The sequence below is a fragment of the Anarhichas minor genome, unplaced genomic scaffold (assembly GCF_050575085.1).
Source record: "Anarhichas minor isolate MPS153535 unplaced genomic scaffold, ASM5057508v1 ptg000014l, whole genome shotgun sequence".
In the NCBI taxonomy this organism is placed as follows: Eukaryota; Metazoa; Chordata; class Actinopteri; order Perciformes; family Anarhichadidae; genus Anarhichas; species Anarhichas minor.
In genome coordinates, this window is record NW_027466460.1 from 7,129,829 (window position 1) to 7,201,917 (window position 72,089).

General features: G+C 39.5%; 3 protein-coding genes across 3 annotated transcripts; all 3 read right to left on the minus strand.

The window, feature by feature from the left end:
• Positions 1-7,920: 7,920 nt before the first annotated feature.
• On the minus strand, positions 7,921-29,414 carry tacr3a (tachykinin receptor 3a). The gene is made up of 5 exons (XM_076091892.1): positions 29,044-29,414; positions 23,757-23,945; positions 23,062-23,212; positions 8,519-8,715; positions 7,921-8,242 (listed from the first exon to the last, which is right to left on the minus strand). Exons 1-5 carry the CDS (start codon positions 29,409-29,411, stop codon positions 7,921-7,923), a joined length of 1,227 nt encoding a protein of 408 aa, XP_075948007.1. The 5' UTR covers positions 29,412-29,414.
• A 6,731-nt stretch (positions 29,415-36,145) lies between these two features.
• On the minus strand, positions 36,146-40,084 carry cnga1a (cyclic nucleotide gated channel subunit alpha 1a). The gene is made up of 9 exons (XM_076091893.1): positions 39,990-40,084; positions 39,814-39,879; positions 39,655-39,699; positions 39,454-39,549; positions 39,238-39,342; positions 38,836-38,942; positions 37,195-37,805; positions 36,268-37,093; positions 36,146-36,231 (listed from the first exon to the last, which is right to left on the minus strand). The coding sequence occupies exons 1-9, from the start codon at positions 40,082-40,084 to the stop codon at positions 36,146-36,148; spliced, it is 2,037 nt and encodes a 678-aa protein (XP_075948008.1).
• A 10,387-nt stretch (positions 40,085-50,471) lies between these two features.
• LOC142950085 (uncharacterized) lies at positions 50,472-52,092 on the minus strand. The gene is made up of 9 exons (XM_076091985.1): positions 52,039-52,092; positions 51,867-51,926; positions 51,620-51,691; positions 51,488-51,538; positions 51,311-51,370; positions 51,121-51,150; positions 50,829-51,003; positions 50,647-50,753; positions 50,472-50,489 (listed from the first exon to the last, which is right to left on the minus strand). Exons 1-9 carry the CDS (start codon positions 52,090-52,092, stop codon positions 50,472-50,474), a joined length of 627 nt encoding a protein of 208 aa, XP_075948100.1.
• Between the last annotated feature and the right edge of the window lie 19,997 nt (positions 52,093-72,089).

Below are 72,089 nucleotides of genomic sequence, written 5' to 3' on the forward strand. Positions count from 1 at the left end.
TCACACTGAAGTCTTCCTTTAACATTCCTTCACTCAAATTAAGTGTTCATGGGGCTCCTCAAGAGGATGCAGCTGAGGTGAAACATTCTTTTCAGGGCTGTAACTCATGAACAGCTTCTTAAGCACTTCTTTCCAAACAATGTTTTGCAGACCTCGCTCTTTTGTCACACATATAAGCACTTAAAATTCCCTGTCCATTGCCTTTCTTGCAGCACACTTTGTCTTGTCATAGCAGGAGAAGCACAGGTGCAACTAATAACATTAATGATGGCTCCGTTCATATTAGGTGCATCACTATGGCCTTGAACTTAACTGGAAGACTTAAATAGATTGGAGCTGTGAGGGATTTAATTTTTAAAGCGTTCCTAATTATGGATATTATGTGATACAGTGTATTTACTTAGGAGTTTGAACCAAGTAGTGTGTTTGAGTGTCTGTGTGATCAGGTTTGAGGAATGTGCTGGAGAGGGGGTTCGGCGAAAGTGGCTGGGTGAGGCGTTAAGATCAGAACAATAGGTCAACGGCCCAGGAGGGGCTTATTGGATTTCAGCCAATCATTGAGCTGATCGATATGTAATGTGAGACTTTTCAGAGACTTTGGGGGAAAAAGGAGATGTGAATCCCGGAGAGATTCAGACCTCCTCGGTACCATGGGGCAGACACAACTGTCTGTCGTGTGGTCCGGATGGGGCCTCACTTTCATTTTTTATATATATATATATATGTGTTTGTTTTGTTATTAATAGTGTGATTCTGTTTGATTTGGTTTGTAACTGTTTTTATGTTTGTATGGATAATAAATCCATTTGATTATAACTTAAACCTGCTGTTGTGTTTTGGAGGCGATTGAGAGCACATGGCTGCAGGAAGGGGGGCGATTTCTCCCAGTGTTGAAAAGTTATGGCCCTAACAGAGCAAATATTTATGCTATTAATTACAGCTATGTTTGACAAGTCAAAATGTCTGTTGTGCTGCTGAGAAAGCTCCTTTATGTCCAGACACTCACACAACACTCACATCTGTCACTACATTGCTTTATCCGCACAGTTTGGTTTTACTTGGAAAGTCCAGAAACTGTAAACATCTCAAGCCAAAACACAGGAAACACACACAGGTTTATCAAGTAAACCTTTCCATTGTTGCAGGCAGGCAATGATAGATCTACTTGCTCAAAAATAATAGCCACCTCAGGCCTGGCAACCTGGGGCCTATCCCTGTGGTTTGACAGAGGAAGGATAGGCTAGGTCAACTCACCGAGGTCGAGGTTTCAGGTCATGGCTTTTTATTCGCATGCTGGCTTGGTGTCACCATGGTGCAGCTTCGTGGGCTTCACTAGACCAGCTAAGTCTTTGTTGGTAGTTCAGGGTTCATGTGTCTCCCAGGCATTTTTCGGTAGTTGCCTCCTTTCTCAATACTTCTTTTTTCACAGCAGATATTTTAATTTCCATAGCAGGAAAAGCACAAGTGTTACTAAAAACAATAACGATGGCTCTGTTGTATTCAAGTGTCCCAGTAAACAGTTACAGTGAGCAAACATGCAAAATACCAGGACGCCGATACTGTAGCCGCTAAAAAGAATCATGAGTTTTAAAGTTTAAACACCATTTTTCTTTTCTGCAACATGTCAAATGGCTTCCATGAAACCCTAATTGAGACCAAAATGGACAAACCCCCCCCCCCCCCCCGATGTCTCCCATCAAGCCATCAATTAAGAATGCCTTTAATAGCCTCTCAGCTAATTATAACTGAGTTTGTATCTACCTTTTTAAAAACCACAAAGCCCTTTGAAGTAGAAATAAACTGAACATTGTCCTATAAATATGTCTGTCACGCTGTGTAACAAAATGTTAAGTTAATGTCTAGTCATGGTGCTGGTGGTTAGTGAGATCCATTACATTAATTAAGAAAGTTTATTTAAACAGTTTATAACTTCTGGAAAATGCTACATTATCATTATTATAAATTGTATTGTTTCAGAGAATGAAAGGCGTGTGTGATGTGTGAAAACACTGGTTTCTATGTGAGCCTGCACACCTGGGGCTTCATGATAGTCCACTGTACTATTCCCAAGCATTGATGAAAGCAGTTTTATCACATTCCCTCCCCGGGGTGGTCATTTCCTGGTTGCTGTACCTTCGCAAATGCATTCAATGTGTCGTTTGAGAGCAGATATTGATTTAATATGAACCGTGTTCAAAATAGCAGGAACAAAGTTTTCACAAAAGTTTTTTCAGGAGTTGACAAATGAACTGGAGGCTACTGTGAATCAAGCCATCATGCACAATATCATTTGCACTGCATTTTAACTGCATAGTGAAAGAGATCTTCATGGCTTTCACAACTAACCACCTGTCACTGTTCAGAGTGACACCCCAATGTCAGATTCAGTTCAATCATCATTTACTCTATGCTATACATCAGCTGACAGGTTGGCTTTGTCAACTCACACAGGATCTAATTCACTTTCATGAAATAACAAGTTGTGGTTTAAGATTAACCTCAGTCACAAAGTATTAGTATGAGAACCACAAAGTTTGAAGCTTCAGAAAGAAAATTAACCTCCACCTCTGCTAATTGAATTTGTTATTGAACAAGTCTCTGAACATTATGCAAATTTTAAAAAAAGATAACAAAAATAATCATTTTTAAACCAGTATAGAGATTGCAGCAAATGACTTCAGTCTACAACGTATATTTAGTGTATGAACAGATGCAGCGTGACAATCCCTTCTCAATCTGAGAGGAATGTAATCTTCAAAGGCTTTCTGACAGAACAAACATCTTTGATATCAACGTTGTTGCAGCATGTTGCATCTCCTCAGATTCGGAGGCTTGAAGAGACCCCATATCAGGGATTGCTTTCAAATTGATGGCCATGGCTTCCCTAACAGGGGCAGATACCGTGATGTAAATTGTTACAAATGGCTGCGAGGAGAATAGAAGAAATGCAGTTTCGATTCAGCCACTGTAAGCGGTCTTACTGCAAGGAGATGCTGCCATTAGAGTGATTTCCAAACATTACTTGCAAACACAGAAAAGGATCCATTCAGTGTTCTGTTGATATAAAAACCAATGGCAACGATAATAGAATAAGTGTTTTCATTCGAGAGTGCTAGAAGCAGCAAATTATTTTAACCACCAGAAATAAACATGTGTGTTTTGCTTGCAACAGTGCTAAGCAAAATTGACAGCTTTCTACTACTTTCCTTCTCCACCGCTGTGGTGGGTAAGAGGCTGTTCTAAAAGAGACTGAGCTGCCAAGTGGTGTGACACAGACCAGCAGACCGGCACTTCTAAGACATATGCAGTAGACATGGATCGCTGTGCAGCAATTGCCTTATTTAGTGGTGCAGATCCATGCTTGATCTCTGAGCAAAATAGCACTTCTTCTTTAGAAACAGGACATGGCGTCCAACACACTTTCAACTCGGCAACGAGTAGATTCAGTGTTTACTGATTTAACACTGTTCCGGTGATGTTTATTTGAATATATTCAATGCTTTGTTATATTTTTGTTCCTTATTCATGCATTCATATGATTATATTTTCAAATCGAATAAAACATTCCTGACAAAAGCAACGCCACGGACTAGACTGCACACCTATTATTTAGCAGTGCTTACCTCTAGAGTAAAATAATAGTTTAATTCAACCAAGATGAATAATTGAACAACCCCTGGTTCAGAAATTAACATTCCAAGTGTTTTAGTTTAGCATGTCTGGAAGGATTACTTCTGAATACCCCCTCTATTCTACTACTTTACTTATTCAAAACCAATTGAATGTGACAATATACTTTCATGTATTTTTTAAATAACATTAGTTTTACATTTCAGACTACCAATAGATTGCAAAACCAGTGACATTTCCAGAACATCTCCCATGTCAAGTTAATCTCAAAAAGAAAAATACACCCACGGAAATAAACATGCTTTGTTACTATGGGTTGTTGGTGGTAAATGCATTTTAGTGTATGACGTGTTGTTATTTATCTTTTGTTGCATCAAAAGGATGGCTCACTGTGAAACTTTGTATCCTCGCTCAATATGTTATCATGACCTTTTGCACTGCAAGTCATGTGAAAGTGCTTCCTGTTGCTGATATTGTCCACCCCATTTGGTCAGGCTCACTGCGTCCACACATTGAATCAAATGTGTTCACTTGTGTGATTTAGCAATAAAGACATTTTGAAGTTGAAGGCCTCTCTGTAGTTTTGACATGTTTTGAAAAAAAGCCCCAAACAGGGTTGTCTATTTAGATATCTGCTGCCATTAACTGTGGATTGGGAGGTCAAAAAACGCTATTATTACTGCTATGGTTTCCTGACAGATTGACAACGATGTTACAGGCGACAAATGAAAGTCTGGTACTGAAATGACTGTGTTACTGTGTTCATACTCTATGCTACAGTATGAATGGTTTATTAATCCATTTTGAATAGCAAGAAAGAGACAGGAGCACATATTGACACTTTGATAGAGGTCAACTTGATGTTATAATCTGCAACATCTGAGTTGATTTTGGTGACTCCTTTGGTGATGAGCTGTCATTGCACTGCATTTCAATGGTCTGACAGCAGCTTTTAACATAAATTAGCACAAATGGTTGTTCTGTGGCTGAAGGGACTGAAAATAATGACATAATTAAAGTTTGTGCTGTACAGTGACCATGTCTACAGAGAGATAAATGTTTACGATTATACATATTTAACATGATTTTGTTTGTCTGTAATTTAAAAGGTGAAAATTAATCAGTTTCTCTTTCCTTAAATTCTACTAAGGATTTGTTTGTTTCTTTATCTATTCAGCAACAAGCCTGTTGGTGCTCCTACCCAAATACTCATGGCTAATATGAGATTAGTAGCAGTATGGCTGTGGGTTTTTACAATGTAAGAGCTTTCTGATCACAGGTAATTTATGTAAAACCTTTAACAAGCTGGGAAGTGGCAGACACGGAAGTACGTTGCAAAAACAAGATAAATAACTCATAATTACTGAATCAAAATGCTTGGATTTACAGGTAATTATGAGCTGTGGTGGAGGTAATTGAATTAAGAAATATAAACAAATTTAGATATTTAAAAGTTGCTCATTATTACAATAGCCTGCATTGTTTCTGACAAAACACTATTGCTCAGTTGTAGTTTTTTTCCTCATTAAAATTTGACAGTCACAGCTACATTTCATCATAAGCATGTTGTGTTGCTTGTAAACATTATACTGTAAAGAAGACGTTTGCAATGAAGCTACATTAATTAAGCAAATACATCACCACTGACTAAAGCAGGCCAAAACCTCCTAAGACATATTATATTGAATTTGAAAGTCACTTTGTATTATCAATAACAATAAGTTCCTACAATTCCTCATCTCATATTACCAAAATAATTGTCACTTGCCAGCAAAAATCATATTATAATTAGTTTAAAGGAAAATATAATAGTTTATTTCAACCAGAGTCCTGTTTTTTAATAAAAGCAATAAAAGTACATCTAGCAAAGTAAAAGGGACAAAATGTAGTGAAGTAATGACATCAGAATTGATTGATTGCTTGTGAGAACAAAGAAATGAGGCTCAGGTCGAAATAAACAAATTATCCTTTAAAGACACAACAAATAATATGGTCACCACTTGACAGAGATAGAGGCACACATTGTACTGTACATTCATACAAAGCACATACATTATTACAGAGAAATATGAAAACAGATTGATCACCAGACACAAATATTTAACCAACTTCAATATTAGGATTATAGACGACATCTTAAAAATGCATGACACTGAAATGCACAAACTTGTTTTTCTTCACATTCTTGAGTAAATACTTTCATGAAGTCTTCTAACATTCAGAACTGTTGGTAAGAATAATTAAGGACATCTATAATGTGTTTCGATGGTCAATCTAGAAGATTTGAGCTTACATTTTCTTCCATACGTGACAAAATGAACGTCTTTTGAACCTTTTGACATTTGTTGTATCTGTCATCACAAAGTGCAACCAGCAGGACACTGCACACATTGTTCTTTAACATATTTCTTTCAACAAACCAAAACACTTATGATGAAAGAAGTCAAACATAAGTTATTATCATGTTTAGTTCCTCGCAGTGAGTCAGAGGGGATACATATGGTTTAGATAATCCTGTCACAGTATGGTTCCACTCATATTATAAAACCAACACGGCACAAGCTACCATATTGCTTGGTGCAGATTCAACACTTGAAAAAGCAACAAGCAGGGATTTAAATAAAGATTCAACACAGGAAAGCAGCATGCTGGAAGAAACTACTGAAACACCAACAACTGCAAAAGGCAAACTCTGTCTTGCTTTCTCGTGACACACTGTATGAAGGCATTTAAAAAAAAACATTCTAGAACAGTAAAACAGAGGTTGTGCCGCTTCCTTTATTCTTTCCTTCACTTAGTTGCAAAGTGACGGCCCTTGTTGGTCAGTTCGCTTTCAGTCTGCACATTCTCCAGCAGCCTGTTTATTAGCGTGCTGCAAATACTGGATTTCGCCTCTGGCTTTTTGCCAGTTACAGAAAGCATGTTCCTTACAACCGTTACATAACTGAAAGCCTAGCTCAATTTCAATACTTTCAGAGCCAAACTCAAAGCCACATATAGAGCCAAATGGTGTTCGATCAACAGCTATTCCATTGACAGCTTTCTGCAGCCGCTCATTCGAGGCTTCGGGGGGGGGGGGGGGGGGGGGGGGAATAGATGCAGAGTGCATCCTCTGCATCACAAAGTTCACAGTTATTACTTACAGATGGAATTGAAAACTATGACATACTTACATAATTACAACCACCATGGTGTTTTTTCATATCAACTCTATTGTGAGATGGTCTCACACTCCCAGCAGCGAATCTCCCAGCAGAACTGATTAATTTAATTATCAATCATTTCAACTGTGGGACCGAGACCTTAATTAAACAGCAGTGCACTGGGTGTGTTGAAATGCTAATCCCAATCAGAGCTGAATTACTGTAATGAAACAGCTACTTGCAGTATTTAATTAATGCAAATATACCTTTATTGGATAGGAAGAAGACTTTAACGTATTTAGATGATCAAACTGTACAAGTTCAGAATTCTTCACCTTGACAACATACAAGGCTGCTCCCGAACTGTAAATGTAAAGCACCACCCACCACAGCCACAGTCGCTATCAGTCATATTTGTTTTCTGGGCTATTTTGCAGGTTAACCATGACTCTACAGCTATGCTCTTGGTTGAGAACTAAACTTCAGTGACGAGAGGCAGTAGAAATCTTTACCAAAGCATCTGGCCAAAGCAGAGGCCTGTTGCACCAAGCTATAATTTCTAACGAGATGATTTTGAGACGTCTCACTAATTAAAAACAAACAGACCTGCAAGCAAACAAACAGAGATGCATGAGGATGGAAGAGCCCTTTGGGACTCACAAATGTATTTGTAATTTGAAAGCAACGATCCTTTGTGTGATCCTTTGCTGCCACTTGCAACAGCATTTAAATACTGCTCGCAATCCGCTTTTGTGAAAGAGGCTCCGGTTCCACACAGACACTCTTCACCACTGATCATTTACAACATAATACAAGACACAACACCTGTTTGAGAAACTGCTGGAAAAAACCTGTGATGCATGCTGTATTTTCTTAAAGCAGAGCTATTCTGCTGCGAAACATATTTAAACTGCTACACTTGTCTTGGTGTTTACCACAGCTGCTTTAACACTCTAAGCTTTAATGCTATTATGTCGGGAAAAATGAACAAACATTCAATAAAAATAAATTCGGCTATCAGCTGATTCCAAATATTACAAAATCAGGTCTAAATAAACCAAACATCTGTGCACCATTTGTATGTACAGTGCATTATGCATCTGTGTACATTTCTTGCACGCATACAGTATGTCTCTGAAAACACCCTTCAAGAGAACTCCTCGGGTTGAGTGCCTGGAGCCTCTCCATTCTGCGTTTCCGCACCATCAACGCTGCATCCAGTGATCTCCGTGTGGCGAGACGTGATGTAGCTTCTCTTCCTGGCCGACAGGGACTGCTTCCTTCCAGAGCTGCCATCGCCCTCGGCGGGGTCGTAGACCAACACCATGGTGGTATCCATTCGTGACAGCGTGTACATGCTGCTTTGGTGTGTCGGATGTAGACGCGCGGAGCGTAGTTCCAACTCGTCGTAGCTGGATACCTTGATGAACGGGCACCAACGAAACGCTCGCTTGAAGCCAGCTCGAAACCTGGTGCCACATGAATAGGGAGTGGGGAAGGATTGCAAAACAAAGTGTTTGTTTGGAGAAAAAAAAGGGAGAATTGAAAACATAAAAAAATGGGTCTAATGGGTCCAATTAGAATCCATGCCTAACTTTTTTAATCTTCTCGTAAAAGATATAATGAAATGTAACAGCACTCAGTGATGTGTTCTAACAAAATCAATCATTTAGCAGCCCTGTAAAACTACGTTCAGTTGCAACATTTAGTTTTTTAGATTGTCATAACACCCTGTTGTAACCCACCTGCTATTAAGGCAGCAGTAGATGATAGGGTTGTACATGGTGGAGCTCATTGCCAGCCACAGCACTGACAGGTAGACCTGCTGGATGTACTTCCATTTGCTCAGACGCTTGTTGAGACCCGTGACAATGAAGTAGACGTGATAAGGCAGCCAGCAGAGGGCAAAAGTCACTACTACGATGATCATCATCTTCACCACCTGAGAGAGAGAGAGAGAGAGAGAGAGAGAGAGAGAGAGAGAGAGAGAGAGAGAGAGAGAGAGAGAGAGAGAGAGAGAGAGAGAGAGAGAGAGAGAGAGAGAGAGAGAGAGAGAGAGAGAGAGAGAGATTCACAAGCTGTCACTGTTGGCTGTGTTTAGGATTCCTGGAAGCATTGAGAGAGACAGAGTGACAGATCGCAGTGAAACTGAAGAATATGTGTGGGGTGGGGGGAATGTGGAGCATTTAATTTCAGTCCATTTCTGAATTACAGCATTTTGGTAGCACCTGGTACTGCAGGAACAGCTCTGCAAGACTTGAATAGAAATCGGGACAGTATGTTCTAGTTCCTTTGATCTTATTACCAAATGAAATGAAATGAATCCATAATACTATGTGGCTCTTCAGAGGAAGGCTGAGGCACGCTACCAGAGACAAAACAGACATCATTGGGACCCTCCTGAAATCCAAACAGAAGTCCTGGCACCCCAAGTTTATGACATAACACAAGCCGTACTGTAAACTATGGTGGCTGTTAAACAGTGGTGAAGCAGTTAGTCAGTATTTTGGGTGGAGGATAAACTAAGGCTTGTATTTTCTCAAGAGGATACAAGTCGAGCTTGAAAATGAAGTGAGAAGACTAACTGGAAGACGTAAGGACCAAAGTAGTTGTTATGGGTACGTTAATGTTTCAGTCGCACTTGAAATGCTCTGCTCCCAAAGAACAGCCTGGACTCCTAAAACTTGTGTTCCCATACAACAAAACTGTATTGTCAATTACGAATCGAGGGAAACATATTCTCCCGGATTATGTTTGTTTTTGACGTATTGTGTCCCATATGAGATGACAAGTCAACATTGACTTATTTTAATGTTACTTTAAGCGTAGAGTTAAGTTAAGTAACTTAAGTTATGTAACAAACGTACTTATTTTAAACCAAACCAAGTTTGAAACTAACAATTCTCAACCGTCTCTGCACCGACGCAGCCCATGCAGACGAAAGGCCCCCACTTCGTTTCATACTGCTCACCGGATCAGCAAGGGGCCCTGGCAAAGAGCCGGCCAAGAACTTTGGTGAGGGAAAAGGCAGAAGAATTAGCAGCGAGCCTGTAAATATTGAAGCTGTCTGTTTCCTTACTTTGTAGTCATAATATACAAATGCATAATAATATTCTGCTTATAATGATCAATATTAGCTGGACAGACATGATCACTTTAAGAGGTTGCCACTTTAACTGAGAATGTCAATGCTGAGTCAATGCTGCCTTAATCATTATTTTTATTATAGTCAATAATAAATCCCGAAACCAAAAATGCATCAGTCCATCTCACAATACTCTGACCTCCTTACATTGTGGCACCTAGCCCTGAGCCCCTTTGTTCCAGTTGTAAATCTGAAAAAACAGGTCACAAAAATGTACTTTCCTTTTTTTTAAATGACACAGTGGTTTCCTAAAGTTTTACTGCTGGTCACTGTGCTGTTACTCAAACAGGAGACAACTGTGCCTTTGCTGGGGACTATTTTCAGTAACATATTAACCCACATACACACACACACACACACACACACACACACACACACACACACACACACACACATTTGATAGGAGGCATTTATGGTAACAGGACAGTGTATGTGTACAGAAATTTTCAAAAAGCTGTCCCATCATTACGACAGACATCTTAAGTTCTCAATTGGCTGAATATGTAAAACAAAAACAAAAAGACACCCTTCCCCAAGTTATTTACTGTAAAATCCAGTCATCGTGGCCACGATTTTGAGCATGATAGAAAGAAAAAAATCCATATAGTCTCTTTCTCACACAGCTACATAAACAATATTGAAAGTATATCCTGTGAAGCTCATGCAGTGTTTTATATGCACTATTGGACTGTCTTAAGGGCTGTGAACTACAAAAAACTGCCATGTAGCAAAGTTATGTCTTCCTGCAGCCCATTTTTCAACATGGCGGATATGGAGAATGTCAGAGTATATATTTCCAACAATGTCTTGTGTCATATTATATAATATTGTTGATGGCAACAGTATGGCTGTAAGTTATACAGTTGCAAACTGAACTGAGCCTTGTAAGTAGAAAGCCTGACTGGTGCACAAATAGAGCCGAACGATATAGAAAAAAATGGAGAGTACAGATTTTTTGTATCGTTTGCAGTATGCTACACCATGACAGTAATAAAAAAAATGAGGTAACAAAACAGGGAAATAGAAAAGAAAATATTCCACATTAAAATGCGGTCTTCCACCAAAATATGAGTTTGATAAGGATGTAAAAGATGATACTGATTATAATAGCCTGAGATTATAAGGGAGGGTGTTGGAAAATTGAGGAAACCAGATCTCGCCACGCTTCTTAATCCCTAGCTGCACTGTGGCTTGCAGGGGGCCATATATTTAAACTATAATTATTTCGAAAATTAATCAGAAAGTCAATCTAAATTGTATTCAATGTATTATAGACAGGCAGTGAAATCAGGCAAAAATGGAAGTTGTGTTTTTTTTGCTGTCTTTGCTGTCTGACTAAATGTTATTTATATGTATCAACAAACTCAATACCAATACCTTCAAGGGTGTTGAAACAGAGGGAAATAACCTAAGTATTAATGGGTGCAAATAGAATAGTCTTAGAACAAGAACTAAAACAAGCTGAGTATTAAACGTAATAGTAAGAATATTAGAAGAATGGAGGCGAGGGTATTCCCATGTTTAACGTGAACAGAAAGCTTTACATCATCATCATAGACATGTAAATTCATACATAGGTCGGCCTATAGAAGGAAAATAAAATTGTTCCTTGAGTTACACCACAATGGCAAGGGTGGGCAGGTACATAAAAAAGCTACTCACATTACAACACAAACTTCTACCAACGAGGTAAACCAATAAGTAGCTGCACTCTTAATACTAATCCTTTATTTAAGATGGTCATAATAAGATAATATGATCCCACCCCATTGGCATAACAGTTGTGTGGATTTGCAATGAAATAGTTCAGCAGTTTTAATGTTTTTTTTGTGTGTGTATGTGTGTGTGTGTCTCTCTCTAACAAACACACAAAGTAAGGAGGGCCCCAAAAGAAAATCTTGCATAGGGCCCCCTGTTGTCTAGTGTCAGGCCTGACTGCTCGCTATGATAAGAGACAATTTTGTGCCATAAACCAAAAAAACATTCAAAAGGAAAAGAAACTTTTTAAATAAGCCTAAAAACAAAACAAACAAACAAACAAGGGTGTTTTTTTTATTATATCTTGAGCAATGGGGTGTTAAGTAATTAGGAAATGCTTATGCTCAGTTCTAAAAATCAAGTGGATTCAAGGAACTGGGTAAAAGATGCACTGATGACTGAACCTTAAAGCCTGAGAATGTGGCCATAAGAGGTAGTAACCAGCTACAAAAAGCAAAAATATTTGTATGAAATACTTTGCTAGTTTACAATGACAAAACTAGATTAAAAAAACTTGTGCAAAGCGGGACAAATAGATTATTGTAAATCCTGTTTTTAAGTCCTTGTTAAGGGGACTAGGTAAGCTGCAGCACATTCAGAACACAGAAGGTTGTAGAAAGAAGTATAGTCACATAACTCCTGTTGTTAAATTACATAATTGTTTCCCATGAAATTTAGAATTGAATATAAACTCCTACTCATAGACAAAGCTCTGAATATTCTGGCACAATACACTATATTTCCGACATAGCCATGAATGGCTTTCCAGATCACTCAAGTCATCTGGTGCTGGCCTTTCAAAAATATTAAGAGTCATCTCCAAAACTAGAGAAGCAGCTTTTTATTTTTATGCTCCGTGAGCTGGAACCTTCTGCCAGAGGATCTGAAATGTGCTCCATCAATTTCCTTTTTCAAAAATAAACATAAAACCTTTTTATTGGGTATGGCATATACGCTTGTGGACTAATCCATCCAACAAAAATGGTTATTCCTGTTCAATCACTGTTAATACATGTGTTTTTCTCTCTTAATACATTTAGATCTTTTTAACCCGTTACACGAGGGATGTCCTTCGCAAATTACATTTACTATGAGGTTAAGAAGGTTATTTTGGTTGTAGATTACACACCAATAATACATGCTTTCACTGCTCGTCTGTCAAACAAGGTTATTTTGAGAAATAGCTTCAAATAAGGAATAATTCAAGGAAAATGACAAATCATAAAAACAATCAGTGTGCTACATGTTCAGCTGGAGGTTGTTAACAATGCACCAAGTGGTTGCTTGCGCTACCTGCTCACGGTATCAATTTTGTTACGAGTCCAATTATAGTTGTGTTGTGTGCATATTTAGGAACGGTGAGGGCGAGATGTAAGGCTATTCACCTCAACCCTCTGTTGCCTCTCCAGAGGAAGCTCCTGTTATTGAAGAGATTGACGAGGTTTATTGTATTGAAGGCCGAGCTGAAATCGATGTATAGGACGTGGCTGTAGGTGTTGAGTGACTCCAATTGTTGCAGGGTGTGGTGGAGGGCTATGTAAACAGCATCCTCAGTCCTATTGGCTCAGTGAGCAAACTGATTCATATCCATCAGAGGGGTGGTGATGGATTTCAATTAAGGGTTGATGCGCTCCAACGCATTCTTGAGCACAGATGTTGGGGCATTTGGTCGAAAGTCTTTGAGGCACAATATCTTGGTTGATTCTGGCACAGGGATTATAGTTGAGTGCTTGAAGCACTGTGCTACTATACATTGTCGGAGGGAGGTATTGAAGATATCGAAGATGTGAAGCCAGTTGAGCTGCACAATGGTTGAGTACAGCAGGACTGATACTGTCCAAGCCTGCTGCTCTCCTATTATTCGTTTTCCTGAACACGGCCCTCCCCTCTTCTTCCTGGATGTAGAATAGAGGGGGGAATGGGAGGAGAGTAATGACTAGAGACCATTTATATCTCCCATATAAATCACTGAGATTGCCTGGAAGGTTATTATGTCTTAAAATGGAAGATGGGAGTACGTCATCATCTTGAGGGGATCTTCTTGATCTTCTCGAGAAGACTCTTTAAAAACTGATGATAAAAAAACACAACAATGCATCTTTTCTCTATTTATAGGTTGACTTTTTGAAAATAGGACTCAATGTTTGTTTTACAGTGGTTGACCTGAAGTGCCAGGTTGCTCAGTTTGCAATTTGATAGATTTGTTTCAGAGGAGACACGATTTAAGTAATTTTCACAAAACTTTTGAACCTAGAACCAAGAATTGAACCTGTGTGAAGTTTAATTAAGAAATACAACGCCCTCAAGGTAGCGAGTAAGTAATAAGAATTGATTTTGCATTTGACACATCAGCATAACTATGATTAAAATGTACCTAAAGTACCTTATTTTTTAGCATTTCACACTGAGGTTTTTTTCTACCTTCCTCCGGGGGGACGGACTGACTGGTTTGCCTCGTAATCAAACAGACAGAGCTAAGTAATTCTCTCTGTCTCAAACTTAATGTTCTTGATGGGGAAGTAATCCACAGGACAAAGAAGAGAAGAACGGTCTAACTACTGAGGGAACCATTCAAATGAAGTACATATCCCACATACAGCAATTGTCTGCCTTTTAGAAATATGGGTCAGGGTTTTTTAATACCCACCCGACCCATTATGAGAGCCAATCTTCACCACGGACAGGACAATTGTCTGGACTGAGGTCAGAGACAAGGACTAAGACCAGCAGACTTAGTCACCACGGATCGTGTGCATTTGTGTTTGAGAGACATAGAGGGGAAGAAAAGGTGGATTATTGCACGCAATTGCTGCTCTGTCACTTTTTAACCCACCCCTCCCAACCTGAGTTTTTTTTCAGTAATCAACCAGTGGTCAACCTGCATTTTTTTGTTTATTTAATTCCTGAGAACTACGGGTTTTAAGTTTACCATATAGGTTACTTTTTAGGTATGCTGGAAGACAGGATTGCATTGATTGCAATCTCACAATCCATTGCTTCCTAGATTACATGCCAGTGAAAGATTAAAGACTTTGAAGTAAATTACTAAAAGTAAGTTGTAAGACATTTTGCCATTAGCACGTAGCACAAACAGTTTGTCTTCTAGAAATAATGTTAACTCTTGCTAACTAGTAAGGCAAGACAAACATTAAGACAAGGCAGATTGCATGAAGAGGGAAACCACAATGTACTTTACATAAAATACATAAGAAATAAATGAATGCTGCATCTGCCATCATTTTGACCAAACGCAATTGGCAGAACAGAAGGAAATACATAATTTGATTAAGTTCTATGAAAACCAGTTGCGACCAGTTATTATACGGAAGATATAATCTACACATGGGCAAGTATGTTTCTGAGTGAATGCATGCACACCCTTTGATGGTTTCATTCCGGGATTGAACTTGAAAATCCAACACAAATGGGCTCAGACAGAGCAGAGAGAATATGAGATGGGTGAAGAACAAATATATGAAATGTACATACAGTATAGCAGACCTAGAAGGGAGGATGTCTTATCGCTTTTTACCACTTTCATGATTGCTGAACTACAAAGACCAGTGGGAAAAAAACGCACAGAGAGAAAAAACGTCATATAATAAGAATAAGAATATTAATCGACTGTACCCAAGAGCCCTGGAGCAGGATTACTGGTGCTATTGTCATAGGCTGTGACAGAACATGTAATATAACCATGAACACGTTTTTGGACACACAGTCTGTCATGATTGTAAAGCCCTCTGAGGCAAATTTGTAATTTGTGATTTTGGACTATACAAAAATAAATTGAATTGAATTTAATGCGTTTTTAGCCCCACGGCCAGCAACAAGATGTTGGTCTTCCCGTGAAGACAACGCTCCTCCTAGCCCTGACATCAGCTAAGAGAGTGAGTGACCTATGGACGAAAGTGCAGAAACTTTACAGCCAAATCCCTCATTTACACCTAAAGTCTTAACAAACTCCTTCCGGTAGAGAATCATTTCTCTCGAGGGTTTCCTCTAACAGTCTCACCTACTCTGCCCAGTGCGCTATTTTTCTCAGCATGTCGCATGCACGTTAAACATAAGGAGGACGCAGCAGCTGTTCGTTCATTACAGGGGGCACTCACAAGGCGTGGTTTTGTCAAAACAGTGTCTGCCTATGCGATACCATCACACAAGTCTGCAGTGCAGTAAAAGTGGAGCGTTCGCAGGGTGTCTGGGCAAACTCCACAACAGCCTTATCTTCATCCATGGCCCAGTCAGTACCTCCCTGACTTTTTACACGTGTCACCCACATCTGTGAGCCGGGGTTTGTTGTCTGCTTGTGGAACTTGGTGTCACATCGGGACATATACCTCAGCTTCGCCCATAACAGCCACAGGGCAAAGACTATATGAAATAGAACATCAGTTTTAACAGAAGTCTTGGCCCGCCCAAGAAATTTTCCAGCGCAAAATGTTGGTTACATATTGTGTATCCGGATTCTATGTGTTTCGGCGCAGCCTTGTAAGCGTTGGGCCCCCTATGGTGCCACCTATGCCAACTGAAGAAATGCTGGTTTAAAGTAGGACTATGGTCCGTGCAGAGCACAAACAAAATGTTCACGCATGCGAGGGGGGATGAATCCAATAGCTACAGCCCTTAGAGGTCCATGCATATTCCAAGCTCTCACGGTCGCTGCTCGCACCGCTTCCATATGGTGGTTACACCTGATAACGCTGTCACGACCGATGGCGTTGTCGTGGAAGTGTAACACCCACCCACTAGTTCCCCCTCAGGTAAAAACTGTTAGCTCTGTCAGCACTGTTGCCATTGTTTGCACTGTGAACACTGTTAGCAGCAGCCGGCTCAGCAGTGCATGTTGAGAGCCATGTGGAGGCAATCGATTTTCAAACAAAACATATTTGCTGTTGCAAGTTAGCAGTACATATATACAATTTTGGAGACAAGGTTGATAATCTATTGATTGCTTGCCTACGCAGACAGGTGGTTTATTTAAGTTAAGATAAGTTTAGTTAGTTGTTTTGGCTTAATTACAACTCTTCTTAAGTTGAAGGGTTGCAGGGCTGTACTGGATATAAAGTGAGATCACTAGACTTAACTAATATTATGATAACGGTGGAAGTTGTCCCTCCCTCACAAATGTATCAAAGCTAACAATAGAGAAATGGAGATATCAGTACACAAGAAGAGGTGCAATTAATAAATAAATTAAGATCCTGTGACTTTACTATAGATATAGATATAAGGGGCCTTTAAATATAAAACTAACTTTGTGTGCAACAAGTTAATGTATATCAGTGGAGTTTATAAACCATTAGGAGTGCAGATATTAGTATTTACTTGAGTTAAAGTTAAAGTTAATTTCAATTCGTTTTTTAGGTTGCTAATGTAGTTACAAATGGAAACAATAACAAAGCCAAATAGCATAAAAATAATGAAAAGAACTTAGAAGAAGCTGAAGTAAATACTTCATGCAGACTTTCAAATATAAATTCAAATGAGCAGTGGGAAACAAATATGAGTAGATGAGAGAAACATATTACTTTGATGCAGATTTGCTTTGGAAAAAAAACAATAATGAAACTCACATGCTAATGAGCTTTTTAGTGCATAAAATGGATATTGAGTCAGATTGTAACAGTGCTTTGCTCTGGCTTCCTGTCCAACAAAGAATTGACTTTAAAATCCTGCTGTTGGTTTATAAAGCACTGAATGGTTTGGGGCCAAACTACATCTCTGATCTGCTGCTAGCTTATGAACCATCCCGACCCCTTAGGTCGTCTGGGACCGGTCTACTTTCTGTTCCCAGAGTCAGAACTAAACATGGAGAAGCAGCGTTCAGTTTTTCTGCTCCACACATCTGGAACAAAGTCCCAGAAAGCTGCAGGTCTGCTGAGACCCTCGGCTCCTTTAAATCAAGATTGAAGACTTTTCTGTTTGCTGCTGCCTTTAATTGAACCAGATTCAAGGATATTAATCAATCTCCTGCATTTCTGCATTTTACTACTGTATTTTATTTCTTACACTGCTTTTTAGTGTTTTAATGACTGTTTGTAATGTTTCAATGAATGTTCTTAATTGTTTTTAAATCTCCTTTTCTTTTGCCTTATGCTTTGATGCTTTTAATGGTTTTATGTGGAGCACTTTGAATTACCTTGTTGTTGAAATGTGCTATACAAATAAACTTGCCTTGCCTTGCTTGCCCCAGCATTTTTCTTCATTACTCCATTAAATGACTACTCATTAGTTAGGTTGAAGCCAGAATAATCCTAAAATTTTAAATGTGATACAATAAGAACAAACATCAGCCAATGCCAACTGATTTAGCTAAAACAAAAGGTGAAGAGGAAAGAAAGAGAAAACAAATCAGAGGAAGAGAGTGATTTCATTTGTTTTCTGTGCCTTTTACGGTACGCCCACCATAAAACCCTGACTGCCTGTCTACAACTTCTGTGTATCACAACAGTGTAACACTTCATGGACTGGAAATATCCTTTCTAGTGAACCAACCTCCTCCTAATTATGTAAACTGTATACAACTAATTTGCAAAAGCAAATACGAAACATACTGTATGTTGCCCCACTTACTTACTTTTCAAGACCTGCACTAAGCCTTTTTTCCCAGGAGACAGTGATGCTCTTTGGAGCGAGTCATTAAAATCCATTGCAAGAAAGAATAAGAAAGCAGTCGGGGGTCTGGAAAAAGCTAAAAGCTTTTATACAAGAATGGCTTGTACATGAGTGTAAGGAGCCTTTGTCAGGGTGTGAAAAAGACAGATATTCAATTTCTTGTTTTAGACAATCACTGGTGTGAAGCGAGACTGCGGGAGTTCATGTGACTGTAGTCACAGAAAGAAAGCAGCCAACTCCTGTTGTGTTATAGTGTGACTTGGTGAATGACCCTAAATAAATGGATTATATTGTGATTATCATTATGGCTCAAGCCTGTGCACTTGGCTGTGCACACCTACACTCGTCTCTCTCATGCAGACTGATCTATTGACACCTGTCCCGCCAGGATAAGAACTGTCCGGTTATCTCTGCAAGTTAGCATGACACTCACATATCCTGCACTGTTGTACTTCATTTTTGGAAAAATCTGATCTTGTAGAGGTAATCCATCCCAAGCTTTACACACACACACACACACACACACACACACACACACTTCAGACAGAAAGGAAGATGGACGATCGATGGTGCTTACAACACAACACAGATTGCCTTAGATAGCCACATGGCAGACTCATGACAGGTCATTAGTCACAGACTGACATTTCGAACGCACAGCCACAGGCATGAGCTCAGAACTCACCAGCTGCAGCATGATCATTGCGGAAGAATGGATTTACTCAAAACAATGTTCTAGTCCAGGGGTCACAAATAGGCGGACCGCGGTCTGGTCCGGTTCCGGACCCAGACACGTTCTATCCGGACCTGGACCTATAACCGGATAGATAATTGATAATTATTACATTTTAACAGAGCGCTTCTATTTTAACCGGTGCAGCTTTTCTAGCTTTTACGCCACTTGTTCAGCTTTCCAGGAAACACACCGATCAATTACATGCGTTGTAAATCACGTGATGCTACTCAGCCAATCAAATATGTCTATTCCGATAAGCGTCGCAACTCCAGTGACATATACACACACGGGAGAGAGACGGGGAGAGAGACCAAACTATCAGAGAAGTACGTGAGTCAGAAACGTTATTTCACATGTTGGCTCCAAAAAGAGAAATGTGGACAACGAAACCAGAGCCTTTAACCAAGAATAGACAGACTCTTATATCTTCATTCTTCCTATGGGTATTTTCAAAACCAGTGTGTCTCACATGTTCAGAGACCGTGGTGTTATTAAAAGAGGCAATGTGAAGCCCCACTAGGAGACAAAGCACAAATCCTTTGAGCAAACGTACCCACTCACATCCAAAATGAAGGCACAGAAAATAAACGATCTAAGAGCCCAATATAATCAGAATCCTAACACATGAATCCACTGCTCAAAAATGATGTAAACAAAGCGTAGAATAGAGCTGAAACAAGAGGTTTTAATGACCACAGATAAAGTCCCTGCACACAAATTTCTCTTTTTAGAAGATGAGAAGAATATAGTATCGTGTTTTTTTTGATTGACCACCTCACACCTGAATTAACTGAATTTAAAGCTGCAGGGCAAAGACGATTCAGTTAAATACATTTTTCTAAAATGAAGTGCTGTATTTTAAGAGTCACATTTTTCAAAGCTTTCTGTAATGTATTGTATAATCCAGCCCATGTTTTACTTGAAATGAGAGAAGAACATATATTTATTTTTCGAGGATGTATTTTTTTTTATAATTTAGCCAGTTAAATTTTAAATCTGACAATAAATATTGTTGAGATATTATTCAATTGAACTTTCTTTATTTGATTTGACAGTCAGCTGTTGACTACATACAGACGTTAATACAACTGATTGGCTACTTCAATATATATGGGACTAAATCATAGCACAAGTTAAGACATTATTTTAATGTTCCGGACCTCTGCATGAGGAAATTCTCTTTAACTCGACCTCGCTGAATTTGAATTGACTACCCCTGGTCTAGTCAATCTGAGTAGCAATAAAGATGATGAAAAATTTAGATGGAGCTTTTTATTGCTTCCTATCACCTCACAGACCTGTGATGGCTGCACAATAAATGTATCATTAAAGGGGACACACTGGATAATCTTGAGAAATAATAACACTGTTCATGGGTTGTTTTTGTATGAAATTACCACTTTCTTCTTCTTTACTTCAATTTAATCATTTCATTGCAGTGACCTTTGCCACTTTCATACCATCCACAAAAAACGAATTACTCTGTCAATTCCTTATGTGGGTTACAGCTTCTTTTGAAGATGCACAATACACTCTTCAATACACTCCATGGCTATGTAAACAAAGCACAGAGACGCAAGGATTATAACACAAACACACACACACACACACACACACACACAAGAAGAGCAACTTTATCCTCTGCTCAGGTGGACAATACTTTACTATATCTTTACAGCTAATAGATGTATGCTGCTATGTTAATGCTCTGAATAGTGTATAGAGATCCTTTAATACATTGCTGTTGTTTGTTGAGTTTTTTTTTATTACATTCACCTTTATTATATCTTGAGATCAAAAAACCTTGTGAGTGACCCAGCTTTTTAAATTTACTTAAATAAACTCAGAGACACTGAGACGCAATTATGACAATCTGGTGGTTACTGAAGCTTGGTGATTAAGGCCTGGCCTGAAAATACTGAAAATATTTCAATGCCACATGATATACTAGTAGTATAAAGTACTGTATACACTTGATGACAGCCTGCTTTGGAATGCTGCTGCTAATTAAATATCACCTAAAAACAGCTAAATGGTTTTCCATGCATTGCTTTTTTCTCCTAATTGTATTTTTGATAATTTTTGCCAGAAGTCTGGAGAACAGTAAAAACAATGGCTTCTGAGTCAGCTAGCAGTGATGCTTAACACTGTTGCCACGGGCAATGTTCTCTCCTTTCTGTAACCTTTTCTGACCAGAGTCTGCAAGCACAAAACTCTCAACCCGCATGACATTCATGCCTAAGAAAAACACATTGTACCATGTAAACCAGTGACGGCGACAAGGTGGAGTTTGAGAGAAAAACATGCTTCAGCTCAAGTTGTAATTCAGACTTTACATATACAAAAAATGCAAACTGCATTTTGAAAGTGGCACTGAAATCACAACTAAATTAAGGCTGTTTTAAATATCCCAGTGAAACAGAGGGATGAATTATCCTGTGCGCACACACACACACACACACACACACACACACACACACACACACACACACACACACACACACACACATCCAGAAACAAACACTCCTTTTCCCTTGACTCCCCATAGACCCATTATCTGGCTGGAAGACTCCAAAATAATGATCACGGTGGTGAAGCCAGTACTGACTCTTAGGAAAAGACAGAACTTTGGACGCTGCATTCATGGGCAACGATTCTGTTGGTGCGTCGAAGAAATCATACAATGTGGTGACCGAATCACGTGCATATAAATGTTATCCAATGAAAATATCGACATCCATCATATCATCTATTGGAATTAACTGACCCTGCCTGTGCCATTGATGCTGCAGTAGGGATTTATTTGCCTTTATCGCCTTTTATGACCTCGTTGTCTGCTGCAACATGTCTTTTCTCATATTTTGTGATACTTCATTGCAGCGGTAAACAATCTTATTGTTAAAGCATGTCTTGAATGAGCCCATTAGACAAAAAGGCCTCGATGTCTTCCAAAGTGCGGAGGAAGTCATAATGCCTCGAGACACTGTTGGTTTTCAGAGCTTGTCCGTGTTCACGGATAAAGAGTTGATTGAGGACAAGAGACAACTACAAAGGTTGTGTTCTGTAGAATTAAGCTTTTCCTCCCTGAAATGTTCACAGTGCACCATGTTCACCGGCTGCACACGCATACAGAAGACAAAAGTCATTATTCTTGATCAATGCAATATGCTGTTCTCACTTTTAAGTGTAAGATTTATAGAATCTTTTTTATTCAAACTTAAAGCAAATCTACACAACATTACTAATCGTGGAGCTTAATCTGCAGTTTTCTTTTAAATCTCACCAGTGGGAATCAAATGTAATATTCCTATTTTTCTTTGCTTTTAAAGAGCCCAGTGTTCTACTATTTTTATGTTTTATCTTAATAGTCCTGCTTCATGTGCAATACATATCAAACACAATTTCCAATCATATTCAAAGCAGAAACAGTATAGTTCCAGTGATTGAACAACACAACAGAAAGCTTACAGGGAGTATATAGGTTCATTTAAAAGGTGTTTAATATTAATATTTTCTATATTAAAGGGTTAAATTGTACAACATATTTTGCTGTATCGAATAACCTTGTTATCTCTACCAGTGATGTTATATTCGTACCAGGTTGTTTATCAGCAGGATTCACTTAGTTAATTAATTTATTACATTTAATTCGATTTGGGGGTGGTCTGGGATTTCACCATCAGATAATAAATGTGTTTGCCACAGCAACAAAATGAACAGAGACAGAAACTAAATCCTAAAGGTATACAGTAACAATAAGATGGATAATTGCTCTACCCAGGGAGATGCTTTTTGAATGCCTTTCAGTTTAAAAAAAAAAGATCATATGATCCGCTTCCTATTCCTATTCCCAGAAGTGAGATAACAATTACCTGGAGCCCAAGGCTGTTCTGTGGCAGAACATTATAGATTATTCCTGGGTCTCTGACTTTGATTCAAAGATCCTGTTCACAGTTACTAAGTGGGCCACCGCGGGTCAATATCTGAATTCTTGAAGGAAGGGCCCACCGTTTCCGCTCAAGCATGCTTACCTTCCTTTTAGCCCTGAGCTGTCCGTGATAGTTATCAGATGAGTCTCCTGGTATCTCCCCTCCCCACAGAGTCAGCCCCACGATGGTGTAAGTGATGCCCATCACCGCTAAGGGCAGCACGTAAACCAGAACTGTGACTATGATATGATACCTAGGAAGAAAAGAATGAGGAAAGGCAGAAGTGTTTACATTTATAAAATAGTTATACAATATCATTTAATACACTAGTTTTTATATTCTACCCAGGTTGAGCATATATATATAAATTAGAAAAATATCAACAAAAACTTTCAACTTGTTGAATATAATTTTCTTTTACAGTACAAGCAACTCATGTCCTCATCTATTTCAAATAATGGTAACAATGCAGCCAATACTGTGTGTGTATGTAACTGTCAACATGAATGTGAAGGGATGTGGTCCGTCACAGGCAATGTGCTGCTCGTTAAATTAATAACATTAGTTTCAAACATTTGTCTATGAAAGTTCACAAGGAATGACTTAAAGGTTACACGTGTGTACATTCTAAGTTATATCTGGATAATATTATAATTAACTTGTATGGAGGAACCTGTTAAAATGATCCACATTTGAACTTAGACAAAGCATCCGCAACAGTTGGCTTAAGTGGAAAGGACTGAGCTACGCTGTCTGGTATCAAAACAAGTAACAGCAAGTCACAAAGTATTGCTCACATGAAGGGGTCGTCGGCCATGCGGGGCCAGGCCACGTAGCAGAGGGTCCTGCGGGGCAGAGTTCGGGTGGTGGAGAAGTAGCAGAGAGGGAAAGCCAGAACCACGGCCAGACTCCAGATACAGACGATAACTCCTGTGGTGGCCTTCGCCGACAAACGAGGCTTCAGAGGATGGATGATGGCCATGTATCTACAGGTCAGAGGTCAGGAGGTTATAAAGACAGACTTGTGTAAAGCCTCAACAACTGATTAAATCATTGAATGATTGTTTTAATTTTTGTGGCAGTTTTCCCTCACACTTTTTGGCATCTGACACAAGTATATGTTACAAAATAAAGTAACATATACTTGTGATAATGACTTGTTCTGAGCTGCTCAAATAAAGAGTAATTTCGCTAGGGAATCTACATTTTTTTACATTCAAAGTTTCTATTGAGGCTTTCGAATGGTTTTTGAAGAAAGACCCAAACACAGATGAGGACATGCACACTGGTGAAGTTCAATCACTTACTAAGAAAAAAGGCTTGCAGGCAGTGAGACCAAACACAGGTAACAACAGGAGGGTAACAGGCTAGGTAGTAGGTAACAAAACTCCAAACAGCAATGATGATAATCTGACAAAGGATTAAATGAAGTGGACCTCTATATGTAGTGAGTGACTCATTAGACAATAAGAGGCAGGTGAGGAGGCGGGTGGGGAAGACCTGCTGAGCAGATGAAGGAAGTGGAAGCAGGTGTGTTGATGGTTGTGACATTGAGATAATGGAAAAAGGGGAAAGAGAAAATGTCAATGAAAAGTCTCTGGCTGTGGTCGAAAAGTAAAAAAAAGTACATCGGAAAGGTAATTAAGAATTATTCAATTTTGACGGAGTGCTTCTATTTTAACCAGCGCAGGTTTTTTAGACTCTACGGTACTCGTTCAGCGGTCCAGGTAAGACACCCACCAATTGCATGCATTGTAAATCTTCTCACGTGACACTACTCTGCCAATCAAATATGTGTATTCCGATAAACATTGTGGCTTGAGTGAGAATCTGGTGGTACCTCCCATGTCTCTTAATTGTATCATTGCATTAACGTTTCCCTGACTTGCACTAGGGATGCATGGCGAGACGCAAGGAAACCATGCGAGGAGAGAGGAAATGCGTAAATCATTTTTAAGAGAAATGAGACGTCATTTCCTCTGAAGCGTCGCGTGAAGTGAAATCTATAGAACTTGGGAGTGATACACTTGAGTTTAATCTGTGATTTCTCTCCACTCTGGTATGATATTGAGAAATATCAGACCAGCGTGATCGGCTACAGCGTCAAATAATTAAATCAAATAATTGATAAACAATGAGGGGGGCGTGTCGGCCATAAAACACTTCTGTGAAGGCTGCTGTCTTGTATCCTTGCTCATGGCTCCTCCTCGATCCCGTCTGCTTTGGGACAGACGTCAAGATGGTGGAGCAGAACAACGATCCGGTTCAAGGATCGAGGAGCAAGGAAATGACAAATAAGAGACTTAGGATGTACCCAGAGTCTTTCTCATTTCACGATTTTGTGCCACCTCGATTCCTCGCTCCTTGATTCTCCAGCTTGTGATCCGGAAATTGATCTCAGCATTCCAATTCCTAAAATGCATCTCGAGGAGCAAGGATCAAGGAGGCTTGCCGGAGAAGCTATGAGCAAGGAAACTTCCTTTGCGAAAGTGTTTTCAGCACACGTAAACAAATAAAAGAGGCGTGACACACAGCTGTAATGCGAATTTGAACAGCTCTTATCATGGCTGCCACTTAGACACTACCGGGTCATTTCACAAGTGGCAACCTTCGATTCTGTAAAGTGAAGCCAATGAGGAAGTTCCTTAAACTTGCATTATTTCTAATAGCCAGGAGGGGGTCACTCCTCTGTTTACAAAAAGAAGTCTGATTGTATGGAAGTCTATGACAAAATGACCCTACTTCTCACTACATTTATTACCTCAGTAAACATTGTAAATATGAGTTCATGGTCTCAATCGCAAGTTTTGAAATAGACAATAAAGCAGGTTATACTTTAGGGAGTGGCTACCCTGTGATTGACAGGTCACTATCACTACCAGAGCCATATGCAGCATCTCTATGTCACTTCTTCCCAGTCCAAATATTGTCACTTCCGTTCACTGGTTGTAAAAAAACAAAAATGGCGACGGCCAAAATGTCAAACTCAAGGCTTAAAAACAGCAGTCCACAAACCAATGGGTGCAGCAGAAATATATATTGGAAAGCACTGTTGTATGTGATTATGTTTGAATATCATTTTCTGGCCTAAAAACGATAAAAAAATGTCTCTACATTTTACTATTTTCTGCCTGTCCGCCCGTAAAAGTCCAATTAGCCTGTGGTGTCTGATTTTCAGGGAAATTGAAGGACGATTCATTCCAAAAAACTGTGATGAGATTTAGTTTGAACCACAAAGTGGTGCACTCAGAACTGGCAGGAGATTACCAGCTGAACACGAACTCAACTCAGGATGCTACATGATTAACGTAGGCTTAGAGGCGCTAATTCAATTTTCATAAGATGGTAAAGAATGCTTCTTGTCCTATCACTCTCTGAGGGCCAACAGCAAAGGTGCCCTGTCTATTCACCAGTAATTGCTTGGCATTTATTCTGTGTCTAGCTGATTCTTGTGGTTGGCACTGTGTGAATAGATTGTCAGATGTCCAATCAAGTATGTGCCACAACAGTGTGTGTTATTTGGGATCCAACGGTGGTTGATATAGTGGACTTGTAACCACTGAACAATAACCACAATGCAAAGCCAGCCACACTTGAATAACATGATTACACACGCACTCCTCTTTGGTAGCCAAGTATACACATCAAAGCACATTTACAGAGGTGTCAGCATCAACTGGCCACAATAAGAGAGACATTACAGCCGCAAATTAATAAATATTTTTACAATATATTTTTTGTTCAACATGGGGGTCTGCTCTGTCTCAAGCTGTGTGAAAGCTTTCAGACCACATATTGTTTGGAAGCCATGTCACCGGTGTGTGACCAACTAAACACTCACTTTATCATCGCCTGGTGTTTCACGAGTAGAGATTACATTGGATGAGATTTACAGCGTGAAGTATCCCCACATTATGCGCACAACTAAATGTCAAGTATTGGCTCAGAGGTGAGGAGTTTGTTTAATGTTTCAGACACTTTCACTTCACAGCATCTTAGAAAATACTTAAATGGTCAGTTCTGATTTTATATTTCCATGCAGATAGTTTTGGTTTAGTTTGAACGAATGAAAGTTTTAAATGCAAATGACTCCTACGATAGGTCTGTACCACTTGAAATATTGTGTTTGTACAAAATTCAAAATACCAGAAAATTGGTGAATGCGACAAGTTCTGAATCACTCGAACAAGCCAGTTAAGAACGAATCTGTCCGTACGAGAGGTTCTTGTATGAGGCCCATTGTCTCAGGAAAGACACTGCTGTTGTTGAATTTTTTTAATTAACCTACGTTGAATTGGGGTGGATGCAGAAATCTCATGGATTGATACCTCAAAAACTGGTCAAATGAAACCAATATCGGAACGAGTATAGTGAATTGAAATATCACTTAATATTCTGATGTGTACATATACATATATGCCACTACCGTTGAAGACCCAATGATAAGACTGTATTCTACAAAGGTGTGAGTAATGGAAAAAGGCACGAGCCGTGTCATCACAAAAAGCTTCAAGGCTTCGCCAGTTACCTTTCACACACCAATCTGCATTTGTTTGGCTCCAGTGCCTAAGGAAACCCACTTGGCAGTACAGAGTCAACAGGAAGGATGAATTCACTGATGAACTGTGGCCTCATGCCATTTCCAGACATCAGAGCGGAGACAGCAACATACTGGGGTTACGAAAAGCATGACCTGAGGTTACATCTACATCATGTGGGTCATGCCGATGTTCTCTTTCTCAGTACACCATTGACAGAATCAAATAGACACAGCAGACCGAAAAATACAAACTCATGGAAGTTGCTGTAGAGGAGCCAAAATGATCACGGCCTCAGGAAATGCATTGCTCCCTGTGTGTCAAGGAGAAAACACTTCACACACTGTGCACTAGCTGTATACACACTGTGCCTGCATGCAACTTCTCCACCCATTTAGTTTTCATTATGTTCGGCATGTGGCCGCTTCCTTCATCAATCTAATCCCTTAATTCAAATATTATGACGGTCCACTTATCAGTATCAAAGCGCGGCTGATAGCTCGACTACATCACCACATTACTGGAAACAACAGGGGCAGGGCCAGAGAAAGAGATGGAGGAACAAAAAAGGAAAGAGGTGCGAAAGAGCAAAAGAGATAAATAATATGAATGCATGTGACAGAAAACAAGAGAGTCAGATAGCGTAATAACATGGGTGTTGGCACACGAAGAGCCATTCACTGCATTGCAGATTCTTGCAAAAACAGCTTTACTTTGTGATTCATTGGCTGTGAAACGTAAAAATAAATGTGTGTAACAGGATCATGGTGGACGAGATGGCGTCCCGCTGGGACACCGCCTTTCCAGAATGCGATTCACAAACAAGTAATTATCACCCTCCACTGGGAGCTGAAATAAATGTACTTAAATCAGCAGGGGGCATAAACTCTGATGATAAAATAGTTTCGGGACAATGCCTACATAATGTATTGTAAATGTAATGTATTGTAAATATAAATTAAACTGATGGGACTCCATGAGTAAGTTCTTGAGCATGAGGACACAAAGTAGAACATCAAATGACCTGCACAAGCATTGCCTAATGGAGTGCAGTTTGTTTTCTAGCTATATAGAAACAATACAGATGTGAGTTTAAAGCAGATGATTACATTTTCGATCACTGCTGGTGGAATAATTAGAAACAAGATCTCCAAAACATCGTGTGTGAAGCACTTGCGATGAAAGTGTTTCGGTTAAGGATTTTTTTCACACGCCAGCTTGAAATATTCATGTTCATGTTCAGGTGTGTTGAATGTAGTCTGCATTACAATATATATTTTACCTCAATGGCTTTATTGCTGCTCCCCTTTTTTCTGCAATACAGATGCATGTAAGAAGAATCTAAAATGACTATATTATTATTATTTTGTATTAAAAAACACACACACGTAACTGATCATCTACAGAGAAAGAGGAGAGAGAGAGAGAAAGAGAGAGAGAGAGAGAGAGAGAGAGAGAGAGAGAGAGCGCGAGAGAGAGAGAACGATTGAGCTTTATTTAGCTTTCATTCACTAAATATGGTTCTTGCAGCATTTCATATGCCCACCTGTCAACAGCTAACGCAGTCATGGAGTAGATGCTTGCAAACACGGATGTGACCGGGAAGAAGTTGTGGAATTTGCAGTACGCTTCCCCGAAGTACCACTCCCCGTGGGTAGCGTAGATAAAGTTTATCAAAGTGTTAAACGCGGCCATTGACGCGTCCGAAAACGCCAGGTTTAAGAGAAAGTAGTTCGTCACCGTCCTCATACGCTTGTGGGCAAGAATGATCCATATCACGATGAGGTTTCCAAACACTGCCACCGCCAGCACGGAACTGTAGGCTACGGACCAGAGAGCGACGCGCCACGGCGGCTGCAGAAACGGGTTGGTGTGGTTTGCCGTTATGTTGGATCCATTATGTGCAGCTGCCATCCTTCTCTCCTTTTCCCCGCCGATTATAGCGAATGCGTCGGTCGTTTCACGAGTCTGACCTACTCACCGAGGTGCAAAAGCTAGAATGGTGAGAGAGGATTGCGTATATGAACCATAGCGCGCAACATAAGCACCTCACCATCACTTAAAAACACAGATCTCCAGATCACCACAGTGAATGTCTCCAACAGTTCCGCATGTCAGCATACAGTAACATGTCTACACATAAAAACGCGGTGAAACACTAGTATCCTTCAGCGCCTGTTGAATGCGAGTGTGAGCGCGCACAGCCTCTCTCCTCCAGCAACAGACAGGGCGCCGTGCGCACTTAGTGACGCACAAGTGGCACACATGGTGAAATAGATTGATTGATTGTTGTGGCGCCTGTGTTAAACTTCATGAATAACAGATGAACCACGCCGTCTCTCTTCGCAGTGGCCCACATGCAGTAATCAGTCAGCGCATGTTGTGTACCTTTATCTTCCGTGACCCTTCAGATGATCTTTTGTCAGCAGCATTTCAAAGAAAGAACAGGATATTGAAATATTGCAGGGCAGCATGTTTACAATAAGACACTCTTTTCAGGCCACACAGTTCAGCGTCACCTCCTCCTGATGAGTTTTCCACCACTGTTACATTTTGTGAGTCTTTTAAATCCTCCTCACAGTGCACCGACAATAGAAGTAATTCAGTCTCCTGACTGTGACTCTCCCTCTTCTTGTCACATCAATATTCACAACTAACAGGCTGAAGTTCCCGCCAGACATCCAACTGTTCACATTAGATCAACCTCCTTCATCTCCTTACATAGCCTTTAGCGCTATGGCAACCTCTACACGGGTACATTTACATGTCATACATGGCTGATCAAATCCAATCAATCCAGTAAAGCTTTTTAACAGGCAACTATGTTTTTCACTATAGAGTAGCATGGTGTCCAGACTCATTTAGTCCTTTGAAACAACACCTACAGTATATATAATCTGATCTATAGGAGGTCTATAAGGTTGCAGTTCACAATCAAGTGGATTTTCTTCTCATCTTAATTTGTGTTTATTTGTAGCCTCGTAGTGTTGTACACTCCAAAAATTACAGTCAGCAGGATATGTGATGCTACATTTTAACGTAAGTGGTCAGTCACAAGACATTTTCAGTTCATTGTGCCAGACTGCAGAAGAATGCAGGGATTTCAGTCTATTGTAGGTCTCTCTTGTGGTGTCATGTGGATGCAATATACTGGAAGAAGTTACACCAACATTATAATCCAACATACACTGTTTACATGATGTTTTCAAATGTATCTGACACTAAATACACAAAATAGTTTGAGTATTCAGGAAGGTTGTGTGGTGGAGGAAAAAAACCTGTATCCAAATTAAGAAATCACTGAATCAGTACAAGATGATGTTAAAATGAATGATGTTGTAGTGATTTAAAACAAGAGATTAAAGTGTTGGGCCGAGCCTACGTGAATCAAATTAGTGTTTTGCTCTGCTCTGCAACCCTGCATGTTAGTGCTGATTGAAATTCATACGAGACACTGACAATTTTGATGTTTTGTCCCTGAGCATATGTAAATACTGCCAAAAGTATCATGATGGAGACACTTTAATAATACAACAGTGTTAGCAGTGTGAAAATCGAGCATACATATTCATTGATTTAGTTCATATGAACTAATGGATATTTAAATGAATACAAATACTGTATATATTAAGCGTTTTGAATCAGTTTTTGACATCAGTTTGAAGTCTTCTCAGGCATTTTTCTTGTGTGAAGGAAACAATTATTTATAACTTTTGAAATAGAGCACTCCCGTACCGCGGGCAGTATAGCAACATATTCATCCTGCATACACATCCCTACTGGGAAGAAGCTCGGCCTTTTTCTCTGCAAAAAAACATTTTTACCAAAACGAAACCCAATTCCAACACCAAGCAACGGAATAAGTACACATAAAAACACGCCAATGGTGCATGAGCTCATAGTGCTGCAAGCGATTTGGCTACATAATGCCAACCAAAGCTAAGACTCCACAGATTCAAATCACTCTACAACCAAAAGTCACTAAACCAGCAGCCGAAGAAGGGAAAAAATCTTCACTTCACTTTGCTTTATACAGCCGTTACCATAAATGCTAATGCTAATGGATGCTCCAACGCCTCTTGTTTTTTTTTTGTCAATTCCAGCCGTCTGTATTCATTTGCGTGCCATGGAGGCGCATTCGCAATCATGCCTTCCTCAAGCATCCAACAGCCCATCATCAGCAATGCATGTAAAAACCAAGCGGCAAACCCCAGCGCTCATCAATGAAACCAACTTGGAAGTGCCAAAAACTGCAGTTCTTGAAATGGCCACTTGAGGCTGGCTCCAAAAGTGAGTCAAATCCCCGCAGACCTCAGTGTTAAACCAACTTTACAGCAGAAATGAACATGTTTACAGTCCGGTACAAAAAATGCTTTTCAGCTCAGCTCCACCAACGATCCACCTTATTGCCCATATTTGGATTAGCCGGGAGTTGTATTGTGCCGTCCATGCCAAAATGGCAAAATTGAAGGTTCAGTCTTTTGACTGACAGACACAAAAACACCATCGGGACCCCATTAGGCCAATTGTGTACATGTTTTTAAGGCAGCATGTTATTGACAGTAGCTGTCAAAGAATACAGTAACTAAGACAAAAGGCAAGGTTGAAAAACTTGCATTTCCACCAGTTTGAACCCTGTCTGCTTAATTAGGTGGGCTCAATATCTGGCTGTGGCTTTGTTATGTGCGTGTAGAAAGTTGATTGTCTTCCTGTCATTACATTTTTTTTTAAAGTGAAATGACATTTATGCATGTCTCCCACTGCATATGTCTTGTCAAAATATCAGGGCAACGGGTACATAGGTTGAGCTGCGGCGTTGTCGTCAGCTCTGTTCACAGCTGCCTCCATGGTGTGTCAGAACTCGTGTCAGGGCTCGGAGCTATTTGCTTTGATCAATTTAAAATGTAACAAGGGACAGCCAATTATTTGCTAATGAAAGAGCATTGCTCCTCAAATATTTCTTCATTAGTCCTTACGTCAGTCATTTAAAGCTGGAATTTAAATTCCTAAGACGAATAACATGTGAAAGCTTTATGTTGTAGCTCATTGTACTCTAGTCTTTGTGTGCAAAGCCAGTGTGACTATTGACCACCAATAGACTGTCACACACTAATCAATTAAAGGCTATTAGAGGAGATATTTGTGCTACAGAAACATGTTGACACAAATTCAGAGTCAAAACAGTTTGGTCTCTCCTAAAATGTGCAGTGTTCTACATGCAGATGGTCTACACCACCTACATTAGCAAGCAGAACAAGACTGGAGACAAACTGTAATGTAGCCTATAGGAGAAAGCACAACATCCAGATAATTTATATAGCAGCAAACAACTATTATTATATTATTAAATGACAATGACCCTAATGATAATGACAAGCTAAGATATGTTTTATGTATCAATGTTAGCATATTAGCAGCATATGGAGAAAGTCATGTGGTCCTCCTTCCTTCTATTAATGCAGCATTTCTATTAGCCTGTCCTGCTGCTGCATTCAGTGGATGTCACTTTCACAGTCAATCTTCACTCCCACGTGCAGCATTAGTGTTTTATGAGATCTGGGGAAGAAGGGTATGAAGAGTATTGGCAGATTTATTCAATACAGCTTTTTTAAATAAGTGACTGGGGAGGAGTGAAGCTTTTAAGGACCAAGAGGTCAATATGCTCCTGCTAAGTATCTTCGTACCATACGAGATATTCAGCAGTGGAAGAAGTATTCAGACACTTCAGATACAGCATCAAGGAAAGATGAGTAAAAGTATGGGGGCACTGAAAAAGATATTGCTAATATTTAATAAAATATAGGAAAGAGGAAGAATTCCAGTGAAGGAAGGACGGAAGCGAGAATTATTCCCGATAAGGAAACTTGGTAAAAATGCTAGTAAGCCCACAAACTATAGACCTTTTGACATCACAAGTCTGTAAACTGTACTTCTTCAATCAACTGTGTATGATTTAAAAGAAATCTGGTCTTTCTTTTTTTTTTTTTTTTTTTTTTTTTTTTACCAACAGTAAAAACAGCAACTGGCCTGCACTGAGCTACTAAGTGGCACTGATTGTTTGAAGAAAGAGTGCAAGTTCAATAGTTCAAAGACCTGTGATCTTTTTAATGCTGAAATTATGTATGGAGCTGAACATATGCAGGAGTAGTAGAAGTTCAAAGTGGAGTAAGCTGAAGAAGATATCTAGAGTCCTTCCATTTGCTTACACTGCAAAAAAAACTGTTGAAAAAGCTTGTTTTGAATAGTGCTCGATCAGCATTCACACAAATTAACTCCAGGCTCTACCGTTCTATCCCTTTATAAGGTCTTTTATTTAATAATTCATTAGAATGTTGTCAACAAACCATAGCAAGCAATATTTATGAAATTGACTGAACATTTCCTCTGAATTGTTGTGGAGTAGAGGAATAAGGTATTATAAAATGGAAATACTCATGAAAACGTTAGAGGTGTGAATCTTCACTAGCCTCACGAATTATGTTTCTTCACTGCATCGATGCAGAATCGTCCACGTCAGCATCGCGATGCATCTTAGAATCGAGAAATTTCCACACCTAGAGTAAAAGTACCTCAAATTTGTACTTAAGACAGTACTTGAGGGGAGCCCTGGTTAAATGGTTAATGGATCATCCTGGTAATAAGTTTGTGTTTGAAAACAACCCGCAATTACTTTATCCAAAAAACAAGTGTTTTTCATAAGTCAAAGTCTCATATAGCTTATTTCTCTGTGACATAATTCTTATTTGCTGGTTGATGTTTCTTAAAAAGTAAAATATATACTCATAGCACAATTTTTAAAGCTTTGAGTTGGAAAGTATCGATAGGACTATGCACACTGATAATAACACCAGTCTTGTTGACACAGACTGTATACAGAAGCCACAACTGAAATAATTCAATACTTCTAATCAGATATTTAGATATTTTTCATAGTAATTCATTTGATGAGTTTCACTGAGAGGGCAGTCTTTGCTGACACGGTGGATAACGTCAGAATGAACTGAGTTGAGATGCATGAACTGCAAAGTAAACAGTTTTACTGCTACAAGTCTTTAACCGCTGCTAGTGTACAATATGACCCTTTTACTTTACTTTTGTGATACATGATGGCAAGTTGCCATTAAAGGCTTTATATATAAATAGATACAAGTCTCTGTCACGTCTTACTGTTAGAAATGCCCACTCAACCTTTTCATTCAAGATGCAATGATGAGTAGAATAAACATCCCTGATAATAAATCTTAGAGTGGAGTGATTAACTGAATCTATGGGAGGCGTGTCCATAGATAACCATAATCACCATAATCCAAGACGGACAAGAAGATGGCCTCAATTATCCACTTCCTAGTGAGCATAGGAAAATGTGCTTTGATTCTGTTGAAGTATCCAATTTTTGTCGGAGCCTGCTGACAAGTATGTTGATAGCATATTTAGTCTTGTTTGTATTGAGGAAATCATTTCAAATTAAAAAGTGCATCTAGCAATGTGCCAAAGGCTTGAATGCATTATAAGCAAAGCAATACAGAACACATCCACATCAAGATGGATATTTACAATTTATTATAACAGATGTAATGCTGATAATATAAATTGTAAATAAGACAGGACCCAATATTGAACCTTGTGGAACGTCCTTTGACACTGGATAACACCAGTAGAAATGGAGAGATTTAAGAGATATGTAATTTGTTTTGCCTTAAATGGGACACAGAGCTTTAAAAAATAAGGGTCTGGTTATTGCTTTCTTATAATCGATAGCTTGAAAGGCGTCCCTAACAGCAGAGGAAGTGAAGGCCTGTAGGGTGAACTGGGAGGTACGGTTTTAGGAGGTAACCTGAGCCAAATGCTTACTATGAAGGACAGATCAAACTGATTCCAAGCAGCAGCAAAATGTGTGTTAAAACATTAAAAGTAACACAAGAGGGAATAGATATAGAGAATTTGTTTTTCTTTACATTTGCTGCTTTCCAAAATGTTTACAGGCTTGTAAAAGAGCTAGAGATTAATTCTATGTGATAAATGGGTTTTGCTTTTTCTCAAGGAGGATGCACATTTTTTACATCTCGCTAGAGCCCACGCTTTGTCCCTGGCCTTGAACATCATTGATAATTCTATGGGGGAGCAGCGGCTTGATCTATCTTTTAAACCCTGAGATTTTGAGATGTGCAACGAGGTCATTGAGAAAAACCTGTTCGTTAAAGGTTTATAGGTTTCTCTTGATAACAATCCTAGAGCTTGATCTTTCCAGTCTAGCTCTTCTAAAGCAGGCTGAAGGACAGTGTATTCAAATACAAGCGATCAGTACAGGAATGTCAAACACAGGAGCAGAAAGTGAAGGACAGAGTGAGCTCTGGACCTAGTCATGGAAATCACAATAAATAGGACAACTAAAGCCAATATTTTATTTGAATTGAATATCATTATTGTTTTTGGTAAAATGTGTCCATTGAATTACTGTTCATTTTATTATATACAATGGCAATACCTTTTTAAGACAAGTTCCAGTCGGTAAATCAGCCAGTCTCTAGTGTTTCTTATTTCTTTTGTCTTTTACAGTGTTTCTGTGAGTCATTTAATAAAGTCCAGTAAGATTTCTCTGTGGAAATGATTCTAGAAAAAGTGCTTCATGTTTTACAGAAACTATGGGTTCATTTTTTCCCCTCTTCTTTTGCCTTTTCACCCTTTCCTTCTTTGTCTTTTGCTTCCTCATCTTTTTCCTCTTCCTTCTCTTCCTCTTCACCTTCTTCTTTGTCTTCCTTTATCTCCTCGCTTTTTTCCTCTTCTTCCTTTTTCTCCCCTTCCACCTCTTTCTCTTCCTTTTTCATCTCTTCTTCCTCCTCATCCTCGTCTTCCACCTCCTCTCCCATTAGGTGCTCCAGATCTGCGATGCGATGTCTCAGAGCCTTGTCAGTGTTCTTGTAATTTCCCAGAATCTTCTTCAGCTTGAATTGCATCAGATCCATCGTGCTGTACAATTTGTTGACGTTCTCTTCCAGCTCCTTGGCCTCAGGCATGATGTTAGCTGGGTCCAAATCTATCAGATTATCTTTCATCAGGATCTCCCGCCCTTTGTCCTCTAGCATGCCTTTGGCATCCGGATACTCCAACAGTGACTCCATCAGGTCATCCTTGGACAGGCAGAAGAGGTCTGAGTATCCGATGCTGCGGATGTTTGCAGTTCGCCGGTTGCCTGCTTTGCTGCCTTTAATATTAAGAATACTGATCTCACCAAAATAGCTGCCGCTTCCCAACACAACAAACTGTGTGACGCCATCATCAGCAACGACTGCAAGTTTTCCATCTTTGATGATGTACATCTCACGGCCGATATCGCCCTTTTTGCAGATGTAGTCTCCGGGACTGAACACCTGTGGCTGCAGCTTGAGTACCAACTCGATCAGCAGGCCTGCCTCACAGTCTGCAAAAATACGAACTTTCCTGAGCGTGTCCATGTGGACTTGGATGCCGATCTCAGCTTTAAGCTTGTCTGGAAGATACCGCAGAACCTCTCTTTCGTCCTGTGCTTTGCCGTTATTCCACAGATAGTCAAACCACTTGATGACTCGCAACTCAAGATCCTTGTCAACCTTTCGGACCTGTGAACAGAAGGAAAACACAAACGTTCAACATGTATTCAAAGAACAGATTGTTTTTATCATTTTTGTTCCAATTTTTGAAGTGAAAAAAAGAGGTCTACCTGCATGTACTGCTTGATGTTGTCAATCCGGGACTGGAACTGAGCTTGGGCAGCATTCATATTGGAGATCATGGTGGCGATGTTTCCTACAATTGTGGCAAAGATCAAGACCCCCACTAAAAAGTCAATCACATGGAAGATAAATTCTGAGTCCAGGGCTGGTGGTGGCGTTTCCCCAATGGTAGTCAGGGTCAGTGTGGACCAGTAAAGGCTGAAAGAATACTTCCTGCCGAACTCCCCAAATGCAGGCTTGTCAGGATCATCCAGAGCCGGGTAAACCCAGTCGTCAGCACCAAAACCAATGAATTTGGAGAAAGAGAAGTAGAAGCAAGCATTCCAGTGGATGATAATGAGGATGTACATGATCAAGTTTCCGATGCGGAAGATGTTGGGGTAGTTGGTTTTAGTTTCTGTCCTCGTGAAGAACTCCATCATGCGGCCGATTCTCAGCAGCTTGTTGATGCGGATCTCCGGGTAGTCGAGGCCGAGGAACAAATAGAGGACGTCAGTGGGCAGCATGGAGATAAAATCGAGACGAAACTGGAAGCTTTCGATGTAGCGATCAAGTAGCAGTTTCTTATCTTTCACCATCAGGCCTTGCTCAAGGTAACCTGCATTCAAAGAGGTAGAAGGTTGAAAGACACAATATGTTCAAGTTTTTTCTTCATGAGTGAAGGCAGAGAGACAAAAGTATTTTATAATAGTATTCCCTATTATTGCAAAATGATCAGGACACTTTTAGAAACAGTTGGCTGCATCTGTGATGATTCAGGCATACACAAAGGAACGCCAATACTCATGCAATTTAGTGTTATAAATCTGCACATCATTTACATAAATTTGCAAAGAATTGCTCCCACATTGTAATTAGTATTTTTCTGCTCTTTGTGAAACAATGGCACATTATGTTCAAGAAGGATAAATATTTTTTTATCTGATGTGTTTAAAATAGAAGTTTAGTTCACACTACCTTAATTTAAAACCTACATGCCCATATGTACATTTAATGAAGTTAATTTATTGGTGCGGTTCTTGCTAATGAAGCAGTTCTGTCGCTGTAATCAATGTTCCTGTCCGTACTTACATAATCTCTTTCTAACACAATTACAGTGTAAGCGATGGGGCTGACAAAATTCACAATTGTTGTTGCTGTATGTGCAAAAATGCATTTTCAAGTTCAGCAGAAGCTAATATGAGACTTCAGCAGTCCAAATTAGTCCAAAATTAATTAATTGGATATCTTCCTGAGTTGCAGTCTTTTTAGTAAAAAGGTCTTCCCTGACAGTGTTTCCTTGTGGAGCTACAGTGGGACAAACACAAAGAGGATATTTTGTATACCCACTACATTTGTCCAACTCAGACTTTTTTGCACAGAAAGAGGACTGTGGATTTTGGTGTTGATTCTGTTTTTAAGGTATGAAAGAGCCAGAGCAGAAGCATTTCATTGCATTTGAATTTACAACTGTACTTTTTAATGTATCTGGCAATAAATTTGAACTTGAACTTCACATCCATTATCATCATTGGGAGCAGCCAATAATTTCATCGATGGAAATTTGGGTATTTTAAGATGGACTTGGAAAACGCTGTGAACTTATCGTTTAATAGATTTTGATTCGGAGGCTTGGGTCAGCTGTTCACCTGTTCTGGCCCTGAAGAACATATCAGCCAGGTAGATTATGTCTGAAGTGTAGTCCAGAATAACCCAGTAAACGATGTAGTCATGCTGAAGCTCCTCAAAGCAAGCCCTGTTTGCAGGAGAAGAAAACATCCGCAGTGAGTGTGTTTTGTAAATTTCACCTCTACGTCCCACTGCTGCAGCTGATATGGTGCCAAGCTCACTAGTCTCAAAGCAAACTACATCATCCATTATTGCAGTGTATTCACATTAAATCAAAGAACTTTCCTCCAGCTTTTGAATTGCAATGATAACTGCTGGAGTATATGACTTAACACTTGACTGAGCTGAATTGAATCGTGCGACTCTTTGACCCGCAGGGAAATTGCAGTGTTTAAAAAGAATCACTGATTCATAGAACTCACCTGGCTATGATCATGGTCCAGTTGTACATGACTGGTAGTGTGATGATGAACAACCAGTTGTAATACAAATTCCCAGCAGGATTAATGACAAATAATTCTTTGGGCCTATAGAAAGAGAGATAGAAAGTGTACATTAAATATATGAAAGTGAGAAAGTTGCCCAGAGGAAGTCACTCTGAATGATGCACTTACTTGTTTTTGTCCATTTCCTTTTGCTTTTCTTTCTCTTTTTCCTTTTCCTTTTCCTTTTCCCTCTCTTCTTTTTCCTTAGCCTCCCTTTCTTCCTTTTCCTTCTTCTCCATATCCTTCTTTCTGTAACACACATGAATACATTAGAGCATACTGTGCATACTGTAAAGCTGTTTTGTTTTTTTAAAAGAAACATTTGCTTAAAGATCGATAATATAACACAATTACGCTTTCTTCTCTTTTTTCTCCTTTCTCCTTTTTTTCTTGTTCTCCCTGGAAAATAATGCATGAACACATTTAATTGGCCTTTCTGAAATGACTTTTAAGTTACATCAAAGAGAAACAGTGCATTCACTCATCTCTTGGTGACTCCATAATCACACTTACTCTTTGTCATTGTTATTGCTGTTATTCATACTGAGCAGGCGATGAGGATTTGATTCAGACACACTTCTGGGAAAAAAACACAGCACGTTACACATGAAGTTAATTGACTGTCTTACTTCCTCATTATTGTAATAGAAGCTCTTTGTCTGAATAGTTTTAAATGTGTCTTTGCTTACAGGTCATCCTCGCTGGACTCTTCACTGTCTGTGGAGAGTTGTGATACAGTGTGAGGTGGCACAGTGAGGTAATGAAGGGGGGTTGAAGTTGTCATGGCTGCAGATCTGTTTACCCTGAAAAAAGAAATCCCAAGGAGAGATTTTGTGTACGGATGACGTGACTAGAGATTAAATTCTCTTACATATTAAATGTGTCTGTCCACAATAAGCATAATAGACCCTCAAATTACGTACAGCTGAAACTATGTGTCCATTATTTGATTATTCAATTGACAAAATATTTGTCAGCAACGACTTTATAGACTTTAAGTAATTATAAAGTAAAAATTGCAAAAGAGGAACTGCTACCGGCATCTCACTTGTGTTCTATGACAGTAAATTCAATATCTTTGAGTTTCATACTGTTGGTTAAACAGAACAAGACATTTCAGGAAGTCACCTTGGTCTCTAAAAACTTGTAATGGAGAGTTTTGACTATGTTCATGGCTATTTATAGACCAGACAATCCAAAAACTAATCTGCAGAAGATGCAGCCCTAGATACATGTATTCGATTCTCTATTGCTTTGATGAATTGTTAGAATCAAAAGTTTAAGAATAGATTACACAAGAATCAAAATTGTGTTTCTACTTTATGCTGTATATTTATCACTCCATATAAATCCTGTGATTATACACCTATACTGCAATATTCTCCCTGGTCAGATATCTTAGATACTGCAAACGTTTGTGTGACATGTTGGTTTTATTCCTATTTCTTAACATCCTATTTTATTGTATCTTTCTATCATTTTTTTGTTGTTGTTGCACCTTTTACTTCTTTAATTATGTAAAACTGTATTGAGGCAGATCTTAACCCATCTGCCCCGATGGGAAAGCACTTTTTTTTTTTTTTTAAATGTGCTGAATAAATAAACTGACTTGACAAATCGAGGGCTGTTTGAAAAAGACCAGAAATCATTAGAACTTAAGTGAATGCATCCATCACTGCATTTGCAGTCCAAAACCAGCAGAATTGCATCAAGTGAAAGGAGAAAAACATTATGTGACATTTAAGGTGGTTGTACAAACAGCTACAGAAATATTTCCCAAATTGTAGTGATGACTCAGTTTTATTCAACTTACCTTTTTCCCTTGTTAATGTAATGTAAAGTCCATTTTCCTTTTATCCTCTTAGTTGTTTTGAGGACTGTCAACTGGCCACTCACAGCAACAGCAGATTTATTGTATTAATCATTAGTTTATAATTTAAATAATATCAAAGTGCAGCTAGACAAGTGTCACCTATAATCATTGAGTCTAACTAACTATGTCATAGAGTCTCAGTGACCCTGATAAGGATTTGTGGATTAGAGTTGGCTGAGAAGAGGAGAGGCAGAGTCACTCGTCCTCCTTATTTGTCCACTCCAGTGGGAGATGAGATTTGTTGAAATGAAGTTTGGAAAACCTTCAGTTAATCTGTTGGCAAAGATCCAGAACAGTAAAAAACATTTTCTGTTGACTCCTCTTTTCTTTTTTTTAAATCTGTGACAAGCTATCACTTTCCTGACCATTTGTGTAACGGCAGAGGATTTAGTCTGCTTGCTCGCACACACACACACACACACACTAGCATCTCCTGCTCAGTCAGCACCCTCAGCCATATCCACCTCTGATCCTATTAGATTGTGACGAGCATTACAGATTTCAGATCAGGTGGCTCTGGTTCCTTTTACATGAATAAGAACCATGAGAGTGAAATTAAATCTGAACCAGTGTTGAGTGCTGCATGCTAACAACAAATCCTCCTCTCCTGGGTACTATAGACTTCCTGTGGTTCAGTAGCACTCCCTGTTGGCTGATGTTTGCAGTTTTATCACAACATGACTCATTGTTTTAGATGGCATCATGCGTTTTTGTTGATGGTGGCAGCTGAGTGAAAGGAAAGGCAAAATAATGGACTTGTCACCAGCTAGTTTAATATACCATGTTATTATGGCATCTTTGCTTTTATTTCATAGGTCTTTTCACAGAATACATTTTGATGTGAGGAAAAGCACAAGTGAAAATATTAAAATTCATGAGGGCTGAATTCCATTTAGATGCTTCAGTTTCAGGGTCCTGGTACACTTTCTGGGACAATGAATAGAATAGTTTAATGTTATAAGTAATGCATCTTCTTTTCCTACTGTGGCCAGATAAACATTTTTATCATGTGTGACTAATCGATCACAGCTGAATTTCAAGTACAGAAACGTAAAAAGTATTTCAATTAAAGACAGAAAAAAGAACACAACAAAATGTTTTAATTCTGAACTAAAAACACACTTCACTTGTTGTTCATTGTCTAATCAATATGCCACAGCTTTCTCATACTTTTGCGCTACATACACATGCTGTTTTCCAGCTATTGCTGTAACTGCTAACAGAGGAGGTTGGGGATAAGAAGAAGAGAACTACACTGCAGCAGGAGCTGCTGCCACTCCAGTTGTGTCAACTTCAGCTGCCGGTGGGGCAGCACTGGCATCAGCAACACCGGCATCAACAGCAGCAGGGACATCAACAGCTGCAGGAACATCAACAGCAGCAGGGACATCAACAGCAGCAGGGACATCAACAGCGGCAGGGACATCAACAGCAGCAGGGACATCAACAGCGGCAGGGACATAAACAGCAGCAGGGACATCAGCTGCGGCAGCCGCATCGACAGCCACCTCAGGGGCTGCAGGGGCAACATCAACTGAAACCACATCAACGGGAACCACGTCAACTGGAACCACGTCAACTGGAACCACATCAACAGGAGACACATCCACAGCAGCAGCTTCAGCTGGTGCAGCATCTACTGGGACGTCAACCACGGCTTGCTCGACAGCTGCTGCGGGGTCTGCCGGTGCTTCTTCCACCACAGCTGGTTCAGCCTCAGCTGCCTCCACCTCCTCGACCTCCTCGGCCTCCTCGGCCTCCTCTACCTCATCAGAGTTTAGGGGGATGGCAGGAGTACCAGGTGCTGCATCTTTGGGGGCAGGATTGCCACCCTGTCACAAGGATATAGACAGACAATGACTTTAGAGTTGAAACTAATTGACTTTACACAGCTTTAACAGAAAGCTTGTGTACAAACTGGTGGTGCAGAGTTGGGAAGATGTGGACATTTACCAAGCAGGGATGGTCTGAAGAAAGATGCCACTGTCAGTATTATGTTTCCCCAAGCATAAAAGAGAAACACTCAAGTGGCAAAAGATTCACCTCCCGTCTTGATTATTTTGCTGATTTATTTTTTCAACTGACCAACAGAGCATAATCTGATGCCTTTCTTTTTACAGGGCACATCATGCAATCAACAGGAAAAGAAGCACAGGTACAAATAATAAAATAAATGATGGTTTGGTTCGGCATGTATCGGAATGTCTGCTCACCTCTGTCTCCTCTGATGTGTCTTCAACAGCTTGGGCAGCAGGAGGGGGGACATCAGCAGACTGGGCTGGTGCAGCATCGCCCTACATGAACATAACACGTTTAACTCAAACAGCATGTTGAATTGTGACATTTTAGATGTTGCAGTGCCGTATGTGAGTTTACCACTGCTGCCGCAGTCGGCTAAACGTAAACGAATGAATAATTAATGAATAAGTTACGGCCAAGCTTCAGTAATAATGCCAGACTTTAGTTTATGTTCAAGTTTTCATATGAAATCTAAAACTAAAGTCATGTTGGAGTCTAACAAGATATAAACTTACAGGAGCATCAGCAGCAGGCAGGAAGGGGTTTCCAACTACTCCCTGAAAAAATATAGATTAATGATTATAATTAATGATTGCTGCCAAACTAATTCATTTATATTTCTTTTTTTTGTTGTGAAACTACAAGGAGCCCCCACTACCTGCTGCTGGTACAGCCTGTACATCTCCATCCACCTCAGGGCCTCATTAGCATGTGCTGCAACTTGCTGAGGAAATACCAGACATCTCTAGACATGTGCTGCACTTAAGCCAATTATTCCCTCCCTGTCAGACACCTACCATCTGATGACATGACTAAAACATGGTATCACTTGCCAGGGCACACATACACAGAAACCTCACAGAAAAGCAAAAGTCTTACTTTTTCTTCATAGCTGTCACTCTCCACAACCTGCAAACCAAGCAAGAGAAAAGAGGACACAACAATGACTTTATGCTGTTTTCTCTAAAGCAAAACAGTGTTTAAAAGCTTGAAAAGGGCAGACTAAATGACACGTTTAAATCATGTTTCGGAAAGACTCACAGGAGCAGCCAAGGTAGTGACCAGCAGGCACACCGTGAGCACCAACAGCTTCATCATGATTGTTCCTACAAAAAAAACGCATCATGTTATGTACAACAACGTTCTTCATTCTTCATTTCCTTTGTTAAATAAGAGAAAATGTTTCTGAAATTAAATTAATCGAAGATAATTGCCTGGTGTAAAATTGTTTCCCTATGAAAAGTCCATCTCACCTTTTTTCCTGGGGCAGAGAGAAGCTGAAGATGTGTCTCCTCAGGGATAGAAAGTAATCTGCTTCATCTCTAACATGGATGCCATTTATACACTGGAACATCCTGGGACAACCAATCACATCCAGTAAAACTCACAGAGCTATGTGTTTGAAGAAATATCCTTACACTTTGAAAAAAAAGGGGCATGTAAGGTTAAGGCCCCTGTTATAGTTAATTACATGCTGCACAAGTATGCTGAGCACACAGGCCCTTCTCGTTATTGCTCTAACACCAAAAAAAAACGAGACGGCAGGAAGCTGACACAAGCATGGAATGATACTGACTGAGATATTTATATATTTATATATAGAACAATAAGAACATGTTTGTTGGTTAAGGCAGTTGAACACTAAAATAAATTGTATTATATAATAATTATTAAAATTGTAATATTGATGAAAGTGACAGGGAGGTCCTTAGATGACACATTACAATACTACAATGCTTTTCCTCTATAAACAATTTACAAACAGTAAACACTTACTCAAGTAAGTAAAATGTTTAGGTACTTTTTCTTATACTTCAATATTTCCGTTTTACGATAGTTTGTACTCTTCAGTTTTTACATAGAAAATATCAGCTATAATAAGCTTAGCAAATATAATGTATTATTAAACCAGTGGTTTCGGTTTTGCTTGTAACCCCCCCCCCCCCCCTACAAAGCAGTGTGGGTTTGGGGCCCCTTGTCACGTTTTCAACTAAAGAGACAATTCCCTCCTTAACTTTTCAGGCTACATCCGCACTGCTATGTTTCCATTTAAAATCGAGGTTTTATCTCTGTCTATACAGAAGTATACTGACGTCTACAGATTGTGTATGTGTGTGTGTGTGTGCCAATGGGAAGCACTTTCGTGGTGTCTGAGTCTCCACTGATCCCTGTGTTTGTTTTAGCTGGTGTGGTCATGGATCACAGTGTTTGGGTTTCTTATGTTTATTTTTTGGGGTTTTAAATCAGATAATGAAACTCGTAATTACTCTGTAATCTGCAAAACTGTATTCTAGACATTCTTGTATCCAAACTGCTGAGCTGATGAGTTTCACTCCTGATACGATCCCTTCATTAGTTCTTCTAAACTTGTACTGTTGTTATCCTGTTGTCCTTGTTTGAAAAACTGGGCAGTGAGAAGGGGGAATGAGGTTGTAAACTGAATGTTTCCTGTACCAACTTGAATGTCTGACTGTTGCTAATTTAAATGGATTGTTCTCTGTTTCAACTAACAAACCAGATCAAAATCAGTACATCTCATTTGTTTTGCACTTACGATTTTAGATACATATCATTCATATGAGTTGAATGATCAAATAAGAAGGTAGGACAATATTCTCTTCTTCTTTTAGTGCTACAAAATTGGATGAATGAAAAGAAATCTGTTCATCAATTCTGAAGCAGGTGATTGTATTTTGCTCTTGAGTTTGGATTTAGGAAACTTGCAAAGCAACATGAAGCTTTAATCTTAAAGGTAAAATATCCAAACCAAAGGGTTGCAAAGGTTGCCTACACGTGGTGGGGACTTAACCCTACATTGGATTCCTTACTGTTGAGGTGAAACACCACTTGGATCCACAGTTCATATAGCAAGGCTCCTCTTGGCCACAGTGGAACTTTGGGCTTTAATTTGAACTCAGATGGTTTCCGAAATGTTTAAATTGTTTCTTTTTGGGTCATCTAATCAGGCCAAAGTTCTTATTTGACCGATTTATGACCAAACACCTGCAAACACCCAAGTTTTTTTAACTGTTGTGCTAATTAGCTAATCTTAGCAAGTTAACACAATAAATTAAGATAGCGAACATGGTAAATATTAAACCTTCTAAACTTGAGCATTACAGCATTAACAATGTGAGTGCGTTAGCATGTTGATTTGCATGTTTAGCTCAAAACACTGCTCTGTCTGTATGCACACCCTGACAGAGCTGCTGTAGAAGCCCGACCTGTCTCAAATCAATACATACATACTAATCCTAAGCAGGTCTTGTATGTATTGTGTTCAAAATTGAGATGAGACAAATAATGTACAAAAAATCCTGAAGCAGTCACTTTTTAATCTTTAAAAGTTAAAATATATGATCTCAGTTATGAGTGTGTTTTTCTTAAATTGATGTGTTCTGTCACAACATCTCACTAGAATAGCTGTGTGTTGTATATATTTTTATAAAAAAAAACATGTCAGGTTCAAACCCATACCTGTTCTGTTGACCCAACTGTGTTGCTATTGTTTCTTTATCCATCTACCTTCAGATTATGTCGGCTCATTGTCCAATTCTGTGTTTGTGTATTTGTACCTGATTTTATCACAACTTCCCAGAAATACTGCCTGTACAAAAGGCAAAGTTGCTGTAGTTATGAGGCAAATTAAGGCTATTAAAGCTCCTGTCAACATCTCCTTTGCTGTGGATGATAGAAGTTATACATTTATGTGGTGAGTGTTCCAGGAAAGAGAACTTGCGGGGAAGAGACACACATAGCGTGTGTTCAAGTGTCTTTGAAGAGAGAAATGTTAAGTCGTGTTGTGACAGGCTTTTGTCCCTAGGGGAGAGAAGATTAGGAAAGGTCCTTTCCCTTATGGTATTTTTTTGTTTAAGACGGTTACATTTCACTGTAGGGGAATTTGTTCAACCAATGTGGCACATTATGTTCACTCTGTGTTGTAACTATGCTGTAGCCTATGCAGTATGTAAGATGCATACACTGTACCTGTACTGTATATGTTGGGTTCGGTAAATACTTTAGTCTTATATCACTGACTAGAGATGTTCATGGACATGGCACTTTTACTATACCTCTTGCCTTTGCAACACAAACAAACATGTCTCTGTCATTTTCTTAGGATGCTGCCTTTCTTCTTTTGCCCTTTGTCCTGTGGTGTTCCACAGGGGTCAATCATAGGCCCTCCACTGATAACATTGTTTGTACATTACCCATAACCACAATTTATAAAATATTGTAACTACTAGATGTTTAAAACTCTTTTGAGTTAAACAGCCTGACTGAAACACTTGGCTGCTAAAAGGCACCACTTTTAATGTTAGAAGTTAAATTCACATTTTCCGCTTTCCTTTTCATGATGCCTATGTTTGCCTGCTGATCATTCAATTAAATTCAATTCAATTTATTTTTGTATAGCCCAAAATCACAAATTACAAATTTGCCTCAGAGGGCTTTACAATATGTACACATTTGACATCCTCTTGTCCCAGGACCCTCACATCGGAACAGGAAAAACTCCCCCAAAAAACCCCTTTAACGGGAAGAAAAGAGGAAGAAACCTTAGGGAGAGCAACAGAGGATGGACAGAAGTGCAATAGATGTCATGTGTAGAACAGGATAGTGAATTACAACACATTCAATGTAATGACAGCACATTCAATGTATGACAGAACCACGGCAGGAGGCAAGACCTGGTCCCTGTATAACCTGGATATACAGGAACCTGTGAGGCGAGAAAGCACAGAGACTCTGGTGAAGAAGCAGATCAATAATGTGCATTAATGGTATCGGTAATATGAAATAGTAATGCGAGTAATAATGAAAGTGATATTAGCAGTTGGAGTCAGCAGGGCCATGGTAGGAGGAAGGACCAGGGTCCAGATGAAACCATGCTCCATGGAAACCTGTGAGGAGAGAAAGCACAAGGACTCCGGGGAAGAGACAAAATCAGTACTGTGCATTAATGGTATCGGTAATAGGGTTAATAATGAAGATCGTAGTAGGTGTCAGCAGGGCCATGGATGGTTGAAGGACCAGTGTCCAGATAAAACTGCGGTCATGGGAACCTGTGAGGCAAGAAAGCACAAATAATCCGGGGAAGAAGTAAAGTTAGTAATGAGCATTAATGGGACATCAATGCATACAGACAGAGGTGAAGAAGAGGAGGAGAGAGGTGCTCAGTGTATCCTAAGGAAGTCCCCCTGTAGTTTTAGCCTACACCAGTTTGTCTAAGGGCCGGTCCAAGGCAAGCCAGAGCCAGCCCTAACTATAAGCACTATCAAAGAGGAAAGTCTTAAGCCTACTCTTAAATGTGGTGAGTGTGTCTGCCCCCGGACTGAAACGGGAAGCTGGTTCCACAAAAGAGGAGCTTGATAACTGAAGGCTCTGGCTCCCATCCTACTTTTTAAGACTCTAGGAACCACAAGTAACCCTGAATTAATGGAGCGCAGCTCTCTAGTAGGGCAGTATGGTACTATAAGCTCTTTAAGATATGATGTGCCTGACCAATTCGGGCTTTGTAGGTAAGTAAAAGGATTTTAAATTATATTCTAGATTTTACAGGGAGCCAGTGCAGAGAAGCTAATACAGGAGTAATATGATATATTTTCTTAGTTCTTGTTAGTACACGAGCTGCAGCATTCTGGATCAACTGGAGAGATTTAAGAGACTTATTAGAGCAGCCTGAAAATAAGGAATTACAGTAATCTAGTCTAGAGGTAACAAATGCATGAACTAATTTCTCTGCATCGCTTTGAGACAGGATGTGCCTGATTTTTGAAATGTTACGTAGGTGAAAAAAGGCAGTCCTAGAAATTAGTTTTATCTGAGAGTTAAAAGACAAACCCTGATCAAAGGTAACTCCAATAGGCCGGACTTGATTTTTTCAGGAAACATAGTTCTAGAATACAATATGTTTGGCAGCCAGTGTCCATACCCTAACATTTTAAAGCTTAATATCAACACATTTAACAAGATATATTCACTGTAAAGAAATAATTGAGTCAAGTTGAGTCAAAAAATGAAGACCAGTGGCTGCCTGGAACATCTGGAAGAATTCACAACAATCCAAAACACATATTCCGAGTAAAAAGACACTCCATTTATTTCTATGGTCTACAGCTGTGTAGAGCTGACACAATTAGTTTGATTGAAATCATTTTGACTCAATGCCGAGGCTAATGTTAGTGCTAAGATGACAGCGGGATCAAAAAAACATGAAGAAAAAGTACAATTTATTTCTTACAGGATTCATTTCTACATTCATCTGATAAATCTTTGACTTAGCACATCAAATACATCATGGAATAATTAGAAATAATTGTGTGCTGTTCTTTCTTTGTGTGTCATAAAACAACCCAACATAATGACCACACAATTTGAACCAGTGGCACTAATCTGATTTATTTATACCTCTTTATTCCAGTGTCCCAAAAATAGTGCAGGAATAATTATTATTGTCAAAAATACTCATGAAACACCTTTCTAATGAAGAGCTTGTTTGTTTTATATACAAGCAAAATGTGAACATATTTGATAGTTGTACTCTCTTTGCTGCTTTTCACTGTTTTATATAATTGCAAACTGAAAGTCTCTGGGTGACTGTTGTTACCGGGGGCGTGTCTAAACGGGTGGCACAGGGTGGCAATTCCAGGTCTTATGCAGAGCCACTTTTAACATTATACCGCCTGTATTAGGGCTTTCTAATACCATCTCTGGTTGATGGGTATAACAACTATTTTTGAAGACACCATATCTTGGGTTCAGATTGATAATGAAAACAATATTTACTTGCGCTTCACAGCTGTGTTTTCATCACATTACCAAATACAAATAATACCAATCAAATTCTAAAGCTCTTTAAAAAGACATAGAAGAACAACAAAATTGCTTGGAAACTTAGACTTTATTTCTTAAGGAAAATTACATTTAAGGAAAAGTTCAAATGAGTTAATAAACATATGCATCACATTTGTTACATACTGTGGAAATGCAGCATTACAAAGTATTTGAGTGACACAATAATAGTGAATATCTATGAGGACTATAAAGTAAAGTAATTCTATACAGATTACCTTGTTGTAAGTAGTTTACTATTGCAACAATACTCTAATAACAATTGACTATTAAATGACCATCCTAGCATTTTATCTTGACTTTAAGCACATTTACATGTTACAGAAACAGATTCAGTCATTTAACGTCATTTGTTCTATTACAGATGTCTGAATGTTACGGAAGAAGGTATAGTTTCGTCTCTTTTTCATGCTTCTCATCCACTTCACACCTTTGCCGGCATCTGCAAAGATCAATAAGCAATTTATAGCAAATATTGATTTCACAGACTCCCCCCACAGATGCCATATGCTTTGTATTCATATTGATAGTAATTTTCAATATGTGTGTTTGTATATTACATTAAAGAAGAGTTGTACTGAAAACAGATTGATAAGTACCTGGCTTGTCTGCGTGGGCTGGTCGTGCTGGAGGGACTGCATGGGATCCTGGGATGGAATGGCATTGACATTGAATGAGGGAATCTGAAAAAAGAGGAAATGTAAAACTTCAGAGGTAAAGAAATGCTCAGAATCAATTCACATCTTCAGAGGACATTTTTCCACTTACATTTGGGATTTGCTGGGGAATATTTTGAGGGGGATATTCAAATGGGAACACCTGTGAAAAAAACAAATGAAAGTAAGAGTAAAATATGACAGAAATAAAGCAACAGTAAAATGCAACATGTAGAATAAATAAAATCTCACATTTGGCATCTGAGGGACGTTTGTCATAGGAGGGATGTTTGTCATTATCTGGAACAAAAGCACATGCCCTCATTTAGTACTGCATCATGTAAAATAATATTCGACAGAAGTAATTTCACATCGAATTTATGCATTCTATAATGTCTTCAAGTTTAAAATATTTACCCTTTGCTGGGAGAAATCGTAGGGGTAATACTGAAAATGTAAAAACAGGAGAGCACAAACATATCAATAAGTCTTGTCCCAACAAGTTGTTTACTTTATCAAACATGCATAATTAAAACATAATTAAAGTGTTTTTCAGTCCCAATAGTGTATGGTTATCTGAAAAGGTGAAAAAAACAACAACACTTACGACTTCCACACTCTGTCTGCCTGGTGGCTGAGGAATGGAGTATTTGATGAAACCAAAGGACTGCAGAAAGAGAAAAGAAGAAAAAAAGAAAAATCAATGAAAAGTAGAGAGCAGTCAGGTGATGTTTTTACCACATTTCTAAAAGAGGAGATGCTTCTGTATAAACTGCATGCTGACCTGTGCAGCGTTTGATCCGCCTGGACCACCAGCAACTCTGTGAGGGTAAATCTTAGGGAAAAAATTAAAAACATAAGTGTACTGCAAGCATTCATCATAATCCTACACATGAGATATAAGAGTGTGACATACCAGTTCATAACTGTAAGCGCCAGGTGCTCCAGGTTGTGGCAGAGACTGGCCAGCTGTGAAGGGACTTCTCACCTGAATGAATGGGAAATTGTCAGTAGACAGTGAACTCCACATAGCAATATTCCTGCTGTGCTTCATATATGTATCACAAGCAGCCTTCGCTCAGTAGTATACTGTATATTATTCACTTTTGCATAGTAACAACCTCTGACAAAGAAGTTAAACAACACACAAAATGCATAATTACCTGTGAGGGTGGTACTTGTTGCCTGGAACCAGCGTAATGAGGCAGATAATGAAAGATGGACTGAGAACGAAGACAAAAACAGAAATAGCTTGATATAAAGAAACATCAGAACTCTGCCTGGATTGAGAAAATTAAATCACAAGAGCCACTTTTATCCATTTTAAAAACTTACAGGTGCAGCACAGGCCGTGCTAGCCAGACAGAGGCACAAGATGACCAATTTCATTTTTGCAGATTGTCCGAGTCCTTCAGACAAAATGTGTTAATACATGAACAAAAATCATTCATATACTGCATGGTTGGCATCTTAATAGGAAAGCAAGCATGAACTCATGTTGAAGTTCTTTATAACTCACCTTCTGCGAGAAGAAAGAAACACCACTGGGGAGGATGATGAATGTTGATGTTGAAGATGATGCCAGTTGATCGTATCTTCTACAGAGTTAGTTTGTCTTTTATAGGGCGCCAGCTCACATGAGAGCCAATCACAGTAATGGGCGTGATGTTTCCCAATGAGTAGGTGCAGTGCAGGTGTCTAGTCTTCAGCTTTACTAAATGACCAGTGGTCGAATCCACTTTCTGTGTAATAACAGACTGTTTGATTACAGTCTAGAGCAGTGCACACCTTCACTTTCCTTGTGCCTCATTCTGCCGTCATGACAGTTTCATCAGTTCTGTTCTACTGCAGAGTTGTGGCATAAACATCAGAAAATGCAATATTGTGTATGTTACTTTGACAATAAAGGTTAACAAAAATATATATTGTATTCTATTCTACTTATTTGAATGCAATAATAAACGTAATTCCGTTTGTTTTCCAGTTGCTTGCATGTTAATTGTGTTTCCAATTCATGAGAACAGACACAAGTCTATCCAGGCAACTGATGGTGAATGTACTGAATGTATACTCATAAAATGGAATTAGCAACTCTTTTACTCCAATGAATTTCAACAAGCTGAAAAAACTACCCTCATATGTCAGCTTGCATAAACCTATATGTTAGTGTTTGTCTGTGTTTATAGCTATTCAATTAGTCAAAAAGCTGATTTACAAACTAACATTACATCATTTTATAATAATCTTATCACAAAATGTTGGTTAATCACACAAACAATCATTTTGTGGAATGAGCACATAGGTGTGTGTCTGGTTTTTTTGTGTAATATTGTATATATTTGAAGCAAATAACCAGAAGACAATGCATGGGTTATTTATATGTATTATGAAGCATAGTTTCAAATCTAACTGAGGAATCAACATGCAGAGGCTCAAAACTGGGATAAAAAAACACATCCATATTTCTTTGCATGGCACCAATTTTTATTATGAGAAATTTTTGCACCATTTTCTTTTCAACAGCATTGCACCATATTTTTCATACTTTTGTAAACAGTAGTGTTGACACGGTCATCTTTCACCGGGATAGGCTGCTGGACTTATTGCAATGGTCATCTAAAGTGGGAAGGGAAGCAAATACATCTTTTCTGTTGTTGCGATGAAAAGAAAAGTATGAATTAAAAGACAATCAGAAAGAGAATATCTGATTGTAAGATTGTGTTTCAAAACATTATTGTTAAAACCTAAAAGTCTGAATTAGAGCACAGTCTATGTGTCTTGTAAATATGTCAATGATTATTTTGTGTCCATGTGTACCTGTCCTGCTCCTACCCACTCCTATCCTGCTGACTCTGATCGTTTAATCCTCGTCATCATCATCATCATCTCCGCTGGGTTTGGCAGCCTGAAATGACAGAGGCCTCTGATGAGCCGATCAGGAGTGAGGATCGTGTGCTGATGACTCGATGTTTCTCAACACCCCGCGGCAAATAGTTGGAAGACTGTTTCTCTCAGATGCAATACTCATTCATCAAAATGAACCTGTTGCCCTCATCACCACTTCAATTCAATCCAGTTTCCCACCTGATTACATTCAAATGAATCAAAGCGTTTATATGGTCGACAGCTGACAGTCACCAAGACTTCCTGTTTCGTCAAAAAACTTAAATAGCTCAAAATGAAAATCTGTAGTCTTTCTTACAGGGGCACTAGCGGCAATGATGGGTACAACAGGAGCTGCAGGAGCTGCAGGAGCAGCAGGAGCAGCAGGAGATGCAGGGGCAACAGGGGCAACAGGGGCAGCTTTTGGCAGGTCAAAACCGAAGAGGTAGTACTGCAATAGATGAGAAACACAAGACATCATTAGTTCAATAAAATGTCACAAACTTCTATCAGAGGAATGAAAATCTGCAGGGACTTACTACATCCTTTGTGTCTCTCCCGTTTGGCATAAGAATCTCCTGCTTGATTAAGCCACGGACCTTTCAATGATAACACACGCAGGCACATGCACTTAAACATGCATTGTTACAAGCAAAGGATACGCATTTAAAAAAGGTTGAAACAATGCACTGTTTGACTGTGTTGGACTATTAATTATCTTTTATTCAAATGGAAGTCTAGGTTTCACACACAGATCCGCCAACAGGCCACCCCTGGGCATCAACAGGGAGCAGCTGGAAATAAAAATAGTCCAGATTATCATACAAGACAGTTTTCGTTGGATAAAATGTATTAAAAAAGGGTCTAAACAATACAAATGAGCTCTTACAACTTCCAGAGTTCCAAATGGGGCTCCAGCCGGAATAACATGGGCTGCCTGTGAAGAAGAAGAAGATCCTTTTAACCTTTAGTGTAGATTATGAGAAAAAGCAGCAGCACTGCTAGCAACAGAGCCAGCAATAGGCTCAGCTACATTACCATCAGTGGTGAACACATAATAGTAGACCTGTGTCCAGAGCTTATTCAGTGATGTTTGAAATAGTGTCTTTTGCTGTGGGTTTTTGTGTGTATGTCATGATTTACTGTACCTCAGCTGGAGCGTGACGGATGTCAAACTCCATGAATATTTCTAACTGCAAAGAAGCAAAGGAAATACTGTAGAATCAATGGAATGCAGGTGAGTGTAAAATCAATAATTGAGACAAACTTTTAAATGTAGTATTATTCACTAACAACATTGTCAATAACCATCGTGCACGAAGGACTCTTTAAAATGCTCAGGAAAAGAGGTTTGAACATCTACAATTCCAGGACAATTGAACAAACTCCATCTGCTGATAATGATTAGGTTGAGCTCCACGTACAGCTACAAGGACCTTTGGGTAAGCTTGTTCTGTCAAATATTTACAGCATATAAAACATATATGAGAGAGAAAAAAGAAGGATAAATATTTTAGTAATAGAAGGCGTTTTCCTTACAGGAGCACAGACAGCCACTCCAACGATGCAGACAGCAAGCAGGATGAATTTCATTTTGAATGAAGCTGTAAAAGAGATTGTTTTCTTTTTATTAGTCAAATCATTATTTGAAAGATAATTTTAGTTCAAAATTCAATCATTTTCAAATGCCATGACATATGATATTAACTTTATCTTATCTTTCTGGCAAACACACGAGTACTGACGGATTGTTGAGGAGGGGTGTGATCACTGCAAAGGGATTTACTCCTATTTATTCGCTGACAAAACAAAGGACAAGTAAACCTATGACAGGTATTCGTGACAAGCCAAGGATTTTAATTTTTATGATGACAAAATTGGCAGCCATATCTCTGTGGGAAATCTCGTAACACAGATCTGCCTTGAAACGCACATTTATCACATTTGAGCTCTCACTGATCTGCTTTATCAGGTGATCCCTTGGGGCACATTTTAGACGGCCCAAAAGGCCTTCAGTTGCATGTGAGTAGGAGTCAAATGCAGAGTTAGTAAAGTGGAGCTTTTGAAACTAACATTACATAATGTAGCTGTAATAGATTTTTTTCATTTAGGTGTTTATTCTAAAGCATCTTATCACAGACTATACCTGCTATAATAGGTAATATACTGTATTATAGCTGATTATGATTTAATGATGAATATTATGATTATATTACAGTTGTCCCATTTCTCGATTTCTTCATCACAATCACATTTGAGGCCTATTTTGACTCAAACTCGTTTCCCGTTTGTTAAATACAGACAGATTATGTAGCTTCCGATAATTGGTATACTCAGTCACCTATATGGAGCCTGTGGGGATACTTCAATGCTGCACTTTGGCAAAAATCCAGTACTTTTAACGAAAAGGTATCAGCATGGTGATTAGACGGCCTCTTTCATTATGGTGTTACTGTGCAGAAACCTGTAAGTACCATTCAAGGCATTTGAGTTGAGTAAAAATGTAATTCCTACAGAGAAGTTAACACAGTTTCACACATACAGTGCTGTTTTTTCTTGACAAACATGCCTTGTGTTTAAAGCAAAAACTGCTGCAGGGCAGTATGTGATGTGCATTACTGTAGGAACAGCATTACTTTAGGAACATGATCAGGTCGTTGCTGAGAAAATTGGTTGCAACAAAGAAAGTCACAGTACCAATTGAATGGCATGTGCATGAAACTAAATATATTAACGCTACTATAATTCATATTTGTTGCTCGGAGTGATGAACCCACAGAGAGTTATCATCCAATTCAGCAGTTCCTCTCAGCTCTAACGGTTTGGTTCAGTTTCACAGCTGTCATCAAACCCGTTTTCAGCTTTAATGCACTAAAAACACAGTGTACACTACATGCACAACAGACAGACAGGCTTGTGATCAAAGTGGAGCATTAAGCAGTTAAAGACCCAGATATTTCCCATAATAGTTGGAAGAAATCAAGACACAGCGATAAGGAGAGAGTGAATATTGAAATTTTATTGATCAGGGAAAGGTACTCCATATGAATGCAATCATTACTCTGTCTGCTAGATGTGTGACATGTTCACCATATCAACTTAAAGCTGATAATATGTCAATGTTGTGTTAACAGCTTGTTTTCAGTGTTCCCATGCTACCTAAAAGGTTTAAGATGATCAATTTAAACAAAAATCATGAAGACAAGCACATTTGAAAAAGTTGAAACAATTTAGGTTTATTCTTTATTATAATAATAAAAAGGAAAAATACATTTTCTCAGTGTGTTATGAGTTCTCACTGCCGGTTGCTGCAGTCGCAGACAAGCTTTCCTTGTGTGGGTTGAACAGGTGCTTTCACAGTGACTGGCTCCTGCGTTTGTCTCTCCAAACCTGAAGGGAGCCCGTTAGCGGTCGGCTGTGGTCCAGAGCTTGCTGGCCCCTGTGTCTGTTGGAGTCCAGCCGAGGAGGTCCCCGCAGTTGGCACAACGACTTGCTGCTGTGGGTTTACAAGCCCAGCACCCTGTCTCACAGGCTGAACTGCTCCTGCAGGTGAGTTTGTGAGCACAGTGGACAGGTACACACCCAGCTGGCCCATTTTAGCTGCCATCTAAAACGAACAAGAGAGGAAAGATATACAGTAAGAGGCCATGGGGAATGGGGGGTGGGGGTGGGGGGACAACTGGATCATCAGTGGGATCACTGAGTTCAGAGCAGATTGTTTGAACAAGCTGAGAGACAGATACAAATCTTGGCTGTTTTACCTGGAGCTCCTCTGAGCTAAGACTGGCAAGTGGAGAGCTCTGGAGAACGAGAGCAAATGTCAAATAAACCTCGAGCTGAAAGAATATTACAAAAACAGTCTGCGCATAAATCGTGATAAAGGTGTAATTTGCATTTACCTTGGGTTTCTGGAGCATGTATACAATTTGGGGATTCTGTGGAAGAAAATCAGTCTGAGTATACTGCAGATTTTTACTTTGCTGCTCTTTCAAATTTTGAAGTACAATATGTTATTTTCTTTATTATATGAACACTGTCCGACTCTATCGACTGTTGACAGAACAAAACACAACTGTAGAAACATGTTAAAGACCCCCAGGCAAAATCTGTCAAGGTTGTGATTGCAGCTGGCATCTGCAGTCTATAGTTCAGTCCAGAGCAGTACATGCAGTACTTTTTGCAGTGCATGGGAGGATCAGTCCCAGAAAACAAAGTCAGTGGAAAAAATTATGGAAAAAAAAGTATCTTACCATTTGATTCCTATAGGGAGATGACAAAAGTGGGATGTATCTATAAGGAGGGAAAATCTGGAGGAAAAAAAACAACCCACAACTTTAAATTAGTTACATTCTGAATCACTATATATAATATATAAATATAGTTTTGTTTGTAAGTTGTTGTTTTTTCATTCCTTTATGCCCTACCAAAGGCTGCTGTGCGAGTGTCGGCTGGTAAGCAGGCTGAGATCCGTGAATGTTGGGCTGCAGAGGAATGATCATTGGACTGCCCCCTAATGAAGGCCACGTGTAGTGTTGGGTGGGAGGCAGGAACTGGGGGCCATCCTGGGGACCCGGCTGCTGAGGGACCCCAGGCTGTGGTTGCGCCACATTGGGAGATAGAGGGGCCGGCGTCAGACCATCAGGTAGCTGGTTTGTGGCTTCAACAACTCTTGGAGCTTGAGTGGCTCCTCCTTGTGAAAGCAAGGGAGGAAGGACATTCGAATGGACCTAAAAATATAAAAGAAGATTTCACAGTATTAGAAATCTGCTGCAGATTCACAGCAGATTTCACATAATGGCTAAGCCAAACGTTCAAACTCGTAATGTTTTAATCTGGTCAATAAATGAGCCTACTTACTGGTACTGCAGACACCATGATGGTAAAACATGATAGGATTAAGAGAATCATTTCCAAAAACAAAATGATTCTCACAAGATCAATACAATTCTCCAGGGAATGTCCACAAAGCGCACATCAGAGTAGATATACTAAAGCACTATGAGAGCAGGCATTGACTTATGCTCTGCTCACAAAGTGAAACAACCAATCACATGACAGAAAAAAAAAAACAATCTTCTGATGTGAATGAAGCAATGAGGTGGAAGGCAAAGAAAATCCACTGAATGCCCCAAACTGCCTGTTTTGCTTCAATTATGATGCAGTAATGTCTACAGAAATTAATAAACAAACACATAAGAACGCAAGACTTGTGGTTTTCCTGTTACTCAGAGCACCTGTGGGTGCGGCTGATGTGTCAGTGTCTCGCTGATGTAATTATAGTCAAACCAAATGTGTAATGTGCAACGAAACAGAAAAAAATACTAACAAGGTAGAAAAGAATATGAAACATCTTCATACTGGAGCCACAACTTGAAACAACCAATCAAAAAAGGGAAGTCATTGGCTGTATGAAGTATAACTGGAGAAAAGGGTGCTGTTGTGGCTGGTGAAGCAGCACAGACAGGAAGGATCCAAAAGCAGACTCAAGAGACAGGCTGATACATTGAAGACACTTTAATTAATGAAAAGTCTTACAGGCCTTAAAGTCCCAAAAGCAGCTGGCAGGAGACAGACAAACCACAACTCTATACAGCAACAAAACAACAAAGATAAACTGACAGACGAACGAAGGAACTGGGCTGGTATATGTAGTGAAAGAGTGATTGGGGAAGTAAGAGGAGAGCAGGTGAGCAGGAGGTCTGGTGAGTGCAGAGCTGATGAGGAACAGGGGAAACTAATCGTGAGCGAGGCAGACAATCCAAACTGGTGGGAAAACACGAAGGAAGGAAGTAACAAGATAAAACAGTAAACGCTAAACACGAATGAATGACATGTAACAAACCAAAAGAGGGACATAACAGGAACACACAAAGTAATCAATGGAACATAACTGGATTTGACATATCATCATCAATGAGTTTTCAATTCTACTACAATTGTGTGGAGTATACTCTTACTCATGTAAACTGGTATAATGGTAAAATGGTATACTGGTATACTGGTGTACGATGTCACTCCTGACTAAGACACAGAAAATTGGGCAAAGCTATGGCGTTGACCCCAAGTAACGTGTTTGAACATTTACTGTATGTCTTCTCAGCTGGACAGTCAGGGATTGCAAGAATACACGAGTGCACAGGGTGCAGACTAAAGCTGGAGGTTTTTTACTGTCAGTCAAAGATCTACATTTCATCCAAGAATAGCTGTGCACATGTACTGTAACAGCTGGAGCTTTCAGTGATGTGGCCAGAAAAAGACACCTTATATCTGTCGATACAGGTGTTTCTGGAGTCCTTCCCAGCATGCACCATAAAGCGAGGAGAAACCCTGGACAGCTAACCATTATATTACAGACGCACTCTGCCTCTAAATTCATAGCTGTGAGGCTATAGTTAGTATAAAACCCACCAATTATGTCATGCAAATGGAAGAGATCTGAATGACTGTTATTTGATATTGCATTAGAATATTAGGAATATTCTTTATTTCTCCTTATTTGATTCCTACACAATGCTCAAGTCATAAAACCAACATGACTTATGGTTCATGTAGATCATGTTCACAGCTTTTGAATGTCATTAACTTAATTCTATTGGTTTCCTACTTCTTTGGACAGACAGGCAGACAGAAAAATGCATCTGTAGTATCTTGCATGCGACAGGTCTGTTGAAGTGATGATGAAGGATGCTCCGTGGACACTGTTCTTGCTGGTATAATCAAGTTTATTACAAACAAGCAACACATGCCATTACAGACGTCTAGATCGTCCGGAGGTCTCAAGTCGAATCCGAAAGTCCCTCCTTCTAGGGCGCTCGCTTCATCTTTATATAGGATACATGTCATGCATACATCTGGGCGGAACAATGAGAGAATGTATGTGGCCTCCCCATTCTACACATCCACCCTTCTGCCCCTGGTCTCCTGCACATCTGGTTTTCATCTAATACAACTACACTTAGGGTCTTCACTGTACTGTGTAAGACCTGAAAATATGCAAGGCCTGAAAATATACCACATATTCCCCCCTTCGAGACTTACACAAAGTCTCGAAAAAATAACAGAAGAGACATACAAGTATATGATCATGACAAAATTAACAACCCGTCCTTTTTAACATTAAAGCAACGATAGGCCTACGGAGTATATAAAAAAGTGAGAGTGAAAAACCTGTTAGGCAGCTAATTTTTCTTGAAATATCCATTAAACAATGTAAACAGGAAAATTCTCTCACGGTCCCTCTGCCAAGGCAACCATAAGTAATACTCCAAAACACTGAAATGAGAAATTTAGCAATTTGTGTAAGGAAATGACTTTAGCAAATACATATGGAACACTCAGCAAATCAAAACAAAACAATGTCCAAAGTCAGGCTGGTCGACCCATCGCACCTTTCTATGGACCTTTTCCTGCCTACCCCACTGTCCCTAAACATCGAGAAAAAGAAAACATCCGAGGTCCCATTATATTTAGAAACCATCATTTCCCAAGCATTTAATATACAAAGACGAAAATTCATTTTTAATAATACTAATGTAACATTTCAGTGAAGACATAAAACTGTATAACGCTGCAGTTTCTCAGCAGCCGTGACTCAGGTGTAGTATCGAAGATGTCTTGAATCTGGATGTTGTATCGCCAGTCCACGTTCAGAGTCCTTCAGATTTTCATGTTTTCATGTTTGACGTGTCTGAATCCATTCAGCCCATCGGAGTCCCTGACAATCCACCACCCTCACAGTGGTCTTCCCCCAATATGTTCTAGAATGAAAGAAAAGAAGGCCAGTATCTTTTGCATACAGAACAGATACACATTAAAACATCAAACACCGAATAATAACACTTCTATAAGTAAAATGTGAGATTATAACTCATAATGTCCATTAATCATTTTGTTCATTTGTTTCCATATCCCCCCCTTCGAGACTAAATAAAGTCTCGAAAGAGCAAAACAAAATCAACACTACAAACTACGCAAGCAATAACAGAGGTAAATACTAGGATTATAATCATGAGATATTCAAAATGGATATTCCTCCACCACTTCGATCTTTATTGCGTCATCCTCATCCATGTCCGTGTCAGCTTCGTGTAATAATGGCATCAGAGTTTGATCGCCGGGTAGCACAACTCCAACCCATCTAATTATCATTGCCTTTGCAAAGGTCAACAACAGCGTACAAAAACAAAACATCACACACAACGACAGAACTAGCGCTACCACAATCTGAACTAACACTGCTCCTAGTGGCCCCAATTTATCCTGCAACCAAGCATTTGCAGACCATCCTGCGTCTTCTGATGGACCAAACGCATCTCGTATGAGCTTCAATGCCTCTATGACACTAGTCATATTATCAGAACTATCAGGAATCAACGTATAGCACGCCTCCCCTGTTAAGTTCAAAGTCATACAAAGGCCCCCTTGTTTGGCCAAAATATAGTCAAGAGCCATGTCATGCTTTAGCAACGTCAGTCGGTGGCTTCTCTGAGTGTTTGACAAAAATTCGAAACCTCTTATGGCTTCGTTCGCAAAGCCCTGCAAGGTGTAGGTAATGTTGTCGATGTGATCTGCCAAGAATGTCACCCCATACCATGGAAATAATCCTATACCCCACTTTTCTCCTATACTTATTCTCCAATGGTAAGATTCCAAATTGTGAAACTGTGCCAACGCACGTTTCATTCTACTATGTGAAGCGACATCAGATTGGCCCCCGTCTGGCCCTACTCCCTTCTGGATAGTAAGAACCTCATATGGAAGTTTCAACAGTGCCATATAACAGCATCCTGTCCACCCATATGGTAGAAATATGTATGCCTTATCACCACAGACCCACCAAATATCCTTAAAATTCCCTATAGTCACATTTCCCGGCAATATCTGGTTATATACTCTTAAAATTGTCTTCTTTTTGTTTTTTGGTATCTGAAAAGATGCTTCATACGAATCATTCCTATTCCCATGTTCCATTGTACCCAAGTCCATCATATATTTATCACAATCTGATAACCCCATAAACGTTCCTGGCCCATTATGAGTTGTATTTGAACAAAAACAGCTGTTAGCTCCCACTGATGTCACCTCCATTATATCAGGGACCGCTGTCCTGATATCTTCATGCTGATCAAGTAAATTTACATATGATAATTCCGTCAACCAAGAACAAGTAAATCTAGGTCTAAACAGATGCACTGACCAAGACATCAGTGTATCTCCTGCTGACTGCTGGTGATACAACAGCCATGATAATGCATAACTTTGACACATAGTGGTAAGTGGTTCTGGTATCGTCTCTAAAATTGAAGGCCATGAATTCGGCGATAGGACTTTCACCAGACATGGACCATCCGTTTTCACAACCGATCTTACAGAGTGGGTTATTTGCTGGAACCATAAGTTCCTACCTGCCCAAGGGTCTGCAATTTGTAACACCGAAGGATCAAACCCAAATGCCTTCCATTTAGTGTCTCTCTTTTGTACTGTATGGTATTGATCCATCATGTACTCTGGTGCCTGATCAGAGTCACCGAAGTTATTATCTACGTTTGAAATAGTTCTCTGAGCTGTCATGGATGACTCTCCATGCTTCTCTTCCATCCTTTGGTCTCTATCTTCAACCATGTCATTACTGTTGTTCACTCTAGGCTCTATTTTTGATATTAGCTTCTGGGTTGCATTAATCATATCCTTAACTGTTCTAGATGTCATATTAGATGTCCGCGTTATGTTTACAAATGTCTTAGGTGCCACAGATGTCGTCACTGTTGTAGCATTCATCCCCTTTGTAGTCCTAGCTAGAGTAGTAGTCTGAGTAGTTGTATGAATATTCTTAGTTGTTTCTGGAACTAACGTAACAAGTTTCCTCTGTGTACTAATCACCCTTGGAGTGGTTACTGTAGTAACCTGTTTCTGAACCCCTTTAGTACTTGTAGAAATTTCAATAGGCCCCGAATCTCTTATCTTGAGTGACATTCTACGAGTTACACGACCTTCGATCCAATAATTTTGATATGGAACAAATTTGAACTCCGGTTCTACATAAGAACACACGTATTCTCCTTCGTCTTCCCGAGTAACATTACGCAGGACAAGGGAACAATCATCTTTAATTTTCACCCACCTCACCTCATTAAACAAAATATACTTCCTTTGTTCACGAGGCACAAGGTCATCTTCAGGTCTTGGCAACAACAAATCTTCACCACGACTATTTTCCCATTTGGGAGGCAAATTACCACCAGTGTTCCATCTCCCACATTGACAAGGAAGGTAAACTGTTCCTCCTAACCTAGCTCTGATCACAGTACTCAAAGGAGGCGACGTTATAGATACCACCTGAGGCGCCTTTGTAATTACATGTGATGCATTTATACTTTCAATAGCTTTTGCCATTGAAAGAGTAGATTTCTCTTCCAATTTTCCAGCTTTCGTCTGGAGAATTGATGTCATCGTTGTCAATTCTCTTGTTTCCCCAACATCTTGGAAGTCTATTTTCTTATTCCCCCCTAGTATCACTAGAGACACTATGCGAACTTTAAATTCTACCTTGGACCGCTCACTTCCAATATGTCGGTCGTAAAAAGAACACCTGTAATCACCCCGATCATTCAGTTGAGGCTTATGTACATAGAGACTACAGTCTCCCTCAATCTTCACTCTCCTTTTGTCATTAAGTAATGTATATTTCCCTAATGTTAATGTCTCTGACAGAACTAGGATCCTACCATGACCATCTTCCCACTGAACTCTGAGTTCCCCTTTACCACTATTTTCTTCTGTACACTGACATGGAAGCTGAGCTGACTCCCCCAAGGTTACTTCAACCCTGGTTCTAGTAACGGTCTGGTTTGACTCTTCTCCTAACTGGTCTCGGGCTCCTTTGTCTAACTGGATCCCTGGGTTGTCTTGCAGCGGAGTCACCGCCCTTTGATATCTCTGGCGCTTTGCAGGCAACTGAAATAGGTCCTGCTGGTTCTGGGACATGTTGAAAGACAATGTCTCTAAATCTTCTTTCCTGTCCGTCAACTGCCGAGTCATTTCTGGCAACATCAGGAATATGTACAGAAACATCAACATTGTCCACAACCTGGACAATCTCTCCTTCTGAATTCTGACTTTGGGGATTTTCATGCATCTCCCTTTCTGATGTGTGTTCTTCCACATTGTCTTCGGGCTCTCTTGAGCCTTCAACATCTTGGATCGGTGATTGTGGCGCCTCTTCACTTGGTGCTTTAACACAATGTGATAAATGATACCACGTGGGAGACCCTTTAACCTGAACCGCTGTCCCGGTACTGCGAACCACTTCAAATGGTCCTTCACGGCGTTCGTTATACCACTTCCGTCTAAACACCTTCACGAACACCTTGTCTCCAGGTAGCACTGTGATCCTTTTTTGCTCATTGAGCTTCTCCTGCACCTCCTCCTTAGTTTGCCTGTCAGACACATATGTGGATATCCTTTTATGTAGATTAACCATGTATGTAACATACGTTTGCATTTCATCCTCTAAAAGGGCCAAACTTGGACCTTTCCCACTTGTTCGCAGACAAGGCATTGGCATCAGTCTTCCTGTAACCAACTCATGAGGTGTCATATGTAAATCGCGGAGCTCACTAGAGCGACATACCATTAACGCCAATGGAAGCGCTGCTATCCAATTTAACCCCGTGTGCTGGCATATTTTGACAATACGATTTTTCAGAACACCATTCATTCTTTCGCACATCCCTTGACTTTGCGGATGATAGACTGCACCCAGACGTTGTTTAATTCCAAGTTTTTGCAAAATCAATTTCACCGTCTTATCCACAAACTCTTTCCCATTGTCTGAGGATATCCGATCTGGAAGTCCCCACCTGCTTATGACCTCTCTACATAAGAACTTGGCAACCGATTGAGCATCTTTTCGTTTTGTTGGACAAGCCTCAGGCCATCGTGAAAATCTATCCACAACGACTAGCATGTACCTTTTCCCTTCAATCGGTTTTATCATGTCAACATAGTCCACAACTAGTTCACGCATAGGACCCCTTGGAGTTGGGATGTGGCCAGGAGGAACCATCACTCCCCTCCGAACATTGTTTTTCAGACAGATAGTGCACCTGCCTATGACATAATCAATCTGTTCAAGCAAACATGGTGCCCAGAAACCATACTCTTTTGTAATTTTTCTCTTAACTTCCCCCCTTGCAACATGAGCTAAACCATGCGCCTCCTGAATCATCAGACCCAACAGGTCTGGAGGTGATAGTATCAGCCCCTCATGATTCCTCCAAAGTCCAGTAGAATCGCGGGTGGCACCTCGGTCTAGCCACAACTGTTTGTCCATTTCAGGAGCGGATTCCTGCATTAAAATCACATCTTTGAACGTAATTTTGTCTTCCAAGTTCACTTCATGTGTGACGAGAAGAACTTTGCCCAATTTATCTGCTCCTGTGACTGCTTTTGCAGCTTCATCAGCCGCTCTATTCCCTTGTGAAACCCTTGATGCATCCTTCTTATGCGCCGCACATTTAGCTATTGCTATTTCTTTAGGCTTCATCATAGCATGCAACAATTTCATGATCTGTGCATGATGTTGTATCGGTGAACCATCCGTTTTCTTAAACCCTCGGTTTTTCCACACTGCTCCAAACAAATGGCACACATTATGTGCATATGCGGAGTCAGTATATATCGTCACTCGCTTCCCTTCTGCCAACAAACATGCTTCAGTTAGCCCCACCAGCTCAGCAAGTTGTGCAGATGCAGGCTGTGGTATCCTTTCAGCCTTCTCAACTGCAAATCCAGTCCCTTGGGCTTTTACTATCGCATAGCCAGCCCTCAATTTATCGCCCACACGATAACAAGACCCATCAGTCCAATACTCCAGGTCCACTACCTGCAATGGGAGAGCTTGTAAATCTGATCTAAGTCTAGAGTACCTCTCTGCTTCTTGAACACAATCGATATACCACACGTCCTCAACATTCAAAAGATTTATTTAATTTTCCGAAATCAAATACAAATTATAAAACGCCCAAAAGTCATTATTCAGTGCATGAGTCGAAATGATTGATTCACACCAACCCCTGCCTGTTGTTTGGCTGGTTTACGTTTCAAGTTAAGTTTACATTAACAAACACAAAACTTGGAAATAAGGTTACATTCTTAATGAGTTGCTGTGCAAAACCCACTGTTTTGGCACGAAACATGAAAATACATAATAGATCTGTTTTTAAATTGGACAACAGGTGTATATTTGTGAAAATGTTATTAAAGTTGTACATTAAAGTTTTTGTGAATAAATGCAACAAAGAGTTGTCAGTACAGTGCGATGAATGGGCTGAGTCATGATAAAAGTACAGTGCGACAGACTACACCGATGAAGCAAGGAATCAGGTATTAAAGGCTCAACAGTCAGCCCTTTCTTAAGCTGTGTTGATCCAGGCATGGTGATGTCTGTGCCCACTGAGTGGATGATACACCGGTGTGTGTCGTCAGCAACCTCCCACAGGTGTCTCCACCGCCGTCCTGAGACCAACCTCCAACAAAACTCATAATTACACCCCGAAAAAAGTGCCTGTCTCACTTTTACATCTTTCAAATCATAGCATATCAAAACATTCTTTAGGTTGTTATATGGACGGTGGCATTAAAAAAAGAGCAAAAACATTTTGCTGATTGAAATGATATGAAAAGTGCATGAAAGTAGAAAACAGAAAAATACATGAGAATGTGGAAACGTTGCTGAACCAATACTGAAATACAATGACAGTTTTGTAAAAGTCTGGTTCAAACATCGCAACATGATAAAATACAATCAACATATGTAAAATATAAACACACAGCATATATTTCCATTTAACTGAGTAACTCAGTCTGTTATTCCTGCTCTCAGATCAGTACAATTCAACCATTGTCTCCTCGCGGATTCTCAGTGGGAGCAACAACTGTTGTCTGGGGGGGCTGCGGACCTTGGGTTGTGGTTGGTTTTGCTGTTGTGGTTGGTTTTGGTGTTGGTGCTGGAGTTGGGGTTGGAGGTGGAGGAGGAGGTGTAGTAGGAGCTGGTGGTGGCTGCGGCCGAACCACTGGGGGACGATTGCCACTCTGCAGCAAGAAAATATAATCACAGTAAAATATTTAAAAAGGTTGTTTTGCTATAATTTCACTATAATTCATAAATGTTAGGATTAATTAGATTCTTACCTCATCACTGTCAGACTCACTGCTAGACCCACTGCTAGACTCACTGCTAGAGTGATGGGTATTCGTTCTTACCTTATCACTGTCTGAATCTGAATCACTGCTGGAATGACAAATCTGCAAAAAATATTGAATTAAAAACTGGTTTGTTTTCTGTATTAGCTGAAAATCCTGAAGACTGTGTCAAAAAATAATTTGTATTAATTTGTGGTACTTACAGCTACAGGGTAATTGATCAAGCAGAACATCATCAGGAGCAAAAACTTCATCTTGCAAACCGTAATTCAAATCCCTTGTAGTTGGAGCTGCCACTGCGCCACAGTAGAGAGCTCAATGATGAATAACATATTAAGCCTGTGTTCGCTTCCTTCAAGCTGGTTCCTTCGGGAAACTCCATTAGCTTTTATACAGCCTCGGTGTGTTCACAATGCTGTCGCACATTAAAGGTGTGTTACTTCATGTTAGATGTGGTCAGTCTCATGGCAACCTCCGGAGACAAAACCAAAATAGGCGTGAACACACTGTGTTTTTGTAACATTAAAGGTCCACATCCTGTTTATAATCCTCATAGACTTAAAGTATTTTCTGATGCATGCTGGGCCGAATTAACCACTAAACTCAATTTGTACAGCTGATTTCACATACACACACACACACACACACACACACACACACACACACACACACACACACACACACACACACACACACACAGTGATATCTGTTGCCTAGAGCTAAATTTCCACCTGCAAAACAATACTTGCTCAATCCTTTTCCAAATACTGTAATCATCTTGTCTACTCGTGGTGGACCTCTTCATTAAAGTCATGACATTTTATGACCTGTTGCAAGTGTCATCCAGACATTCTAACTCTAACTATGTAGCAATTTCAAAAAGTTGTATTTCCCAACAAGGGGCAAAAGTGTGAAGACCAACACTGCTAATATGATATCATGCTTCATAGACCACTTGAATTTACATACGTTTTATAAACTCCTCTATCTGTTCTTATTAGGCTACCAGGGGAAATATCTTTTTCAAAGACCTACAGGCTACAAGCTGAATATTGTTAACAGTAGTTAGAGAGGGAGAGACGAAACATTGTAAATCCAAGATATCAACATTATTAGTTTTTGAAATTTTCCATTGGGAAATTCACAACAAAAATGTAGAATCTGACGTCGACTAAGAGCGACTTCAGAATATAACATAATATCGTAAAACAGAGATGTTTGCCCTCAGGGACAAGAGGAAAATAAATCAGGTAAAATATTTGTATTATGTGTAGATTCCTGACACGCTACATGTTTAGCAATGCAAGAGTCACACGATGTCAGCTTAAGATGATAAATCTAGGAGGTTTATTACCTTTAAGGTCGTGATGCGCAGCCATGCTTTGCACAAACTAACTGAACTAGAATTAAAATGATTTATTGTGGAAATCCCAAAGATTACAAAGGTATTATTAATCACATTAAATTACTGGGCAATTTATATAAATTATATGTACACAAGACATATTGAATTTTCCATTTGGTGTGATTCACAGCAATGAAAAGAGACCCAATGAAAATATTTTTGCATAGAGTAAATCCAAGTGCACAAAATGAAACTAAAGTAATTCCAGCAATGCAATACAAAGCTGTACATATTCACAATACAAGTGTATAGAATAGATACTCTCATCGACACCACAACTTTAAGTGTTCCCTTGTAATACACCTGGGAACAAATATTTTGGCATGCCTGATCCATCCCTGGCAACCTTCTGCAGAGATGTCCAAACATTCAGCATCCATTGCTCAAGAGAGACATGTGATCATGTGGCTGGTGGTCAAAACCTATGGGCTTTAGGAATGGAAGTTGAGGTGGAAGGAAAGGTTGCACCAGTGTGGGATGGGCTGTAAACCAGTCTGTGGCTGGGAGAGAATGGTGAAACACCACATTGTCCCATCCAATTATTAGTCATATATTTACAAATGTTTTGTATCCAGCCATGTTCTCCTGAAGGAGAATGTCTTTGTTTGTTTGTTTCTTACATGAATTAATGGCTGAGAGGTTTGTATTTAACAGTATATTGTTTGCATCTTGCAATAAATATGAATATGTTCTTGGTCACTTTGTGTTGTGTCCATTTGCCTGTTCTGTTCAAAAACTATGTGTTTTGAGGCACTGCTGGCCTTTCAATGTCATTTATAAATGCTTTGTAAGGCATAAATAGTCCTCACTTTAGATGAGGTCACATAAAACACTTTACTAACGAGTAGTAACTACCTTATTAAATCATGAATTAATCATGAATTGCAGTATTAATATGCATTTATAAAGCATATATTAGCATAGTCCCTATATCATTATATACAGTGGGTACGGAAAGTATTCAGACCCCTTTAAATTTTTCACTCTTTGTTTCGTTGCAGCCATTTGCTAAAATCAAAAAAGTTAATTTTATTTCTCATTAATGTACACTCAGCACCCCATCTTGACAGAAAAAACAGAAATGTAGAAATTTTTGCAAATTTATTAAAAAAGAAAAACTGAAATATCACATGGTCATAAGTATTCAGACCCTTTGCTCAGTATTGAGTAGAAGCACCCTTTTGAGCTAGTACAGCCATGAGTCTTCTTGGGAATGATGCAACAAGTTTTTGACACCTGGATTTGGGGATCCTCTGCCATTCTTCCTTGCAGATCCACTCCAGTTCCGTCAGGTTGGATGGTGAACGTTGGTGGACAGCCATTTTCAGGTCTCTCCAGAGATGCTCAATTGGGTTTAGGTCAGGGCTCTGGCTGGGCCAGTCAAGAATGGTCACAGAGTTGTTCCGAAGCCACTCCTTTGTTATTTTAGCTGTGTGCTTAGGGTCATTGTCTTGTTGGAAGGTGAACCTTCGGCCCAGTCTGAGGTCAAGAGCACTCTGGAAGAGGTTTTCTTCCAGGATAGCTCTGTACTTGGCCGCATTCATCTTTCCTTCAATTGCAACCAGTCGTCCTGTCCCTGCAGCTGAAAAACACCCCCATAGCATGATGCTGCCACCACCATGTTTCACTGTTGGGATTGTATTGGGCAGGTGATGAGCAGTGCCTGGTTTTCTCCACACATACCGCTTAGAATTAACGCCAAAAAGTTCAATCTTGGTCTCATCAGACCAGAGAATCTTATTTCTCATAGTCTGGGAGTCCTTCATGTGTTTTTTGGCAAACTCTATGCAGGCTTTCATATGTCTTGCACTGAGGAGAGGCTGCCGTCGGGCCACTCTGCCATAAAGCCCCGACTGGTGGAGGGCTGCAGTGATAGTTGACTTTGTGGAACTTTCTCCCATCTCCCTACTGCATCTCTGGAGCTCAGCCACAGTGATCTTTGGGTTCTTCTTTACCTCTCTCACCAAGGCTCTTCTTCCACGATTGCTCAGTTTGGCTGGACGGCCAGGTCTAGGAAGAGTTCTGGTCGTCCCAAACTTCTTCCATTTAAGGATTATGGAGGCCACTGTGCTCTTAGGAACCTTGAGTGCTGCAGAAATTCTTTTGTAACCTTGGCCAGATCTGTGCCTTGCCACAATTCTGTCTCTGAGCTCCTTGGGCAGTTCCTTCGACCTCATGATTCTCATTTTCTCTGACATGCACTGTGAGCTGTAAGGTCTTATATAGACAGGTGTGTGCCTTTCCTAATCAAGTCCAATCAGTTTAATTAAACACAGCTGGACTCCAATGAAGGAGTAGAACCATCTCGAGGATCATGCATGAATAATGTACATCTAAATAAGTTATCAATCATTTACTAACACTTTATAAGTTATCTTATTAATCATCTCCAACTCCTTAATAATTGGTTTGTAAAATATATAATACTTCATTTACAAATGGGGAATCCATCATTTATAAAGTATGAAAACACAATAATGAAACACATAATAGACGAGCTTATTAATCAAGAATAAAACATTTATAACTGTTGTTATGAACTGCATACTAATGAATTATTAATGTAGGAACAATGCTTTATAAATGATGAATTAAGTGTTTACTCATACTTAACTAATGCTTCACAGTGTGTAGTTATTATAAAGTGTTACCAACTTTTCTTATTTATTTTTAGATGTAGAATAATGTAGCAAATTGAAGTCTAATTTATAATGTTTTTACGTTTTTACAGTTGTTGAATGTAAGTTGAGCTGTTTAACTAAAATAGACTATTGGTATGGAGTTTTGAAGGTGGTCGAGTTTAAACGAGAAAATAATTTGTGAATGTTGAAAGCTGTGATCATTGAATGTATTTTGTGTCAAAGCAATGAAAAGTGACCCACTGAAAATATTTGGA

Excerpts from the sequence above, each read along its gene's own strand:
- LOC142950085 (XM_076091985.1), bottom strand. The coding sequence starts at position 52,092 with ATGAAATTGGTCATCTTGTGCCTCTGTCTGGCTAGCACGGCCTGTGCT. Across the intron at positions 51,692-51,866 it reads AACAAGTACCACCCTCACAG|GTGAGAAGTCCCTTCACAGC; the intron begins GTAATTATGCAT and ends CCATTCATTCAG. Across the intron at positions 51,151-51,310 it reads GCAGACAGAGTGTGGAAGTC|TATTACCCCTACGATTTCTC; the intron begins GTAAGTGTTGTT and ends TTACATTTTCAG.
- cnga1a (XM_076091893.1), bottom strand. The coding sequence starts at position 40,084 with ATGACAACTTCAACCCCCCTTCATTACCTCACTGTGCCACCTCACACT. Across the intron at positions 39,550-39,654 it reads GAGAAAAAAGAGAAGAAAGC|AAAGAAGGATATGGAGAAGA; the intron begins GTAATTGTGTTA and ends TGTGTGTTACAG. Across the intron at positions 37,806-38,835 it reads GTTCTTCAGGGCCAGAACAG|GTTACCTTGAGCAAGGCCTG; the intron begins GTGAACAGCTGA and ends CTTTGAATGCAG.
- tacr3a (XM_076091892.1), bottom strand. The coding sequence starts at position 29,411 with ATGGCAGCTGCACATAATGGATCCAACATAACGGCAAACCACACCAAC. Across the intron at positions 8,716-23,061 it reads AGCTCAGGGCTAAAAGGAAG|GTGGTGAAGATGATGATCAT; the intron begins GTAAGCATGCTT and ends TCTCTCTCTCAG. Across the intron at positions 8,243-8,518 it reads TACTGCTGCCTTAATAGCAG|GTTTCGAGCTGGCTTCAAGC; the intron begins GTGGGTTACAAC and ends ATGTGGCACCAG.